Below are 65,123 nucleotides of genomic sequence, written 5' to 3' on the forward strand. Positions count from 1 at the left end.
ACAGGAGACAGTGAAAGTAAAAGGCCACCTTGCAGACGGTTAAGGCATTGTTAACTCTTTGTGGCTCCTATTCAGGACTTGGCAGGGATTCACTGTGCTCTATTTTTAATGATCTCTCATTGTCCTGTCTGCTTGTAGCTTATCTATCTCTACTTGTTACTAATAAAGAGGCTAATCCATTAAATATGCTCACTATCGGTTCTGTGGTCTAGCATGACTGAGTGATGCATAAAAGGTCAGGTGCAACACAGCACTACATTACTGTGCTGTGTCCACAAACACAGCAGATGTTACTTTTTACCCACAAGGAAAAGTCCATGATAGAGCGTTTGGAGAAGCTAAAACATTTGATCCTACGCTGATTCAGTTCAATTCAATTTATTTACAACAGTCTAGAGTGTTTTGGCTCTGGAAAAAAATGAGCTTACACTGAAAAATTATCAGTTTATCTGATTTTACTTATTATAGGTATAGCCTATGTTTAAATAAAATGAAAATTGTTCTTTTATTCTATGAACTACTGACAACATGTCTCTGAAACTCCAAGCAGAAATTTAGTATTTATTAGCAGAAAATGAGAAATGATCAAAATAATCATTCCAGACCTCAAATAATGCAAAGAAAACAAGTTCATATTCATTTAGGAACAACAATACTAATGTTTTAACTCAGAAATCAATATTTGGTGGAATAACCAGGAGGTTTTCAATGGACTTCAGTGCAGTGGGCCCAATTTTTCCCAAAGCTGGATTTTGGTCACACCTCCAATGAAGTCAGCATCACTCAATTACTATCTTTAAGAAGGTATTGTTTTTCTTAGTGTCATATTTAGAGTGATCCGCAGTGAGAAGAAACAACTGTGAGGTGTCATCCCTCCAACTGACTTTCTTTGGAAGAACAGCTGCTGGAGCCGAAGCCAACAATCCATTCAGCCGAGAGAGAAATGAAGGTGATCTGGTGACTTTCAACCCTATTTTTCCTCTTCCAAACTTTCCCGCTCAAATTAACTACAAGAACGTAAAAGGTAACACTTTATTGGAAGCGTTGTGTGTGCTTAAGACTGACATGACTATCATAAACATGATGCATTTTAAGAATATGAAGAAGTCTTTATGAATGTTTATGACTTTTGTCACGAAGTGTCATTCGGTAAATAGTGACACTTCTTTTAATCCAAAGTTGCTTTAAAAGCCCATAGAAAGTGCCAATTTTGCATTAAAATTGTTGTTATTTACCAAATAATGCAAAGTTGGTTCAATTCTAAGTCTCGAAACTCTTTAAACTCCCGAGAGAGCGCTGGATTTATTTATTTTTTTAGCGCTGGATTTATGCTAACCATGTGTAACCGGGTTCTGCTTCACTCCACTGTACCAGGCCGGCCCCAGTAACCCCTCGACTCTGCGTTGTGTAGATTTTTAAATGAAGACGAGAAGTTTCTGGTTGTTCAGGCAGTTTATTTCCTGAATGAGAACATATGGGGAGTTCAAATCAGTGCAACGGCTCCGCTTCATTCAGCCCACTACAACAGAGCGTTAAGTTAGCCTTTAGCTTAGCACATGAAGTGTTTGATAATATTAGCTAAACTAAAAGTACAAAAATTGGTGCTAGGCACACATCTAGTAATTAGTAAATTTCACACTATTTGTCTAAGTTAATAAAAATGATGTTGCTAACACGTTTCTACTGTGTGCTAAAAAACGCAACTCACCTCTCGTGCAGCTTTCACAGACTGGCACTGAGTGCAGGAGCCAGCAACATTTAACCAGCCACACAGAGAGGGGGCGCTATTTCCCCATTGCACTGATCCATATAAGGCAAGTGGGATTCTTCAACTTAAACCTAAACACTGTTACACATGGACGTGTCGGTGATGACGCAGCCAAATTTCCAGTACCGTAATTCCGCCACACGTTGCGCTATCTGAAAAATTCCAACGGTTTCTGAAAGGGGACACGTTGCGCTTTCCAGCCCATATCGTATTATTACGGTAATTTCACTCCAGCTGTAGCAGGGCGTAAAATTAATCTGAGACACTTTCAAATTGCCAAAATAACAGCTAGATATTGAAAGTTCAGGTTGTTATGGATGAATTAGCATGTCCTATGAGTATATATATATATATATATATATATATATATATATATATATATATATATATATATATTTACTCATAGGACATTTAAAGAACAATTAAAATAAGCAGAAATATCCAGGCGGTGATTTGAAACGTAGGACTCAAAGGGTTCAAAGTGACACATCAATTCAATTTGGATAACAATTTGAATGCTAGAAGTAGACTTTAGAGTTTGTGTATTTCCTTTGCATGTTTTTACTTAATGGATCTCAGTGTGATTAATAATAACTAATAAATCGTAATCGATTTGACGGTTATTCTCGGATCTTTGTTAAGGAGAACTGCCCACCAATCTTCCTCCTCAATGAAAATCGATGGCACTTATCCTGACTTTGATTGAAGGACAGTATGCTCTTTAAGTCACTCAGCATGCAATTTCCTTTCCCTCAGCACCAGACCCATTGAGGAATCAGGCCTGTCATTCTCACATCTTGGCTGCTTACACTGAATTAACTAGCAAGCGAGCAGATGTTTGCACACATGGTCGAAATATTTCTAAGGCTGCAAATCCGCCAGGAAACTGAGACACTCGCCTTCCAACAAGAGACAAACCAAAATAAGCTGAGAAAATGTGTAAAATACTGTACTGTAGCAGTCAATTAACTGTTTTCTGCCAACAAAAATAATAACTTTGGTATCTTGACAATGTTTTCATAGAGAATTTGTCAAGTGCTGACCAGTGAGAGCAATCGTTTAGCTCTTTATGGGGATTAGCTGACACACAGACAGTGTGAGGGGTTATCACTGAAGCAAAAATAAACTGAGAACAATGTCAAATCTCAGCTGAAATAGGACGAGACTAAAAATATTAGCCCACTTTATGAACTCTTGTAGGAGAAACACTTTTCATGGAACAGCACACCACAGGAAACAAAAAAGCAAAAACAAAGAAAACCGTCTTGGTTTCAGATAAGTCCTCCTGTTCACATTTAATTTGATTAAATTCATTATATAAGGGATGAATGGCTCCTGTTTTTCTACATGAAATCTCGCCTGCATGTGTTATGCATTTCAGTTCACACTGACACAGGATTAAATTAGCTGAAGTCATTTCTGGCACGGATTTGACGGCACAGACTAATTTTATATTCAAACTCTTGCAAATTGTTTAACTAAAATAAACCACAGTAGGTCATAAATGTTTGACTAGCACCTCCAAGTGCTGGCAAAGAGTACTGAAAGGCAAAGGAGTTTATTTAAATTATTTAAAATCTCTGGAGTCAAAGAATAAGAGAGCCAAGCAGCTGCTTAGGACACCAAAAACATAAAAACTGTCAGGTAAATTGGGTTAGCTTGATGCATCAATAATATATCAGTTAGATTATGAGTTATATGTTATTATAGCCAGACCTTAAAGAGGACGGAAAAATATTTGGGACTGGTTATCTATCTTAGAAACATCCTTTACTTAGTGTAGAATCACTTAAGTTGCATAAACAGTTTAAAATCCAATGCTAACGTGTTCCCAATATTAATTTTTACAGTTTTTTACTGACCAAGGAGATTATGGTGTAATCCAGGAGCGTCCAACTAGAACCACAAGCATCCACCTACTTTTACTCAAAAAAAGAAAATAATCAAACCCAAAATGTCAGAAACTTTGCGCCTGTCTTATGACACTGTAATTGTGCAAAACCTTTTTTGTGCTTTTTTTAAATCTACAATTATTTAAATTTAGATAAATAATAAGTGTATAAACTTCTTTTCAGTCATAAAACATTTTTTATAAAATACTTTTTGTGGTCTAAAAGTACTTCCAAATTAACTATTTTGGTCCTCATGATAGAAGGTTTCTGTTGTCTGCTATCTTCAACTGTCACCTTTAAGCTTTAAATGTTTCTATAAGAACTTAAATTAATGTATTTAATGTTCATATGCAAACTCAGATGCTGCATATGACTGACTATCTAGTTGGAAACCATATTATTGCAAAAACTTGCAAAACTATTCATACCCCTTCAAATTTCTCACATTTTGTCTCATTACAAACTGTTTAACTGTATTTTATTGAGATTTTATGTGTTTAACCAATTCAATGGCTGTCAGTATTTTTTTTAGGAAATAAAAATGTGATCTGTGTAATGATTGATACAGTATTTACTGAATAATAGCAGATGTTCTTAAAAAAATCTCAACACATAAGTAAATCTGAATGAATAAAATTCATCTTTCTAGTGAATCTTTTTTATCATGATAGAATAAAAAACACTAAATACATTATTGTCATAAAATATAAATAAACTGTTGTAATTTTTGTGTTCAAATCCTCCCAAAGGCACTTTTTAAATCTTATTACTTCACTTCCTTTCTGTTCATGATTCATGTCTCATCTTCAGGAAATTGTTTTTCCCAGCAGGAACTCTGCATACTCTTTCCGTCGGAGCACACGATGCATTTTGAAAGTGTTGGCCGAGGTGCTCGTGTACGCCATCATCTTCTTCTGAAGCTCCTTAAACGCCCCTTCTGACACCAGCTGCACCCTCATCGGCCCGATGCTGCCTTTTATACGAAAGGACCTATACACTGCAGAGTCCTTCTGGAGACAAATGTCCAGCTGGAGGGACAGAAAGAATAAAAAATAAGAGAAACTTTTGCAAGAATAAATCAGAGATCACTGGATTTCGTCTCACTTTATATCTCTGTTCTTCTGTTAGATTCCTCACTCCTTTTAGCTCTATAAACACTTGGTAATGGGGATCTGAGCCTCCTATTGAATCGCCTGTAAAGGAACAGTAAATTCAACATTCCTGGAGTATAAAAAGTCAAATTTGAAACTCAAGGATAAACCCGACAAATTTTACCCAAGATGCCGCTCTCGGCACAAGAGTAGTCGACTAGCTGAGCTCCGGGCCACTGAGCGACGGCGTTCTTCAACGCTCTGAGGAACAGCGCCTCAGAGACTTTCTCTCCTCGAACGTTGAGCATCTGACCTCGTCTGACAGGAGACAGTACAAAAAACAACAAAAAGCTCAAGAACCTTTTACGCTCTGGATAACATGAAATTTGGTAGTTAAAGGATGAAGCTTTCAAACCTGTACTGAAACTCCACAATTGGACACTGGTTATGAAATCCAGTGACTTTCACAATGTCTCCGATACGATATCTGTGACACAGAAAGAACGTCACATTGTAATAAACTATAACATTGTCTGATGAACTCAGCGATTACACTGCAAAAACACAAAATCTTACCAAGTATTTTTGGTCCAGTTTCTAGTGCAAATATCTTAGTACACTTGGAATAAGACAAACTAACTTAAAAAAAACGTTTCAACAAGATATACGCACTTGTTTTAAGTGAATAATTCCTTAATATTGATGAAATAGTAGATTTAAAAAAAATTCTATTAAGTTTTTTTATTTCAGTTTTTTTCTTAATTTTTTTTTTTTTTAATGCAGTTTAAAGAAACAGATAAATAATAAATAAAAAAAAACAGAATTTTTAAAAACATTTAAAAAAAATGTAACTAAACTTTTAGGTATTTTAATGCCTGAAATGCAATAACAAAGCACTCATTTATTGTAAGCTTGATTATTAGTAGCAAAGGAGCTAAAAACATATTTAAACCGTTTTTAGAAAAAACACATTTTCTAACAACACGTGAAACGCTCAGCTTTTTTTGCTTGATTTAACATCATTAAGTAATTAATAATTGGAGGAAAAATATGTTTAGTAAAAATTTTTTTACAGTATATGAACAGGTTGAAGCAAAAACTATGAAGGAGCTCTGGGTGTAACATACTTAGAGACAAAAAAATGATTATTTTTAAAGATTTATTTTTATCTTAAATGCAAAACACAGAAATATTTTTGCACAATTCAGCCTTAATTACAGTTCTGACTGTGTTGTTCCTTCAGCAAAATGCCTTTGTTTTAGTCTAAATATTTCATTTAACAATTAGTCGATTACTAAGTTAGTTGACAATTATTTGAATAATTGATTTGTCATAATTAATCCGATTAATTGTTTCAGCAATAGTCATGATACATCACTCCTCACAAAACTTCTTCTCTCTGTTATTTTTAAAAAATAAACTTATATCAGACCTGAAAAGGCCTGAAGTGTTGGTGATGATGAGTTCGTAGCTTTCTCCTTCCTTCACCTCCTCCATCAGCAGAGTTTGGGGGGTTTCTTCATCCAGGCTGCTTTCCGGCAGGAACTCACAGAACATGGAGCGCGGACAAAGCAGGTAGCGCCTGTCTGGTTCCTGAGGCCACAGGTTCACCCCTATCAGACCTGCAGGGGCAGAGGAAGTGAATGCTAATATTTAGTCATTACATTTTCCGTGAAACCTGCGAGTGTTTGTACTAGGGCTGTTGTAAAAGAATATTTTTACAGCGCTGCCCACCACAAATAATGACCCGGGCGGAACACGACGCACTAAATAATAAAACATAATTTAACAAAGCTTCGAGGTAGATAAATTTTCCTCAAGGAATTTTAATAATCAAGGTACTCGAATCATTCGAGGAATCGTTTCAGCCCTAGATCGTACCCTCCGTAGCAGCGTAGAAGGGTGAATAGAAAGGCACTCCTCTGCAGTAATGCTCCCTCAACATTTCCCCGTAGATCTGATTGGAGCCAGAGTCCACTGCCAGCACCAGGTTCAGGTGAGGCCACAGGCACTTGGCAATCCCCCCAAAGCCCTCCTGGAAGTGGGCCCTCAGCTGGGCAGCCCTCTCTGCATCTGGCTTCATTAGAGCCTCCAGTCTGCTCCTCACTTTGGGCTCCAGGGTCAAGGCCCTGCTGATCGACCCTCGCTCCACGTCCTCCACCAGCTCCTGCCAGCGCTCCTGTCAGATTGAAAGCCAAACAGAAACACTCCTAGTTATCTAATTAATTATTATACTCTGATTTATAAAAAGTGACTCTTTTAAAAAACAGGAATGTGAAAAAAATGATGCAATATACTATTAGTAGAGATGCTTTACAAAGTATGATCATTTCTAGCTATCTATTGATGGTAGTTTTATTTTTTGGTGAAATTTAAAGAACTGTAATTAAAATTAAACAGATAATATATTGGTGAGTTAACTTTTAAATGTGTGTTTAATAGTTAAATATTTGGATTTTACAAGTAAGATTATGTAGGTGGTGAAGAAGTGGAAATATTTTTAAGTTTACACTTCCACCAATTTCCTTGAATATGCAAAACAAAAGTTTTGACATTATGATTTATGTTGCAAGTATTTTTTTTTGCACGTATTCAAAAAATTAAACAAAGTTGCACTAAAAACAATGTTGCAACATGGGGAACAAGATTACAGGATTCTGAAAAAATCTAATGAAACACTTTTGACATTTGTGGTTGTAACGTGACAAAAAGTGGAAAAAAAATTAGTTGAGCAAATGTAGCTCAGCAGAGCGTTTAAATTTTGCCATGCACCTGAAGAGCAGTGAAAGCATAGAAGACTGTAGAAGCAAAGTTGGACTCCAACGTTCCCACACTGGGATCTTTCAGCGCAAACAGTAGGTGCAGGTATAAAGTGTCCTTCTCACTGGGAACCTGACAGGAAAAAGAACATTTTCATAAATAAATTTAAAAAAACTCAAGAAAATGAACCACTTGTCTGATTTTGTGATTGTACCTCAAAGGCAGGAGCAGGAGTCGTATAGAGGTTGAGGATGTAGCGAGACGAGGCGGGTGTGGAGGAATTAGGTCCGATAGAAATTCCTGCCTCTGACTGGCGAAATGTGGGAGTGTAGAAGAATTTGGTGGTGCGCTGAAGGCTGTCGGACTCGGGAAAAGCCTTCCGCAGGGCCTCTAGACAAACAGTCACCCCCTGATACAAACCAATGCTTCTTATTACATGCAAAAGACAGGACAGCACCAGAAAAAGAGGTGAAGTTCAAACAGCCTGACCTGCAGGAAGAAGTCTGTGTTTGTGTCCTTGGTGCTGAGCAACATGGCGCTCGGTCCCGACGTCCCAGAGGTCATGGCCAGAATCAGCGGCTGCTCAGCAATAATTACCTTCTCTTCTCCAGCTGCAATGCGTTCGATAAACTCCCGGTAGTCGCCATACGTGGTGATGGGGTGACGGGCTCGGAAACCAGCAGCGTCTAATGAAAAGGCCCCGGAGATACGGGGTTCAGCTTAATGAAAACACTTCATGTCTCAACGTTTTCAAGCAGGAATGTCTAAATTTGCCAGATTATGACAGGTAGCACTTTCTAGAAGCAGAGAGGAGAACATTGTTTTATTTATTTATTCGTTTTACAAATAAAATCTGAAAGTGCTGAATGATGAGGTTCAAGTACTACTTCAGATTCTAATTGGATTTGTCACCGAGGGGATGTTGTTGTTCTGGGAGACGTACAGCGACAGTTTTCCACTACGCAGCATTTTGAAAAATGGGCAAAAAGTTTAAATTAGACCACATCTGATTAGAGTTCCTGCTTTGACATGTTCGCCCATTAGATGACTTATGGAAAACCACAAAAGGGTCTTCTTATGGCCAAACTTTTGGAGGACTAATAGTCCCTCTGCTGACAGATTATCCCTCCTCAGCTCCTGCCCAGCCTGTCATAACCATGCTTTGGTAGAGTTACCATCTTTCAGATGATTAATTAATCAGACCTTGGTGAGATAATCAAAGCTTTGGGAGGTCGTTTTATAATGCCTTAAACTTCTCCACAGCTTAATCCCTGACATGCCTGCTGAATCATGTCTGGAAAGGATTTCACTGAAGTGTATCAGGGTAAAGGGGATTGAGTGAAAATGTATGCCACTCTTTTTTCATTTTGTGTTGATTAAACCCCAATAAAATACTATAAAGTTTGTGGTTGCAACATTATAGAAGGGGTTTGATTGAAAAGGGTGCGAATAATGTGAAATCACTGTAAACACAGCTTATGTAGTTACATCACCTTTGTTAACAACTCCTCCCTCCATAAACTACATGTATAACATCCCGAGGCTCTCAAATAAGTATTTTTTCTGTCTTTACCTTCAATAGAGCGGAAGTCATACTTTCTTCCATAGAAAGTGTCTGCATTTTTCCGGAGTCTCTTCAGCAGCGTCTCCTCCTGGACCTGCTTCACCTTGAGCGTATCGGCTTCTAGTTTCTTTCGCTGCTGCCTGCCAAGCCAGCCCACAGCCTTCACCGCCACATATTGGCTCAACAGGCTGCCCAACGTCCGCTTATCACCCTTCACCTTCGAGCTAATGCCCCTCCAAAGCAGCGCCATCCCGGCCAAAGAGAGGACACCGGCGGCAGTGGGCAGAGGGGGCGGCATGGCTGCAAGAAACACCGAGGAGTTACACAAGAAAACCCGGAGGTAGACGTGACAGCAGGGAGCGCTGTTGGTTTAATTTACATCGTTACAGGTTTCTTTTCAGTTTAGGACAAAACTGCTTTAGTTTCAAGGATGGTAATTGACTTTAGCATCTTTTTACACATTCACCAAACATCATATATTCAGGTAACTCACCCAGGGATTGCCCATTAATGGCGACAGCTGCGGAGAAAACCGCAAAACAAAGCGGAACTGCGACGCTAATCCATGAGCAACCCATAAGTCCAACAAAATAATCGGATTCTCCTTTTTTTAATTAAAGTAAACGAAAACAACGTTCAGTCTGCATTTGTTTCCAGGAGGTGTGGGCTTTTTCTTCAACTTTAGCATCAGTGCGAAAGTCTTCCGTGTTTGGCTGATGTTTGTGTCCCTGATTGGTTAATCTCTCGGTGACGTAACTCAGTTTGTTGCTCGCAGCCAATGAGAAGTAACAACAGGTCCTACAAATGAAAGCGATGGCACAGTGTACAGGTGCTGTTAATTGAGATCGGATTAAATTTAATTCGGTTTTGGTATATAGCGCGTAATAACACGTCACTTAAGGAATCCTAACCGGATGAATAGATTCGCATTATATCAAGCTATAACTTCTATTTAGTTATAGTAATTATACCGTTATAGTCATTTACATTCTTGTGATTTAGAAAGAGACAAATATGAACCCCTATTTAGCGACTACTTCACATAAATTACTATTCGTTTTAAGAAATCTCTAAATTGTAGGCAGTTTATCTGCTATTGTGGAAAATGTACATAGATTTCACGTTGTCATCGGATGTTTTCAGCGTGTTCTGAAATCCAGATTAAGGAGGTAAAAATAAAACTTGATGTCAGAAGTGGGATTCGAACCCACGCCTCCAGGGGAGACTGCGACCTGAACGCAGCGCCTTAGACCGCTCGGCCATCCTGACAAATGTACCGTAATGTAAAAACAAAAACTCATCAATATCTTCATGAACACCTAGAAGTTTGCTACTTGTTGTCCAAATGAATGCCACGCCGGATTTAACGAGTAGGTATCACGCCATTTTAGAAATCGGCGGAGATAAAGACTGACAACATAAAAGCCCAGGTTCCACCGAGATTTGAACTCGGATCGCTGGATTCAGAGTCCTAACCATTACACCACGGAACCCTGCCTTTATAACTGTTATAATAGAAACTTTTCTGGTACAAAAGTACCATTTTCGTGTACCGTTAGTACATTTTTACGATATAGTTTATCTCCAACATTGTGGTGGAACATTAAAATTATTTGTCCACATCTTTAAGTGATATTTTCCCATTAGATGAGGCGTATGGAAAGCTGTTAGCAGTTGCTCAATGAATGACACCGAAATAGACTTTATTGTCAAAAAAAAAAGTTCAGCTGCCTTGAACATGTGGTGGACTTTCCAAAATGGCAGGATTAATTCCACATATCATGTAATCGTGAGTCACATCGTGAATGAAAACAGTTGCTGTCAGAAGTGGGATTCGAACCCACGCCTCCAGGGGAGACTGCGACCTGAACGCAGCGCCTTAGACCGCTCGGCCATCCTGACTGTGTGACGTATTCTGACACGCCCTCCTAATCCGCAGCACCAAAAAATTCACTGATTTGTAAACGTAACGCACATCTTAAGCCTGTAGCGAAGGTTATTCTTTGCAGAAAAGTAAATTTGCCAGTTCCTTTAAATCTAAAATTTTACTTTTGAACAATTAATACATGTATTTAATTGTATTCTAATTTTCAATAAACTGTGTATATATGTTTTTTAGTTCTATGGTCTTTTTTGGGAGTTCCTGAAAGTTTGGGGGTTCTAAGCAGTAACATTTTTAATTATTAACTTTAAATTATAGTCAGTGACTCAATTGAAAAATCATAGATTAATTGCTCACCAACTGATGTTTTTAAGCCTTTATTTTTGGTCATTATCAGTTTATAGCTAATAAAACCACGATATTTAACAATATATTATATTTAAAAAGTTTTAATGCAAGATGTGGGCAGAATGAAATATGTTTAATACCTGCTTAGATTTTATTTTCGAAAAGTACCTTTAATTTGAGAAATTAACCTTATTGAAACTAATATCTAATTTATTAAAATTGACTTATGTGTAGCAGTAATTGCAGATGAGCTGAATGCAAATGCACACCATACTTTTCAGATTTTTATTTATAGAAATATTTTCCTTCCACCTTAATTACTTCTAATTCACGTTGGTGTATCACATAAAATCACACTATGCATAAAAAGGTTGTGGTTGTAGCATGGGGAAAAAATGTGTTAAAGCTCACAAGGTATAAATACTTAAATCAACACTTACTGTGGTGATTTTAAGCCTGCAAAAACTAATGGAAACATAACATTATGTAGGGGTTACATTTTACAATAAAATTAAGTTTACTTTATTGTATTAAGCAGCATAATGGCCTGTTTAAAGAATGCTTTATCTTAAACCAATGTGAGATCAGCAAGGCAACATAAGCATAATAACAGCATCCAAGTGATGGCAGATTATTTTAAACATATATTTTGGTTTTATTCTGAATGCAAATTTGTAGAAAACAGAATATTTTGTTGATATATTTCCACTGTTTTGCTGTGCATCATCGTCATCTTCTTGTCCTGAGCTGCAGAACATGCGACAAACTCCCCTTGCTTTTCACTGTGAATCAAAAGAGCGAGAGGCTGCACCCACTCTTTTGCACAAAACCTGAACACCAGAAGAAAACAGAGACGCATTTAAAGTAGGACCAGCGTAGATCATCCTCAAACAAACAACTGAGTTTTACTCACCTGCTTCATTTCCATGGTCACAGCTAATGAGCAAAGACAATTTCCAGTTACATGATGCACAAAATAACACGACACACACACACACGATGTAAATAATTTCTTTGGTGTTGATTGTAACACACACCTGCCCAGGTGGAAGATGGGAGCTGTAACGGTCCGTCAACAGACGCACCGTATAAGAACTCAGCTAGCCAGGTCACTTCTGCTGGATCATCGACAAAAGCCTCTTCAGATTCAACCTCTGCCATGAGGGTTAAAACAAAGATAACTTTATTTTAAGACAAAAAAGGGTGAAAACTAAAGAACAGATGAATGGTTTCAGTAAGTAACTTCAAAGAATGCATTCTTGGGTTGCTAGGTAACGGGCTGGGCTTGGCTGGGGTTGCTAGGTAACGGGCAGTGGTTACATTCTAGAGCTTTATGAAACCGCTCACCAAAAGACATTAACGTATTGCCGAAAAAACAGCCGGGTGTTTGTTTTTAAGCACTTAGGCTGATTTTTAGAAGCAGTAGAAACTCAAATGTGAGTATATAGAAATGGACAAAACGTGAATTTTTCCAAAATAGGTCCCTCCCTTTAAGTCAAAAGTATTCACACAAGCGTAAATATATACATACATCCTACTTCCCCACGTTAAAAAAAAAAGGATTATAAATATTTGAGCCTGAAATGAATAATTTTGACCATGTTTTAATTCAAGAAAAACTAAATTAAAACTTGAGAAAACCTTAAAATTAATAAATTCACAAATTCATGTTAACAATGTCAAAAGAAAGCCCAGATAACGGATCAGTTCTGAATTGTATGACCTGATAGAGGACTTCGCTCCTCCTCCACTCCGTCTTTGTTCCAGGTTGTGTCCGTCTCCATGTTGCTGCAATCTGACGCTGATCCAGTGAGGTTGTAACATCGGAGTCGCTGTCTTAAATGTGTCATGTCACAGATATAAGCCTCTCTGTGGAGCTGACAGGCTGAGAAACAGAGAGCCAAACGCAGAAAATAAGGACATTTAAAACAATCTAAAGGCTCAACTGGGGAAAAAGTTTGAAATGAAACTAAATCTGCTGACTTTGCATGTCTTCCAGCTGCTGGATGTAGCAAGCTGCGTCCTTGCTGTTCACGTAGAAACGATGGCTGTCGCTCAGGTGTTTCAAAATGTGCTTTGAGTGGAAGGCTGAGTGGGTGTAATATACCAGCTTTGAGTCGACTGCAGCTATTTCAAACCTGCTGCCCTGCAGAGGAAAGATGAAGAGCGAGTAAAGAGGAAGAGCTTCTGTTGTGTGAAATTATGCCTGAAATCTGTAAGTGGAGGAAAAAAACAACCTGGAAAGTAAACCGGTCGATCTCAGACCAGGTAAAAGCAAACAGTACACGCTTCTTCCCTTCCACCTCCTTAAAAATAAAAGAAAAAAGAAATTAATAAAGACGACAGAGAGTGCAGAAGGTAAACACTGACGCTCATCTCAGTAATTTATTTGTATGTCATATTTATTGTGGGACTAATCATGCATCCCACTGTTTTATTAAGTTTAAAATGAGACATACAGGCTTAAATAAAAGCATGATTCCTCATTAATGTTTGACTGAATTTGTTAATATGACCTTGATCCTCATAATAGATGTATGTAAACTTCATAGACGTCCCACCTGATAGATATAGACTCCATCCAGCGCCACGCCGAGAAGGATTGAACTTCTCAGCTCATTTTTCGCCTGCACAGGGGAAACGTTGAAATAACATAAATGGGTTCAGGTAACCAATTCATGGCCAGCATGAACGGTAGAAAGATTACAAAGACAGAGGAAACAAACAACGCAGCTTGTGAAAGGAAAACCAAAAGCTCGGCTCAGAAGGTGGCCGCTTGCATATGAGTTTTTAAATGGTTGATTTGCTGGAGGTGAAGTATGGTAAAAGTCTGACCTGCTTCATCCTGTAGAAAGTCAGCGCTGCATCCTGCAGGCTGCTGGCCTCCTTTATGAACTGCAGGATGGCTCGGCTGCGCGGCGTCCCTCTCAGCTCACCGTGCAACACTGGACTGTGTTGGAGAAGGAAGTTTCTCCCTCTGTGATTTATTAGCTGATACACAAAATCAAAATATATGCGTGCAGTCTATACTTAGAGTCACTATTTAAGCTTAAAAAGGTAAAAATACGGCCTAGAAATAAGTTATCTGATTTTTTAAAATCCAAAATTAGATTTTAATCAATGTTTTCCCCGTTTTCTTTTTAAAAAAGCGACAAGAGGATATCATTAAAAACTGGTTTTTATTTCAATCTTTCCTTCTACGATAAAAAACAAGATGGTACTTCTTTGACACTCTGAACTATGGAAACCAAAGGAGTGCATTGGTGAAAAATATCCAGATTTTTTCCAAAAATTAAATCTTCCAATACAGAAAATTTGATTAATCGATAAAATCAATTTATCGCTCAACATTATCTAAAAATTACATCTTTAGAGATGATTAAAAAGCAGAATAATCATGAAATAACATGGAAACTTTGTGGTGGTCAACCAGTTTTTCCCTTTTGTTTTGTTACCCAAGGTGGAAAGTAATCTTCTGGCAGAAAGTATTGCACTCTCTCTTTTTTCTCATCTCCTCCCTCGTCTTCAGCTCCTTCTCCACGTTCCAGATCTCCGACTTCAGCCTGAAGCGCTGAAGCTGCCAGCTGGAATAGCAGAGCTTCCTGTTGGTGGTCCTGGGATTGCAGCACTTTCTGCCTCAGCTCCCAGTAGTAAAGTTGCTGCACCTTGCTGCTCCTGGAAAGGGATGAGAGAGAAAACGCTCTGCCTCGTTGACGAGAGCATCAAACGAAAAAACCTGAGCAGGAGGGGGGGATCCAAACTTACAATATCAGCAGCCCATTTTCCAAATAAAACTTCACTCTGAGAAATACGATGAATGGAACCTGGAAGTGCAGGATGAATAATTCAGCTTCCTCATTTAAAATGTCAGGAGAAATATTCCATGAATTATGCAGAGAGAAACTAACCTTTAGGGAGTTCCTGCTCCATGTTTTACCAAAATATTTCCTCAGCTTTTGTTCCAAATCCAGAAAAAGATATTCGTTATCTTGGGTTATAAATTAAAGGAGGAGAAACAGTGAGAGTTTATGCATAACCTCCTCTGCGTTCCAGAGTCAATGAAGAGAAAACATTGCTTCCTGAAGCTCCCACACGTACCTCTGAGAAGAGCCAGACCAAACACTTGGAGATCGCCGACACCGAGCGAACGCAGCACCGTTTTCATCACTTCCTGGCCTCTGGCTCGCATCTGGAAATCAAGAAAAGCTCAATTAAAACACTTACACAATGGGTTTTTATTAGATGTTAACTGTATATGTGTGTGGCTGTATATGTTGCTATATTTGCAACCAAATGTAAAACTGCGTGTAACATGAAAAGTAAATGCTTAAAATAATTTTTATGCGGTGGAAACGGTGTAAGGAGAGCCGTCTTACTCTGACAGAACAATCCAGATGCTGTTTGTTGGGCAGAAGAACGCAGACATGTCTCATTTGTTTTGTCCTCATTGTCACAAAAACCTCAGCAGGTCTCAGTCCGCCTTAAATCCTCCTCTTTCCTTCCCACTGAATCTGGTCCGGCCTCCTCAGACTTTATTACACGAAAGGGAGAAAAGGACAGTGGCACCAGAAGACTGGAGTTGCAGCCCTCGCTGCAAAAATCTAAATCTTACCAAGTATTTTTGGTCTAGTTTCTAGAGCAAACATCTTAATACACTTGTAATAAGACAAAACTAGCTTACAATTAACTTTTCAGAGAGATAAGAGAGTGTGTTCTAAGTTAATAATTCCTTAATATTAATTAAAAAACCAAAAACAACAACAACAAAACAGATTATCTCACTTATAGCAAGGGAGAAATGTCTTGCTATAAGTGAACAAATCTGCTAGCGGAACCAGTTCTTTTATAACAACATTAAGCAATTATTGATAATAAAAAAAAATCTATATTCTTTTGAAGATATCCTTTTAATAAATGCTTCCAGAGGTCGTCAACCAGACCAACTGTCCCTAACACACACATATTTACAAACTCAAACAAATTTGGTGTTTGGAAAAATGTTTACTACTGAAAACATTTAATTTATTTTAATTTAGTTAATGTGGTAAGCTTGGTAATCTCTGATGAAGCTTTTCTTGTTTTTTTATCTTAAAAATGGTGATGGAACAAACTAGGGATGCACAATATGGGATATGCCGACATACTAAAACTCATTCAGTCGATAACTGACACCCATACCGATATTTTTTCCCTACATCTACTTCCTGAAACTATACGTCTTTCTCTACTGTGGGGTTAAAATACAGCATTATCTTTACCAGTTTATCCTGCTAAAATATGCAAATGCTAAAAAGGAGGCTAAAAAAGACGCAACACTTTCAACTTTCATTACGTTTAATTTCAAATGTATTCATGACAATGAAAACACTCCAACAGTACACATTTGACTTTGTGCTGTGCTGCAGGCATCTTCGTCACTGGTTAGTCATATAAAGACAACTTTTATATCGATGAGTTACTTTGACGGAATGGCCGATGTCCGATATTAAATTTTACAGCTAATATCGGCCGATACCGATACCATTCCGATAATATAAATTAAAATTTCTGCTGCACAAAGCAGCACAAATGTAGCATAGTTGATTGACATATTTCACCTGATTTTGTATATGTAGGTAATGGGGGTCAGTTGACCCTTGATGACCTTTGGAAACATTCATCAATATCGTTAAAATGCGAGTAGCACAAACTAAACTTTTTAAAATGTTTGACTCAAATTTTGTTTTTAAATTGAAGGTGTGGGAGCCAAATTCACACAGTTCTCTGTGTTGGTCCATCGCAGAAAATAAAACACATTGTGGAAGATTTAAAGGATGTGAAAACGTTTCCAAGACACTAAATAATTCAAATTTGACTTGATAAATAATATTTAAATCAAAAGTGAACTCTTCCAAAATCTTCCACTGCAACTGCAATAAAAGCTGAATTTAAAGTATTTTATTATCCATCCTTCCCAGGAAAGATAAAACATGTAGACAAAAGAAAATACACCTTTATTGTTATTCTATTGTTAATTTATTTAAAAACATCATCTAATAATGCCATTTGTGCTTTGCTTCAATAAAGCAACATCAAATAAAAACAGTTCGTAGCTGGTGATCCTCACACAGAAACCTCAGATTTTCTCCTGCTAAGGTTACAATCTACAGCTACGTTTCAGATTCCTACATGAAAAATGTTCACATGCAACAAAATCAGAAAAAACAAAACCAAAGTAAACTACAAATAGTTTAAAAAAAGGCAACTGCTCCCCATGAACAGGCATTTTTAACATCGAAGAAGAATTATTATTGTGAGATGTTGATAATGCAGTTTCAGTAGCATCAACTCCCACAAACAGTTCATAAACACCAAAACCCAAACCGAGCTTTTCACCTTTTCTGACGCGAATTCACACACTCACATAAACCCTTACTCTAATAAATAAGTTGTTCTGTCAGATCACTGTTTTTAAGGTAAGATATCGTTTTCAGACGGAGTTCGGGTCAATCCGAAGAGTTAGCGGCGACCAGAGGAAGTGCACAGCGCAGCGTGTGCGGTGGTTTGATCTCTGCAGGCTCAGAAACGGCGACAAGGAGTTTTTAAACATTTAAACACATTCACCAGTTTGCATCACATTTCCATCGGCGTCACTTACTGGTCTGTCCTTCAGCACGCTGCAGGATTCCTGTAAGAAGCCTACAGATACAATTCATTTGTACATACAGTAGAGCTGACCTTAACGTAACCAAACAAAACAAAAAAGTAAATGCAAACACACACGGAAAATACATTTGAACAAACAGTAACCAGCAAAAATGAAGCCCGTTTTCACAAATATCCAGTCGTTATAAATTCTAAACCAAGAACCACAACAATGATTTAAACCTCCTTTGACCCTGTAATAATAAAAAAAACAAACTTCGTCCTCTGTTAGCCTGCGCACATGCAAACACGCAGGCTAACACGGAGGATATTTTACACAGCTGTTCAATTTAAAATTCAAAAACTTGTTAATTTCTGAATTAGTAAGGAAAAACAAATATATTCACATTTTCATCTCACAATGAACAGAAAAACTGATTGTTTTGCATTTACATGCAGCGATATAATACAGTGTAGCTTTAAGTTAAATTGTTTTGACTTTTTTTTATTCTCTAATTTGAGCAAAATGTAGGAATGCTCTGGATTTAACTGGGCAGCTGAACGTGTGTTTGTGGCAATGATTTCATTTAACAACCAAGAACATTAACATGACCTTTTTATTTCTAGCTATCCCTCTTCCACAGACCGGTTCATGATTTCTCCATGTGACATTTTCACAAACTCATTCTTCTAAATATCCAACAGATGGGGAAAAAAGTAGCTCCTTCAGTAATGCGTCGTTGGAAAAAATATGCTGTGTAGGATTAAATATTAAAGTTTTAAGGAGTTTTTGAGGTGGCTGCGTTTAAATGATGTGATGGCTGGTGCTGTGTGACGTAACATTCATTGAATAGTATTTGCAGAAAGATTATTAATGATTAAAAGTCTTGATAAAAGTGTAACTGAACCGAGAACAGTGGATTAAATGCACTTAACTTTAGCCGGTTCACTGCTGATTGCATCTGATCAGTTAATACAGGTGCATCTCAGTAAATGAGAAAATCATCGAAAAGTCAGATTATTTCAGTAACTTGATTCAAAAGTGAAACTAAATGATGTTTTTCAAGTGGTTATGTCTGTTAATTTTGAGGATCTTGGCTTATAACGAAACATTACTGTGTGAAATTAATTTATATTTCACTTTTTGAGCTAAATTACTGAAAGAAACGGACTTTACAAAGTCACTGACTTATTGAGAGGCACTTTCTGTATTTCTGTACATCTGAACGATTTTGCAGCTGAATGCTTTGATAACTGAAACCAGAAACTGTACAGAACTGCTGACCTCAGTGGTACCGAGAGATTTAAACATATTTTTCTCCAGAAATATCAGAATATTTACACGTTGCGGCTGGGATGCCATCTTTCAGCCGCCCACAAGTCTTTAAGTCAGACATGAAAACATTAATTGACTCCCCATATTGTGCGCATTTTCTACACTACAACCGAGACTTATGTACATGAATTTGCTTTTGAAGACAAACTACATTTTTATTTTCCTTATAGTCGATATTAGAGTGCACTAAAGACATTTTAGCAGCTTTAACATACAAGCAGAAAGAATCAACATAAAATTCTCCTGTTTGTCATTTCTTATGCAAAGGTAGCTTTCTTCTTTTCAGATTGCTGTTTTGATGTTATCGTTTTCTTTTTATATACACACTATTAAAATTTTTGACCAGGGCAAAACATTTAAACTACGTTGGCAATGTTACCAAAAAACGAGGGGATTCCTGGAGGTACCTCTTCTGGCTGGAACGAAAAGGAGGAAGACTGGCTTCAGGTCTCTTCCAGCTGACAGCGAAGAGTTAGCGGCCGATGCATGAAGGCACTTCCCGGTAAAGCTTTCCGCAGACTAGCACCTGGGATTGTTTGGAAGTAACCAGTAGAAGCCCTTTGTAAAGGTGAGAGGTCTTAAAGGTTCCCCAGTCACAGAAGCGTGAAGCTTAAGATGTATTGGAGGAGTTTATTCCGGTTGGCCTGAGGTTGAAAGGTGCTGCTCAGCTCCAGAACTGACACTCTGTTTTCTAGTCTTTCCTTCAGGACCTAAAGAGTTGTCCAAACAGAGGAGATAGAAGTTAAAGCTTCACTCTGAGTTTCTGAAGCCTGCAGAATAAACCGCGTACATTAAACATGCGCACCCCGAGCTCTTTGAATGTCTTCACCGTGTTCTTAACCAGATAGTGAGTTGCACTTTCACCTGAAAAAGAAAATAAGACAAAGTTAATCAAGAACAAAAAAGAACTTAATTTATAAAAATTGTAGGACTTAAAACTTTTATATCAGAGGTTTTCAAACTCTATGTTTTATAAAACCTGCCTACAACATACAAACTAAATAAATAACACTTTATGCCTACAACTGTTAAGGATACCAAGTCTATTTTTTGACAGCAAAGCTTGACAAATATTCACTTTTCATGCCTCAATAAATGTATTCTTTCACACTAGATTAACTTAACGTGCAACAAGATACTGCAACCTTATAATAACTGAGGAAAAACCTAGAAAAGGAAACCTGCTGTCACTCAATGAGTTTCTAAAACCCAGAACTCTGTAAAAGTTTTGTTTTTCAGATTTCTGCTTTACAAAGCAAAGACACTTTTTAATCCCTAATAACTTCAAATGACATAATTAACAGAAAAACAACAACTCAGGTTTAATTTAATGTCTTTGTAATACTCAAAGTTATCTTGAAGTAGCATTATAATACATCATCTTCACAAATTCTTCACTAACATGGTAATCTTTGATGAAGGAGGAGAAACTGCAGCTAACGCTAGCTTATTTCCACTGTTTGTTGACATGCACTGGTTGATGATTCACTTAATAAAATGCTCCTTGTGGGTCTGAATATTTGCTTGATAAATAAAACTTATAGAAAGTTTATAAATTCAGTGCTTTGATCCACAAAATGTTGCAGATAAAATGTTTTGTTAATAAGAAATGAAGTGGGGAAAAAGACAGAAGGTGCATCGTATGGCTGTTGAAAAAGAATATTGTAGTAATCGATTATTGTTACGACTGACAGGCATCGGTCCAAGCATCGTTGGAGCCCAGACTAACTAGCTAGCTAACTAACCAACTACCTAACTAACTAACTAGTCCGCTCACTCCCTCACAACCTGGAAACGTTGACGTTATGCTGCTAGCAGTTAAAGCTTAGCAACAACTCACAGGCTCAGAGTCTGTGAGAGCGCTGCGCAACACAAATAATCACCCGGCTGGAACACGGTGCCTTAGTTGATAAAACCTAATTTAATGAACATAAATTACGTTTATTAAATTTTCCTGAAGGAACTTTAATAATCAAAGTACTCAAATCATTCGAGGAGTCGTTACAGCCCTCCTGCACTGAACAATAAGTAAGTATGACCGATAACACAGTGAGCATTTCAATGGCAGAGAGCAGAGCATGTGTGCAGTCTTACCATAAGCAGCCACGCCTCTCTCTGTCCGTGTCAGCAGGTATTTGAAGAGCCTCAGGGTGAAGTCGGACTCAGGCATAGGCTGACTCAAGCCGTGAACAAACACGGCGGCGCCGCTGTAGGCCTCCAGCACTGGACTGAGCAGGCGCTGGAGGAAGATGAAGAACTCCTGATGCTCAGCTGACAGGCTCACCTGGTTCAGAAAAACAATAATCATCTACGCGGTTCTTGGAAGTGATTTCAAAAGTTTAAACATTTTGAGCGGCTGCATGAGAGCAGACCTTCACGTAGCGATCTCGCTGCTCCTCCCCAAAGTCGCTGTCTTCGTCCTCTTCGTCGCTTCTCCAGGAGAGCGGCTCGGAGAACTTCTTAGGCCAGGGTTCCTCAGTTGGGCTGGAGTTCATTTCCTCCTGGTCCTCCTGAAGCACAAAAATAAAACGAGGAGAACTGGGAAAAACGGTTCCATGCACCACAAATCTGGAACAAACCTCCAGAAACTGCAAAGATGCTGAAACACCGAATCCCTCCTGTTTAAATCTGCCTTTGATTCATAATAACTGGAACATATTTGATGAAAATAATCTAATATTTACTGATTGTTGGTAACTGTATTATGTTTGTATGATGTAAAGTGCTTGTTGTATTGTCATTTTTGTCCAACAGAAGTAAAGTTAAATCTATGAACTTACTTCAGCCACATAGAGAACCCCATACTGGATGAGTCGGCTCACTGCGTCGTTCAAAACCTGGTAAATAGTCTGGCAGGGCTGCAGGATGGAGAAGAGAGTTGTTGTTGTAAAAAATAGAAATAATAAGACAAATCCCCTGTAGCAGGACTCATACACTTTTCTCACAATAATTCAAGAACTTAGTCAAACTTTTCCAACAGAAATTAGATGAAAACAATACCAAAAATAAACTAAAGAAGACAGTTTCAAATAGTGAATTACCACTTTTATTATTAAGATGTTCTACATTCACCAAGAGGGACAAGATCAACTAAAATATAATTACATTTTATGCTTGAAATGTCTCTTACACAGAAAGTTATCAAAATTTTCTTGTTAAGGTTTCTTGATTTTAGAAAATAGAAATAACTTAAGTAATTCTAACTGACCTAAAACAAAATAAATTTGATCTGATTTAACTTCAGACAGTGAGAAGAAAAATGTGTATGTGACTTATTATCTTTAAATATCTGGATTCAACTTTAAATAATGCTTTTCAAATGTAGAATTTTAATCAAGTTCATTACAAAACTGTGTAGCTTGAGTGTTAAGCACTTTCAATAACTTTTTATATAAATCAAGCACTTTCCACACCCTGGAAACACCTAATTGCACCAGTACAAACTCTGCTGTAGGAGAAATAAGTTCTCACAATGCATAACATAAAATTGTAACAGCAAGGTTTCCCCCAGAAAACTTGCTAAGCCTGGTGGTTGGGCACTCAGCAGTCATTCATCCAGTGGCCCGTCATGTTTTTCAGTTAAAAAATGCTTAAATTTGACATGAAATTTTAAAATATCACTTGATAATTATGAGTTATTGAAAGATTGGCACCTGAACAGCAACTATAAAGTCTAAAAAAATGCAAACATGAAAAAAAACAACAAAGAAATAAGCAATGTTAAACCTGGTGGGGGCACAAGTAAAGCTTGGTGGCCCGCCAGGCTTATAATACACTGGGGAAAACACTGCTTGCAGCTTTAACTGCGTAAAATGTGGATCTACAAGATGGACTAAATACAAATAAATTCAAATATGTGCCACATTTTCTATGTATATATAAATACATTTTATTTTACATGTCATGTAACTTCCCAGTAAAACAAATTGTGTCACCAGCCTGGTGACACTGAGGGAAACTCTGAGCAATCACATCTTTCTTAAATTGGAAAGTGCAAAATTTCCAATAATGCAATCCATGTGCTGGACTTACTGATGCCACCGCCACCTCGTTGGTCAGGAAGAGGGAGAGACCTGCCGCCTTGTGGATGAGACGCTCCTGACTGAGCAGAAGGCTGCTGCAATCCTTGGGCTGTTGAGGAGACTCTGTGATGAGATCTCGCTGCAGTGACAGGATGCTGCAGGCTGGAAACAAAAAAAGCATTTAGAAATCCTCCACATATGTAAAAGCTGCAGCCGAGCGACACAAGCAGAAACAGCTGGGTCATCGTACCGATGATCGCGTCCGGGATGAAGACGTGGAAAAGGCCGTTGCTGTAAAAGTTGAGCTCGAAGAGAGCGGGCACGGTCTGACAGGCTGCGATGGTGAACTCTCCGTTGCGGTTGGCGCTGCCGGTCACGTTGATGCATTTTTCCAGGAGGTGGAGCGCACGCATGACCACATCCTCAGAGTCCCCTGAAAAACCCAGGTCAAAGTCTCGGGACAGAATCTCCTCCTTCATGTTGAAGAAATCCTCTACCAGCTTGGTCAAAACAACCCCCTAAAAAGAATAAATAAAACATTTTAAAAGACCTTTCTGTGAACAGTTGTTTTTAGATACTATGCAGTTACACCAGAGAAGCTGCAGAGGGCAGGCATGTGCCACAAATGTGCAAAAAATTGAAGGGAGAACACATTTTAGAAAACCAATCGGTACTAGAGTTAAGTCAAAGTGCTCAGCTAAAGTTTTCACACCCCTGCAACTATGTAACATTTTCTCATAAGGCAACTATAAACCTAAATGTATTTTATTGGCTTGTTATGTGATAGACGAGCGCTTTGGGATGATTAATGGAGCTACAAAAGGGTTAAAGGTGCACCAATGTATCGGCCGGCTGACTTATTTGTGCATATTTCCTTAATTTTGAGAGATCTGTGATCGGCTGATACGTGATCGGCTTGATTGTAAAGCCGATCTTATCTACCTCTGCCAACCACTGTCCTCTTCTGCTCTGTCTTTAGAGAGGTTTGACTGATGTCTGCAGTTAACAATATTCACTCCACTGTTGCCAACTCAGCGACTTTCTTGCTATATTTAGCAACATTTCAGACCAAAAACAATTGGTATTGGCCAAAATCGGAATGGGCAGATCAGGGGTTTTTTTAAAGATCGGTGATCAACGATCGACAAAAAAAAAACTGCAATCGGTGCAGCCCTAATTGAAATGGCTCAGTCAAAGTCCGGACCTACTCTTGTGTAAACCTGACAAAGCCTGTGCTGCTTTACAAAGAAGAATGTGATAAATTTCACCCTCTTGATCTAAATCAGGTAGAGATGTACGATAAAGGACTTGCAGCAAAGTCAGAGCTCTAAGATTCTTATTGACAAAAACAAATGTAAGATTCTCTTTCCATTTCATCTATGGCTTTTCCAGAAAAATGAAACTCAATACAGTAAATAAAAAAAATTTAAGAGAGATGAAAACAACAGGTTTTGCTGGATTATTATCCTGCTGGTCGCAGTAATTATTGTGATAAATGATAATATTGTTATTTTGAGTTTTCAAGTAACATATTGATAGTGGTATAATAAAGCAAGTTTGCTCACTCAAAGACTTCCCACTGAAACTGGAAGATATTTTAAATGTCCAAAATAAAACACAACAACCAAAAAAGTAAATAAAATAAAATAAAAAGGAGACAAAAACCACACACAACCAAAACCATAAATAAAATTGATTATAAAATCTCTGTAAACAAAATATTTGTCAACAGAATGGAAATAATCAAGCTCAGTTTAATATTTAATCAATTGATTATTGCAACAGGGTTATGAATACTTTTGAAAAGGACATGATACTTACCAGTAAAAATGATAAACACACACAGACAGAGATAAGAAACTCACCTGTCTGTGTCGGTACAGAAGCAGACAGGCCACAATGTGAGTTGACATAATCGCTGATGATTTATTAGCAGCTGTAAGAGGAAAATGAGCAGCAAACATGAGAAAATATAACACACAATCACATTTTTTAATTTAATCATCAAAACGTTTTCATGCAGTACAAAAACATAAAACCTTACCAAGTATTTTATTCCAGTTTCTAGTGCAAATATCTTAGTAAACTTGAATTAAGACAAAACTAATTTAAAAGTAACTTACCAGCAAGATATAGAAGCTTGTTTTAAGTAAATAATTCCTTAATATTTGTGAAAAATTTCTTGTTCCATTGGCAAATTATTTCACTTAAGGTGAAACTGTCTTGTTTTAAGTGAATTTATCACCACCGATATTAAGGAATTATTTACGTAAAACAATCTTCTATATGTAAGTATAGATACTTATAAGTTAGTTTTGACTTATTACAAGTGTAATAAGATACTTTCACTAGAAACTAGACTAAAAATGCTTGGTAAAATTTGATGTTTTTGCAGTGTGAGCAAAAACAAGAAGGAAAACATCAAGGAAAAGACATTTTCAGCTGCTTTATTTCTATTGAATTCAATTTAATTAACTTGTCCTCATCAATTATTCTGAATACTTCTCAGTGTGGGGAAACCCAGCAGAGACGGTTTCTGAAGGAAGCACCCCACTGAGAAATGAAAAAACCTCTGGCAGAAGCAGATTCACAGCCGGAGATAACCTGCCTCAACTGGTTTGGAGAGGACAAGAAAAAACAACCTGACAGGTTAAATAGATACTTCAAATATCCAGAATGTTAAGATCATCCAAGTGTTTGTGGTCCCCTGAAAACACATTAGAAATATAAAAGATTATGTGCACTACCAAAGCACATAACTCTAGGTTACTAGAGTTCATCTCCAGCGTAGCGAACACACAAAAAAATGGTGCTGCATTCTTCCAGCTTCTCTCCTCCCTCTCTCCCTATTGGCTAGAAACAACATGCCATCCAGCTGACTGCTCTGCAATTGGCTGAACAATAAATTACAAAAGAAAAAGGAGCTTTTGCTTGCATCTGAATGAGGAGAGGAGAGCCAGTCTCTGCAGTGCTACCCCAGGGCACAGCGCCCTGAGTGATGTGATCCTGATGGGCTGATGCTGCGCCACGCAGTGCTGGATTTCAATTAGGATGAAAGATCGTGTTTCATTGGTGGACAGGTGCAGCTTTAACGAAGGATGAAAATGAGACCTGTGCACTCTGAACACTGAAACTGAATAAAATAGGAACAAACAATGTGCTCCAGTGTTTTCAATAAATGCTATAAGTGACTATGCTAAAGGTTGCTGTAGATTAACTGGAGTTTGTGAATTTCTTACTGAAGAGGACGTGCTTGGCCAGGTTGTTGATGACATGTCGTCTAAAGAGTTCGTCTGGGACTTCTCTGTTCATCACTTCCTCTTCCTGCTCTCCAAACTGACCGTCAGCCCTGGAACAATAACAAACAGTCCAAGACATTAGGATATCACTGCATTGCAGAAACACCAAATCTTACCACGTATTTCTGGTCTAGTTTCTGGTGCAAATATCTTAATACACTTGAAATAAGACAAAACTAACATACAGGTAACTTTATAGCCAGATATAAAGAATTGTTTGTTTTAAGTAAATAATTTCTGAAAATTTGATGAAAAAGCACTTGTTCCACTGGCAGATTATTTAACTTATAACAAGACATTTTTCTCATGTCATAAGTAAAAACAATTTAATAAATATTAAGGAATTATTTAGTTACTTGGTCTTATTTTAAGTGTAATAAGATATTTGCACTAAAAACTAAACCAAAATTACTTGGCAAGATTTTTTGTTTTTTGCAGTGTAATTTTATTCATACACTGAAACATACTTATTCCAACAGGGTTTCCCTCAGTGTATTATAAGCCTGGCGGGCCACCAGGCTTTATTTGTGCCCCCACCAGGCTTAGCGTTGCTTATTTATTGAAGTCTTTTAAAAAGACTTCAATAATGTTTGCATTTTTTAAGGATTTCTATTTAGTGTTCAGGTGTTAATCTTCAATCTTTCAAAAACACATAATTATCAAGTGGTATTTTCAAATTTCCTGTCAACTTTAAACATTTTTTAACAAAAATAATGACTGGCCGTTGGATGAATGACTGCCCTGGCATCCAACCACAGGGCTTACCATATTTTCTGGGGGAAACCTTGTAGCCTACATATATTTAAAGTTGAAACCAGATATTTAAGTATAATAATAATACACAAACACGTTTTTTTCCTCACTGTCTGAAGTTAAATCAGACCAAATTTCTCTTGTTTTAGGTCAGAATTACCTAAGTTATTTCTATTTGCTAAAATCAAGAAAACTTAGCAAAAGCATTTTTTTAGAGACTTCTTGTAACTTTTAGGACAGTTCAAGCATAAAATTTTGTTGCATTTTGTTACTTTTTGAAGAACAATTTTCTTTGCAAAAACTTCAAAATTAATTTTATTTGTTGTTTTAATTTATTTTGGATATTTAAAATGTCTCCCAGCTCCGGTGTTAAATATTCATTAGTATTTAAAGTTTACTGATCTTTGAGAATGCATTCTTGTGTTACCATTATATCACTTAAAATAGTCTCCAAACAACAATATTGTAGTTTATCGCAATAACTTCTGGAACAATTTATCGTCCAGCAGAATTTGTTATCGTGACAGGCCTAGTTGGGCATAAATTAATGATATTACTGATGAATCCTGATCAGAGTTTTTGTCTTAAATTGAATTTACATTCAATTCAACTCCATAAAAGGTGACAGACTACAATCTTTGTTTCACCTTCATATGTTTAAGCTGCAATCTGTCCTAGAAAATACATTTCAGATCTGAAGTTGATGCCTTACAAACGTTTTTTTACCACAACATTTAAACACTGAACCTGTGTTTCACATTTCTTTGCTTCTTTTATATCCAAGCTCTTTGTCTGTCTCAACATGTCCCAACAAGCCTCACTGCTCGGTGAATAAAACAAACCTTTTGGTATGCAACTGCTAACTTGTATTCATTCCACTTTTTTAAAGCGATATAAACTCTGAAAAAACAAACCGAGTTGGAGATTTTAGACATGCTAAGAGAGGTTGCAGCTGTCATAAGGAACATTCTGTACGGCCGTCTCTGTTTTACTAAGATGAACTGGAGCAACCTCTCCCAGTGGAAAGTCGAGGGCTCAGATCTCAGATGACAGACGCCGCTGTGAAGCAGCAGGAGGGAGAAATTAGCTTTGGACATAAAGGCTGTCACATCTCAGGCGAAGGAACATCTGGTTTCTGCATTAACGACGGACAGATAAAAACACTGTGGATGAGGAAAAGTGCATTACTGTGCAGAAATGATGTATGGCATCAAGGCGTTTTCCAGGGACACTGATGGGGGAACATGACGGCTCCTCTGGGTGTCCAGGTACTCCTAAATATAACAACAGGGACACAAAAGGCTTTAGGACTTTTAATTAATGACTGACGCACTGAATCAAGATCTTAAAATACTTCATTAAAATGCTTAACAGTAAACATTGTTTATTTCAAGTGTCAAGAGTTTCTGCTTTGCCTCATGAGACCAATACGGTTTTAGAGAAACACAATTCCTGTTAAAGTTTCTGCAGAGCTTTAGAAAATTTTACCTTTATATTTGTGATTATAGGACAGATGTTCTTTTTTTCTAGCATGGACCCAACTTACTGATCAATGGAAAAATAAAAAGTGGTTCCTCATCCAGCCTTTTTTAAAAAAAATCTTTTAAATTTTTGAGCTATTGATCTGACTAAAAATACAGGGAAGTTAGATAAGCATCTATTTTTTTTTTTAAAGGAATGTGTACTTGTCTTTCCCTTTTTGAAGACAGGACATGTGTTTCACATCATATATATGCTCCAGAAAAACTCACATACAGTTAAAAAATTTATTTTTTGCCAATTTCTTAAAAATAAATAGTGAATTATAAAAAATGCTTCCAGGTCATTTATTTTATGTGAAATATTCAGGGAAATACTATGACTTAGTATTAGTAATAATACCAGAATAAGGTCATAATATTAGGATATGAAGTAATAGTTTTATGAGAAATAAAAGGAAGAAAGTTTTTAAGGTATCGGTTTTACAAATAAGGAAATTGTTATCAGTAGCAGAACTTTGAAACAACTGTCCAAACAAATGTCTATTAAAGAAGCTTTCTTCTTTAAAACAAATATTTTTTATTGTGATAATGTGACTTTCTCCTTGCAATATTGTGTCCTTATTCTGCTAATATTTTGACTTTATTCTCATAATACTATGACCTTATTCTGGTGCCCAGTAACATTACGAGGAATCTCCTTCACCACCGAGCAAAAATACTTAAAATTAAAATGAGGATTTTTACCAAATCTTTCAGTGTGATAACACGTTGCTGCACTAAAATAAATAATTTCAAGTATTTTGGACACATTTTCAATAACAGTAGCGGCTCCATTGGTAAAAGGCCGGTGCAGATTCACCTTTAGAGAGAAGGGCTGGTTGAAATCAACTCGAACACAACCGTAGTTTTTCCTTAGCATCCGAAACACTCCACATGCTATTCCCCACCAACTCTCATTCTGCTTAGGTTTACCCTAAGGAGCACAAAAAACAAAAAAAAAATTAATTAATTAAAATCTGGATTGGGTAATTATAGATCAGAAATAAAAAAAAAAAAGACAAACAACAATCCAAAAGATGAGTTAAGAAATACATTTAGCAAGAAACCATATTTTTCTCTTTTAAAAAATATAGATATGTATTTGTTCTGTAAAAATTTCTTAATTAATTGATAATCCAAAAAAAACAAACAAAAAAAATCAACAGATTAACGCTACATTGTATTGCTGTTAAGTCAAGCAGAAAGGAATGAGCTTTTCACATTTTGATGCTAGAAGTGTTTATTTTTTCTGCAGATTAATCCTTTGCTACAAATGATCAAATGTACGGTAAGTGAAAGTTATGTTTTTGCATTTTGGGCAATAAAACCACTATTTTTCTTTTTAAGAAGCAAGTTAAACATTTGCATCTTTTAATGCATTTCTAATATTGTATAAAATAAGCTTAAGTGGTTAAATGTGGAAATTGCAAAATGTGCTGATCTTATTATCCAATTAAATAATCACACATATACATAAATGTACAGCTCTGGAAAAAATTAATAGACCACTTAAAATGATCAGTTTCTCTGATTTTGCTCTTTATAGATATATATTTGAGTAAAATGAACATTGTTATTTTATTCTATGAACTACTGACATGTCTCTGAAATTCCACGCAAAAATTTACTATTTATTAGCAGAAAATAACCAAAAAGAAGCAGCGCTTTCAGACCTCAAATAACGCAAAGAAAACAAGTTCATATTTATTAAAAACAACAATACTAATGTAAGAGGAAGACTCAGGAAGAGTTCAGAAATTAATATTTGGTGGAATAACCACCAGGTTTTCAATGGGGTTCACTGCTGTGGTTTCTTATTTTTTCCAGAGCTAAATAAACATTTGTTGCCAAAGTAAGGAACACAGGCATCGTCCAAGAGCTTACCAGCTGCTCGCTGTTATAGTTGCCTTCAATGATGCGGTCATACGAGATGCCAACTGGCACGACCAGCACGTCTCCGATTGCCCCTGTGAGCAGCGTGTCGACCACGATGGACAGCATGCCCGCGCGGGGTGGAAACGGTTTACCGCTGCGGGACCGCGTACCCTCCAGGAAGACCTCCAAAAACTGCTCCTGCCTCAATAACTCCTCTGTGTACTGCAGGAGGATTGAAACAAAGAGTGCATATGTGAGAGGAGCGGGCCAAAGGTCGACGACAAAAAGCAGCGTCCACCATTAAACACTTGAGGTGAAAATGTTTACCATTGAATAACAAAAATTAATCCAGGGATAATGAGGAAGTGAGTGTAAACAAAGCGATGTAGGCTACGTTCGCACTGCAGCCCAATTTTTTTTCCCCCCTTAATGCGACCTGTAGCTGATCTTTTCATGACAGTCTGAACAACACAGGAATTTCGAATGTGACCCAGGCCACTTGGATATCCAATACTTAAGCGATTCAAATGTGACCTAAATCTCAATGGCCAGGTTGAATTCATCCCACCGGGACATCATTTATACTCGACAAACGTCGCTATTCTGCATCCTCATACGCTTAAGCGGGAAGAACAACAACAAACTACTAGGATAAGGATTAAGTTGTTAATATCCTGGTTCCGGTCAGACAACAACTTCAAAATCGTAAACTATGCTCCACTGTTAGCATCAACGTTTACTTCCGCAAACACTTCTTTTTTACTGAGCACCCTCTCTGTGTGACGTTATTGCGCCCTCTACTGTGCATGCGGGACACTTCCAGGTCGTTTGCAGTTCACACTGGAGATCACATACAGGTCGCTTATATTTGGAAGTGTGAACGATCACAGCAAAAAATGTTTTTATTGATTTGACAAAATTGGATTTGGGTCACTTCGAGCTGCAGCGTGAACGCAGCCTTAGTTCGTAAGAAAAATAATCCCTGAATGCAACCTTTAGACCCGGGCATGTTCAGGTCGCAGCTACGCAGCGTAACCATATCCCTCTAGGTTTAGCATACAAACAGCTGTCTCTTAAGAAGAGAATTTTGTTTCCTGAAATATAACATAGATAAGGTCACAGAGTCCAAACTGAAAAGAGAAAGAACATTCAGGCTCTAAGAGAGCCATTTTGGTCTTCACTGCTTCTGCATTTCTCCCTGTGAAATCTGATACTCTGCTTGACAACATTTCAAATGTTGTGGCAAACTTGGATTATATTGTCAGTTCAACGAAAAAAACAAAAAACTGGTGCTCGTCATTTTGAGTAGCTGCTTATGCGTCTTGCAGATAATTCTTATCTAAGACGCCGTGTACAGTCAGCTCGGCTGCACTCTTCAGACGTTTCAGTTTTAAAACTTTGTCAGCTAAATATCAGAAGTTAAAAAAAAACAACAAAATAATTTACAATGTAGTGCAAAAGTATTCAGACCCGTTGAATGCAATCACATTTTGCTACGTTATTAATTTCTGTGTTTTCTACTGCGATTTAAAGTGAGAACAATACAAAGTAGCACATAGCTATGAAGTTGAAGTTGATTTTAAAAGCTTTTACTTTGTAAAATGTCTCAGACTGAGTCAGGTTAGAAAGAAAGCACCAGTTTTCAAGCAGATTTGAGTCTGGACTTTGACTAGGCCACTCTACTACAGTATATGAATATGTTTTTATGCAAACAATTCCAACGTAGCAAGTCTTATACCCTCTAGTATTGCAAAATTACTTGGATTTAGTTCAAAACAATCTTCTCACCAGTTCTGATGAGCCTTCCTGAGATAAAGATTCCCACAGCATGATGCTCCTACCACCATGTGCCACAATGGAAATGGTGTGAACCCAATGGTGCGAGTTATTTCCTGCCCAAGTACCGGGAGCATTCTGCATCCAGACCCATGTGACCAGAGAACTTTCTTCCATGTTTAATGAGTCCCACGCATGGCTTGTAGCAAACTGTAAAAAAAGCTTTTTATTGTTTTCTTAAAACACCAGCTTTCTACTTGCAATTGAAGGCAGCTGCTTGCTGGATTTTATTTTAGGGTGTCAGATTAGGGCTGTAACGATTCCTTAAATGATTCAAGTACCTCAAAATTAATCGAGGGAAATTTATCTGCCTCATAGCTTTGTTAAATTATGTTTTATTATTTAGAGCACCGTGTTGCGGTCGGGTGACTGATTATGTTGCGCAACACTCTCATTTCCCCTTTGAGTTGTTGATGAAAGCTACGTGTTAGTAGCAAAATACCCAATTTTCAAGTTAGGTATGGCAAGATTTTAGTGATTCATGATAATATCCGGGTTTTTATTGTTTTTGGGGGACCAATAAACATCCTGAAATTGACTGGCGTGATGCCTGAAGTACGGCAGCCTTTCTCCTCAGAGCTGCTGCCTAGTGGTGGTGAAGAGCGCGGCGGGTGTATTTATACAGGTGAGCGGATAGACTGAACACGACGGGCGGCTGTGCTTTAGTTGCTTAACGTAAGCATAGCTTTACGAACGAACCAGAAAATTTACTTCATTTCATCCCGGGGTGGCGGAGCTCATTGTGGCGGTACATGGCTGGTAGATGCGTTTCTGTGACGAATGAAGGTGTCAAATCCCGTCACTAACATAAACACAACAGCTATAAATGGCTGGACAAAGTGAGAGTTCATCAATTACATTGACTGAATATGAATACATTAACTAAAACTTAAAGTAGACATTTTTTTAATAAGAGTATTTGTGAGCCTGCCTCTTTCTTGTTAAACTGAATATAATTTCAGATTTTTATATAACTTTTCTTCAGGTTAACTTAGAAAGTGAGCTTATATTATTACAGGTTAATTTTCTAAGCTACAGAAAAGTAATTCTTAGGGATGCTCAAATATGAAAAATTGGACTGACGTTAATATCTGGCAGTAACACTGCTGTTATGTTAGCTTTACCAATATTTTATAAAAATTTTTATCCAATTAATCAATTAAAGAATAATCTATGAATTATTCTCTTACAAATACTAATATTACTAAAGTATTAGTTTACAACAGCCCTATGTCAGATTACAGAGACTTAATACATATCCACACGCCATTCTACTTATTTTTACATTTTATTTTATACTTTCTTCTTCGACATTTGAAGTGTTTAGCTGCAATGTGACAAAATACAAACAAGCTCACTTTACGTTTGAAAGCTTCTGTCATTTAAAGCTTCTTAAAGCGTTTAGAAAGTAGTTATTTATGTTTTTTCTCCTTCACTGTGGAGCTCAAACAGGTTTTCTGAGTAGAAACCTGCAAAGCTCTATTATCTGGCTGAACAAAAAAAGGTTCTCCATCAAGTTCTGGCTTAAATAGACTCTCTTATTTCCTAGAAAGCTTTTCATCCACACACAGAAACCCAAAACCTTCTACCTCTTCAAAAATGCTGAACCATAAAAGCTTTGAAACTTGCATTATGTGATGGTTTACAGGTAAAACATGGAGGCCGATTTAACCACCTGAGCTAGCATGGACGTCTGCGGTCACAGAAGCTCGTAAACCGATCAGGAGATCTGAAAACGAATCCTTAAATGAACAAGTCAGAAGATGCATAACTCGACCCAGAAGGTTTCACATGCCAGGATCAAATTTACTCAAATAAACATCAGAGGGACATTTTACAACGTTGACTGCAAATTTAGCAGGTTTGAATAACTTCTGATTAGACCTGTCACAATAAGCAATAAATCAATTAATCGCATTATAAATTTAAACAATTTCTTATAAATTTCTCTTTCTGCCAAAAACTGGATGACAAAAGTCTTCATTATGGTGCTTTGGTTTGAACTAGCCCCTTTTTTTGAGACTTTATTATTCTTTTTTTTTTATTTCTGTTGTTTTGTTTGTTTATTTCGGATATTTAAAATGTATTCCCAGTTCCAGTGCTAAATGTTTATTAAAACTGAAAGTTTATTGATCTTTTGAGAATGTGTTCTTGCATTATTATCGTTTATCGCAATAACTTTTGTGCGCAATTTATCATGCAAAACAATTTGCTAAAGTGACAGGCCTACTTCTGAAGAAGAAATTTTGCACTGAAATAATGTTAAAAAAAAAGTAGAGAAGCAAAAACATCAGCATCTCATTGTGTAAAAAGAAAATAACGACTTACTGCATGCAACAGCGACCTGTACAAAATGTCTTTCTTTCCATCCACTGTCTCCTCCATTCTCCGCCGGATAAAAAATCCACCGAGTTTACGAATCACAGTGCTGAATAAAAGGGAAAAGAGATGAATTTTGTAGGTATGTTAGGTCAAACATTATACGAGGTTTTGCAGCTGTTCACCTGAGGATCGGGATGCTAAGATTGTTTCCAGCTGCGATGTGGGGCGCCTTGATGTTATGACAGAACAGAATCAGAGTGATGAGTAGGTAGTCGATGTGAGATTTGTGGACTGGGAGAAAGACCATGGGCAGTTTTCGCTGCAAAGACCAAAAAAAAAAAAAAAAAGATTGACTAAAGAAAAACTGTATCTATTCGCAGAAAACAATAAATTACAAACGACTACTGCATATGTGGGACAGAGGGATAATTTTATCAGGCATTTTTCATCTCAAAATTGCTTCTGCAGACTCAGTTTACACAGTCCTTTTCAAAGTATCGTAGGTTAAAATATACGTAACTATGATGGATGGACAGTGGACAAACAGAAATGAAGGCCCCAACCTTCATAGAGAAAGAAAGTCTGAAACTTTTCCGTGAAAAACTCTGAATAGTTGGATGCAGTACTCTTAACCTCCTCTGAAGCCCAATGATGAGGAAGAGTAAATATACACATCACTAAGTAAATTACGGAAATTTAGTCGTTTCGCTTTGCGAAATGATGCTAACCTCTGAGGCAGCTTTCTTCACCATCTCCAGCTGTCCTTTGTGGATCTGGATGCTCCAAAAGAAGCCATTGAACAGCCTGAGGAGCACCCACCCTGTCAGCCTGAAAGGATAAAGTAAAGTAAAAATGGAGCCACAAGCCTGTTTTTTTTTGTTTTTTTTTAAAACAGAATGATCCTGAAACCTGATGAACAGCGGGGAAACGTTGGCCACCATCTCTTGGAGGACGGCTCTGGCTTTCTGTTTCACTTTACTGACCGGCTGACTGACAGCAGTCTCTGACTCTGCTGCAACATTCAAAATGGTAGATTCCACCCTGCAGATTACAAACACGGATCACAAAAACATCTAAAATCAAAACATCTAGTGTCTCTTTGTTCTTTTATACATTTTGCATTCACAGTAGCTGTTACGCTGACTTTCCGTGAGCAACAATCAATGAAGCAAATATAATTTCTGTCCCTTAACTCTCTAATTTAGGGGTGTCAAACTCTTTCATTTTGGGGCAAATCCAAAATCTGAACATTTTTAAAGGGACGGTTGCACCAGAATGTATTACTAAAACCAATTAAACTGTTAAAATATCAATAAATAGCTGTTCCTCCAAGATTTTGTGATTGCTTTGGTGTTTTTTGCGTTCAAAATTACAGATTTTGTGATGCTAATTTAGAAATGTTTGTAAGGATTTTTTACAATATTTGCAGAAGTGTATGATGTTGAAAGTGGCTTTTTATTAGTGGCCGTACCGGTCATGGACTATAACCTCACATCAGGTAAGGGTAAGGCAGCAGTCACTTAAACCAAATGTTTTTGGCAAATCTTGAGAAACTTTGCAGTAAGAATCTGTAAAAATTGGAGGGACTTATTGATTTAATTTGGAGTCTAAAGGGCCACATAAAAATTTACTGCGGGCCAGATTTGGCCCCCGGGCCTCGAGTTTGACGCTTGTGCTTTACGCCCTAAACGTAGCAGCGACAACCCAGCCAAATTTGCAGTACCGTATTCCCGCCACACTTAGCGCCATCTGAAAAATTCCAACGGATTTGCACTTTCCAGCCAATATCAGGTTATTACGGTAATTTCACCCCCCGCCGTAGCAGGGAGTGAAATTAATCTGAGGAGAACTCCTTTAATAGATGGTAAAATGCAAAAATAACTTGCCAGACATTGAAAGTTCCAGTTGTTATGGATAAATGGGCAGATATATTTACTCACAGGACATTTAAAGGACTGCGTACAATTAAAATGAGCAAAAAACTCCAGGCAGAGTTTAGATTTAGGACATAAAGGGTTAGAAAAGGTCACGTCGACCCCCACCTGCTGCTGTTAAGCACATTGTCGACCATGTTCCTGGTGAACATGTCCTTGTGGACGTCTCTCTCCGTAACGAACAGCACATAGCTGAGCCTGCGTGCCAACCAGCCCCGCTGTCTGCAGCATCAGACAAAGACAGACCAAAACACAAGGCATCATTCGTTTTCCCCTCGTAAAAGTGATGAAAATACACGCAGGGATATCCTGGTGATTTAACATTAGCAGATACAATCAATAACTGGCACCCAGCTTTGTCAGTAAATACAATAGTGATATCCACTTTTTTCCAGCGTATTATGTGCTCACCCACAGAATACAGCCAAAACAAACATGACCAACATATTTATTTAAGATTAACAGAGGTCTATGCTGACCTAGTATAGGGGTGTTAAACTCATTTTCATTTTGGGACAAATCAAGATCATAAATGCTCTTAAAGGGCCGATTGTGCCAGAATGTATTGATAAAACTTGGTTCACAAACTGTTAAAATATCAATGAATTATTAAAATTAAATAATATGTAGCTACTGAACATCTTTTCAATTCCTCCAGGGTTTTGTGATACTTTTTGAGATTTTTGAAATAAAATTTAAAGTATTTGTGGTACTACTTAATAATTATTTGTGATATTTGTACTTATTTATGACAGTAAATGTGACTTTTTATTACTCGCTGTATAGATTATGGACTATAATCTGACATCAATTAAGGCTGAGGCATCTGTTTAGAACAAGTAAGAAAGTTCTACAAAAAAAGTGCTGGGATTTGTTGATTTTGTGTGAATTTCCACAATAATCCTGCTGTCCTGCTGCTTTGGACCAGGATTTGACTGGACCAACCTGAATGCCATTTGTGAAAACCTGAAATACTGATGATGAAATGCAAAATGTAGCTTTACTGCATCTTAGTGGTTCCAGGTTTTCAAGTACACACATGGCATTATTTTAATAAAGTATCGCACATCTGCATTTTTAATTTTTGCCCCTCAATATCAAGGAGAAAAAAATCTCTTCTTGGAGCATCCCAGTTTATTTATTTATTTATTATGTCATTTAAAAAAAATAATAAAGCTACAAGAATTCAATATTTTCTTTTAATTTTAGCGCTCCATACCAAGATGATCATGTCCCTTCTGACATCATGTTATGAGATAACAAAAAATATGTATTATTAACATAAAACAGTCATTTTTGTGCATATTTAGGCCTGTCACAATAATCAATAAATCAATTAATCACATGATAAATTAAAACAAACTCAATAATTTCCATTGACATCATTCTTTTTTTCTCTTTCTACCAAAAACTGGTTGATAAGACTTCAGTTTGGTACTTTGGTCTCAACTAGCCCTTTTTTGAAGGACAATTTTGTTTAAGACTTCAAAATTCATTTTATTGGATTTTATTTATTTATTTTTAATATCTAAAATGTCTTCTAGTTCCACTGTTAAATGTTCATTCAAATTTAAAGTTTACTGATCTCTTACCATTACATTACGTAAAAATGGTCTCAAAACAAAAATATTATCGTTTATGGCAATAAAATTTGTTATCGTGACAGGCCTATGTATATTTACACCAAGTGTATGTTTAAGTTGTTTGAGGTTTTAGCTTAACTTTTTAAGTTCTCCTTTCTTAGGTGGTTGCATGTGTGCAGCGTCACTTGACAAACACGTTAAATAATCTATAAATCCACTTTTCCACTGTGTCACAGATCAGGCCATTTGACCTGAAGCCATTCATTATACACACATTGTTTAGGAGCACAGCACCTGCCTGACATGTACTGATTATATTATTTATAGGAGAAGCATCTCAAAGACATCCGACGCCAACAGATTAACTTCTTCTACCAGAACGTGAGTTTGTTCTTCTTTTTGAGGGTACTGGGCAGCTAAAAATAAAAAAGAGTGTAGCTCTGACTTTGCTAACTAGTAGAAGAAAGAGATTGTCTTCTGTTTACCTCGTGTTGGTCTCGTTGATGTAGATGACGTTACGAAGGCCCAGAGATGGAATGCTGGGGTTGAACAATTGTTCCTGCAAAGAAGAAGTAAGATCTAGCAAATTGTATTCCTTTCAGTTTGTTGAATAGATCTCAATTGATATTGTCACACTGTTAATCTGGTCAAAATGTGTAGCATTAATACGCTTCAAGCTTTTTTTTTAACGTTACAATATGATTACAAACATAAATGTATCTTTATGCATTTTTTCGCATGAAATCCTAAAATATTGTGGTATGTAGTATTATTTTATTGCAGCAGCGTTTTATTACACCCTGGCTCTAATCATTTGACAGCTTTTTGTCCAGAATTGCTCTACATTTAGCTGCATCCTTCTCATAGATTTGCTGAAGAAAAGCATAATGCTGCCAACACCATCTCTTACTGTGCGATCTATAAGTTTGTGACAAACTGCAAACTCCCTACGGCTTCCATTTTGGCACATTTCTATAAAATATGAGAACTTCCTATGATTTTTCTTCTACTTCCCATATAAAATGTATTTGACGGGATGTGCATGAAACTAACACAATGATATAACATCATGAACATGAAGGAGTCTTTATGAACGTTTATGACTGCTGTCATAAAATGTCATTCGGTAAATAATGACACTTCTAATGCGAAATTGCATTAAAAGTTTGTTTAAAGTGTCAATTTTGCATTACTCCGTAAATAATGACACTTTTAATGTGAAGTTGACAATTTTAATGGACTTTTAATGCAACTTAGTGTCATTATTTACCGAATGACACTTCATGACAGCAGTCGAAAGCATTCATAAAGACTCCTTCATCTTCATGACAGCTGTTATGTCATGTTTATGACAGTGTCATGTCAGTCTTATGCACACCCCATCAAATAAAATGTTAATTAAATTCAATTTTATTAAAACACATTGAATGGTTTACATTTATGCCCTCATGTACTCCTCATGTCTGACCTACAGTTGCAGGATTTCTGTGCAAATAAAAAAAGGAAACAGGGAAATGTCAAGGTGAGTCAGTGACACAGCAGTTATTAACGTCAGGAATTTAAATGATTTTATTCCTGAGAAAGGGCAACTGAATACCTATCATTCTCGCTATAATTCACTATTAGAAAAACTAATGTCTTCAATGGGGACAATTAGAGCAGGGGTGTCAAACTCATTTTCAATTTGGGCCAAATCCAAAATCTGAACATTTGTAAAGGGACGGTTGTACCAGAATGTATTACTAAAACCAATTAAACTGTTAAAATATCAATAAATAGCCGTTCCTCCAAGATTTTGTGATTGTTTTGGTGTTTTTTGCGTTCAAAATGACAGACTTTGTGATGCTAATTTAGAAATGTTTGTAAGGATTTTTTACAATATTTGCAGAAGTGTATGATGTTGAAAGTGGCTTTTTATTAGTGGCCGTATCGGTCATGGACTATATCCTGACATCAGGTAAGGCTATGGCAGCAGTCAGTTAAAACCAATGCTTTTGGCAAATCTTGAGAATATTTGCAGTAAAAATCTGGAAAAAATTTTGGGGATTTGTTCAAATTTTGCAGATTTGTGAAAAATTGGAAGGACTTATCGATATAATTTGGAGTCTAAAGGGCCACATAAAAACTACTGTGTGCCAGATTTGGTCCCCGGGCCTTGAGTTTGACACATGTGAATTAGAGTCTTGAAAAGAAAAACTGCAGTAGGAGAGAGACTTTACCCAGCTCTGAGGTGTACAGGAGTGACAGCATCGGCCCACAAATGGCCGCTTTCTGTTCAGCAGGCCCTCCTTCCACGTCCTGGCACAAGAGCGCAGGACTGACGGACTGGTGCTGCGGTCCTTGAAACACAGCCACACAGAAAACTCAGTTAGGATGAAAGCAGAACACATTTAAAAAGACTTCAAAAAGACCACACTTACAACATTTGAACTAATTTGTAGCTGGGATTCCATACAGCGGTACAGTTAATTTGCACGTTTGACTTACAGGGTCTTCGTTGGGATGTTTCCAGCGGTTGCACCACTGCTCTCCATTGCTGACCGGCAGCAACAAGCTGTCGGACAGCTCCATCTTCACTGCTGCCTCCTTACAGATCACACGCACCAGATGCTGGCAAGCTGGGGAGATTTTACAAACATCAGCCTTGAGAATATCCTACCCATTCTGTGAAGAAGAGTCTGCATGTTCCCTCAGCTCGGACACAAATTCACCTCCAAATAAAACCTGATTTCATTTCTTACCGAAATGTTTTCACACTTAGGTTTCGTTGACTTATTTGCTTTCATATTGCAGGAATTTGTCTTGAGCACAACATCAATTAAATTATGCGCACACAAAAATCTGAACCACTATTCTACATTTTTTATAAACTAAATTAACATGGATGTGCTTTTTAAACGTCCCAATGCCTTGCAAAACTATTTGTACAACTGCAACATTTTCACATTTTGTTATGTTAAAACTAAGCCTGTCATGATAACAAATTCTTCTGGACAGTAAATTGTTCCAAAAGTTATTGCGATAGACAATAATATTGTTGTTTTGAGACCATTTTTAAGTAATATAATGGTAATAGCATAATAATACAAAAATACATTCTCAAAAATGAATAAACTTTAAATTCTAATGAACATTTTACACTGGAACTGAAAGACATTTTAAATATACAAAATAAACAAACAAAATCCATCCATCCATTTTCTGTTCACCCTTGTCCCCAATAGGGTCAGGAGGGTTAAACAAACAAAATAACAAATTAATTTTATTTTGAAGTCTTGGTAAAAAAAAATAAAATCGTCCTTCAAAAAAAAAGGGCTAGTTGAGACCAAATCACCAAACTGAAGACTTTTATAATCCAATTTTTGGTTGAGAGAAAAGAAAAAGAGAGAGAAAAAGAAATAAATGATAAATCAGGCCAATAGAAATTATTGCGTTTGTTTTAATTTATCATGTGATTAATTGATTTATTGATTATTGTGACAGGCCTAGTTACAACTGCTTAAAATTCAGTTAATTTTCAAAAGGGTCTTATTCAATAATTTGAGAAATTTGATGAGAAGACTGCGACAGACTGGCGACCTGTCCAGGGTGACCCCGCCTCTCACCCGGAACGTTAGCTGGAGATAGACACCAGCACCCCTCCTGACCCCACTAGGGACAAGGGAGATAGAAAATGGATGGATGGATGATGAGAAGACAAACGGATGATTTACAGGAAAAATTATGGTACTTTTGGATTTCTTCCGGGATATTCTGAGTTCCAGAAAAACAATTCAAAATTTCATTTAAAGTTTATCCATACCTGCGATATCCAACAGGAAACCGTTTCACAATAAAGGAAGTTTTCATTCTGACTAATCAAAAAATAAGTTGCCCCAGCAAACTAAGAGAGCACACAGGTAGCATGAAGTAAGCAGAGATCCAACAAAGGTACAATGGGAACTAGGTCAGTGAGTCACTTTATGAATGAGTGTAAAGCTACTAAATATCGTATAGTGTGTGTGTCAGAGGTGGGATAAACTGTGTCTATTTAAGACTGTCCAGAAATGGATTAACAGCACCCTGAGCTGCAGTCCCTTTAAGGCGCTGTGATCCTAGTAAGTGATGCAAATGCAGATAAGGGAAACTGGATTTTCAAACAGGCTAGTGACCGAGAGTAGTCCTGCAGATGGGGTGAGTTTACTGGGCAACAAGCTGAAGAATCTGGAGGGATTAGGTAACAAGTAAAAGCGGGCAGAATGAAGAATTAAGAGTTTCAATACAAAAGCAGGCCTGATATAACCAATCACGACCATGTGAGTCATAAGAAAGGTGGAAAATAAAACTTTAAAACAGCAGAGAAAGGATGTACTGTTCATACCAAATTAAACTAGATTCATCTTAAAGCGAGAACATGCAGACAGGAGCACATATTGTAAATACAGTGTATGCACACCACTGGGTTAATCCGTCTCACACTGTCTGTAATAACCAGGTCAAACAGGAGAGGTCTTTGTGACAGATGGGAAGCGCAGACAACAATAGCACAAACCAAGCTAGCCTCACCCTTACAGAGAGGCACTGTAATTTCGCCTCTCCAGATATAAAACTCAAGAATGCGCAGAGTTATTTAAACGTGTCCTCAGCAGTTTCTGCTGTCACAGTCTGTAGCTCTCTGCAAGGCATGCTACTGCTGCTGAGCTTCAAGGGGGAAATCCTTAAACAGCTTAATCAGCCAAAGTCTAAACATTACATTAAGACCAATAAAAATGAGGATCCGTCCATCATAATGACCGGATTGTATATTCAGAGGCATCACGTAACCGTGTCAACAACGTAGTGTGAACCAGCGCTTCAATACAGGTATTGTGCCTTTGACAATACACGAGCTGCACCGGCTACTATCTCTTCCCCAGCATTGGGATTGTGGATGCTAGCATCAAGGTTAGCTACAACAAAGCTAGCTAAGCGAGAACAAACCTCCCCCACGGCTTACCTTGATTATTCTCTTACGCTGAGTCATATTTCAAAAATTAAGCTCGTTGAAAAACCACAAACCGGCATGTCGCTGAGCGTTTTACCAACCGGAGCAGTCGTTCACACGCTTAAATTGTGAGGAACGAACAGCGCAGCGCTGACGGGAAAGGGATGTATGACAAGAGGCGAGCGCACACCACTCGGTAGCCGTTTTAGGAGCAGTCATGCACGAGCGCCCGGCTGCCGCTAGGGGTCAGTGCTGTGCCAGCTCAAAAAAATGCACTTACAGTCGAAAACTGATTTTTATGTACTGTATAAAAATAAAATATAAACCTTTTCTCGCAGTCGGACACAGTGAGAATAGTTCATAGTTGGTACAAGACCAAATATTGTTTTATTACCAAGCTTGTTTCTATGGCCATTGCTATCTACAATAACTCTTCAATTAAATGAGCTACAACAACGTTTAATATCTCTTTGGGGTCAATAAAGTATTTTTGAATTGAATTTAAAATGACAGAAAGATATAAATATATAGACATTAAAAAAACCTTTTCAAAATGAAAAGTTCACAAACATTTCTTAATTTTTGATTATTGATCATTGCCAAAGTCATACCAAAGCCATGTGACTTATGTTTTCTTCCATGAGTTTCTCATTTTTGCTAGTATTTTGGCTTACTCTTCCTGAAAGAACGCAGTGGTTATGGGAATGTACTGCCAATCTGATGTTTGTGTTTTTATGCATTTTTCACTTTTTGTATTAATGTTACTTTTATGTATCTATGGTTATTGTCTTTTTTGAAGAATTGTTTTTATTGTTGTACCTTGCCTTGCCCCTGCTTCCAGACAAATTCCTCCTTTGGGAGACTAATAAAGTATCTTATCTTATCTTGACTGGTGGAGCTAAATCAGATTTAAAAGCTGCTTTTCTCACCTTCTCAGTTCTGTCCACAAATTTTATTTGGAACTGAGATCAGAGTTTGTGATACCCACGCCAAAATATTAAACTTGTTAAGCAATTTTAAACTATTATGCTTCTTGGTCCTTATAGTAGTTCTTCTTTTTGTTCACTGATGTTCTTTAATAAAAGTTTGAGACATTTACATGACAGCAGGGATTATATTCTAACTAGATGGCCTCCATATACTAGTTAAGTGTTACATGAAGCCAAAGGGTTATGCCAGATTCTATTTAGGGGTTTACAAGTATACAAATACAGGTCACATATGTCACATTTTTAAATGTGAACTGTTGTGGAAAAGTTAATTATTTTACTTCCACTTTACAGCTATCCACTACCTCGTATTGGTCTACCACTGAAAATCCCAATGACTTATTGAAGATTGTGGATGTATTGAAATATTGTGAACACTTTCAAATACTTTTGAGAGGCACTTTACCAACAAGACCATATTTACATTAACTTTATATATCAAAATTATTCAGAAAGTATAGTTTTATAATGTAAAAACGAAACTATTTTTACAGCACCCTGAATAGATTGAAGTGTCACTTCAGAAAGTCTCCTGCGGCTTCTAGTGGTTGGATTAGCATACTACATGTTTTTGGACCGTACCACCTTGTCCATTGAAAAGTAATGGAATACGCTCAACATAACGTAGATTAACATACTATCTTAAATATCTCCAGAATATTAAAATAAATTTTAGCCCAATATCACATATTTTATTCCATTATTCATTTTATTGTAAAGAACTAGACAATTATGATAATGTCAAAGTGAACTAGTCACCCATCTTTATCGCTAAAATGGTACAGTCTCCTCTCGTTCTATTTCCTCCGTGTCTGTCAAGCTATCGGTAGCCATGAGGTAAGGCAGATATTTATTTACCCACTTGTTAGCTTTTATCTTTATCGTGGTAAACAAAAATGTTTTGGTTTTGACATTTAAACTTAAACAATTGACTCTAGTTTTTTGTCGAATGTAATAATTTCACATAGAAAGCCGCTTTCGGCCTGTGTTGGAAAGCTAACTATGCTAACATGTAACAAGACATGTCAGAACATGAATCCACTGCGTGGCTGCGAATTAGCAACACTTCACTCTGATTACTTATTATTAATGTCTGCCATAAGCCCAGAAAACTTAATTTTCTTTGGATTGTCAAAACCTAAATTCCAGTAACCAAACCTCATTGTGGTTTTCATATTTGAGTTTACAACCTGAGTTAAAGGTGTCTGTTTCTACAAGCAACCACAAACTAGTTATTAGCTATAAAATTCATTAGCTTGGTTAATGTTGGTTACCCTGTCACATTGATTCCCCCAGTTCTAAATGTATAAGCAATTGGTGACAATCTAAGATATATATATATATATATATATTAAATATATATATATATATATATATATTTATATTTAAATATATATATATATATATATTTAATTATTTATTTTTCCCAGCTCTTGCTTAGTGGGAAGAGTAGTTGTCTTGTCAAGTTCCCTACTGATCTGTGTACCTATCCATTCATCAGTGTGTCTCATATTCATTCATCCATTCACCAATTTCTGTTCTTCTAATTCATATAAACATTTGTATTGTTACTTTAACAATGGAGTAAAAGCACTGAGTGGTCTGAATATTTGAGTATTTTGAGTGTGAAACACATCTGAATCTTATTTATCCACCTAATATTTGTGGTTATTTTTGTACATAAAGCATGCTCAGGCTCCAGAAGCGCCTGGCCTCCAGCGTCTTGCGCTGTGGCAAGAAGAAGGTGTGGCTGGATCCCAATGAAACCAATGAGATCGCCAATGCAAACTCTCGTGAGTTCAGAGTACAGTGTAAAGCGTGTTTTGTTGTCCGTGATGTGCTGTGCTTGTCTTATTGCTCTACGTTTGTGTTGCAGGGCAGCAAATCCGAAAACTGGTGAAGGATGGCTTGATTATCAGGAAGCCAGTCACCGTTCACTCCCGTGCTCGCTGCCGCAAGAATACTCTGGCACGCCGCAAGGGACGTCACATGGGCTACGGTGAGTTATTATAAATAAAAATGACTCTCTGTACTTCAAATTCACTTTCAGCTACTTTCACATGGTAAAAGTAATCTATGTTTTATTTACTGTGACTTGCAAAGTAGCATTAACTCCTGAACTTTTAGACATATTGCCATGTTTCAACACAAACTTGAATGTATTTTTGGGGGGATTTTCTGCCAAAACAAAACAGGACATGAATACAAAGTGGTAGGAAATTTATACAAGATTTTAATTTTTATTTGTTTTTTTTATAAAACAGAATCTTTAAGGTGTGGATCTGTGTATAGGCCTGTCACAATAATCAATCAATCATTTAAACGGATGATAAATTAAAACAAACCCAATAATTTCCATTAGCATGATTTATTGCTTATTTCTTTTCTTTCTCTCTTTCTGCCAAAAACTGGATCATTTTGGCTTCAGTTTGGTCTCGACTAGCCCTTTTTTTGAAGAACAATATTGTTTATAGATATGTGAAAATTAATTTTATTTGTTGTTTTGTTTGTATATTTTGTATATTTAAAATGTCTTCCAGTTCTAGTGTTAAATATTATAATTTTACTGATTTTTGAGAATGTGTTCTTGTGTTTTTGCCATTACCATTATATCACTTAAAAATGGTCTCAAAACAACAATATTATCGTTTCTCGCAGTAACATGTGGAACAATTTATCGTCCAGTAGAATTTATTTTCATGACACTCCTAGTTGTGTAGTTGTGACGAGAATTGAACTTTTTGGCCAACATAGAAGTGGGGAAGAAATATGTACAGTTTTTTGGAAGTATGTGGCAGTGATATGACAAAATGGAAAACGCCTAAGGAGATGGCTGTTGATGCATGGACTGTAAATGCTCGGTTATAGATATTTAACTGTCACTGTATGCATGCAGATTGTAGGTCTACTTGTTAGAATTTCTAAATGAGCTTTACATTTCATTATGCTTCCCTCCCAGGTAAACGAAAGGGTACAGCCAACGCTCGTATGCCAGAAAAGTTGACATGGATGAGACGTATGAGAATCCTGCGCCGTCTTCTTCGCCGCTACAGGGAGTCAAAGAAAATTGACAGGCACATGTATGTGGGCATCTCCATTAATGTGGTGAATAAACTTGTGTTTCACTTCCTTTTACTATGAGTACCTGTCTATATATCAGGTACCACAGTCTCTATCTGAGGGCTAAAGGTAACGTGTTCAAAAACAAGCGTATCCTAATGGAGCACATCCACAAGCTGAAGGCTGATAAGGCTCGCAAGAAGCTACTGGCGTAAGTTTTCTCGTCGTTTAGTTTTTCTTTTGAGACAACGACCTGATATTTTGTTGCTGAAATTAATTTCTCTTGTTCATCCGTGCAGCGACCAGGCTGAGGCGCGCCGCACCAAGACAAAGGAGGCCCGCAAACGCAGAGAGGAGCGTCTCCAGGCAAAGAAGGAAGAGTTCATAAAGAACTTGTCAAAGGAAGAGGAGACAGCGAAGAAGTAAATGCAACATGTAAAAAAATCTGTCAAGTTCAGCTTTTGTTGTTAATAATAAAATTCTATGAAATCAATCATCTGCTTTTATTGTAAATATTATTTTCTGGGGGAAAAACAGAATTGTAAAGATTTTTGCTCACCAAGTAAGTCAAGAAAATATGGGTGTATATCCACATCAGTCCATCAGGTGGCAGTAGAGCACCACGTCCTGTCACTATAGACTCCTCAATGTTTGGTTCAGTGTGGTCAGATGTGCCTAAATGCAATTACCTGCATGATTTATCTACTAAAACAGGCTGTGCAAGGTGGCAGGTTTGGTTTCCGAAGCATGAAGACGTTTTACAAATCAAATTATCTATTAAAATTACAATTTGGTAACATAATATGTAAGTAATCGAAAATTTGTTTGCTTGTATTACACAATGCAATGCATTCTATATCCATCTGAAACTTAAACATTAGAAACAAAGAATGTTTTCTCTGTATATTGCCATAAACAAGAATATAGTGTCTTTTGTAATTTACAGTAAAAGGCAGTTCTTAATTATATTTTGAGTAACCAAAGAGAACATAATCGTCTCCATGTCATTGTGAAATACAATTACAATTGCTGGTATTCTGTTAAATTTAATAGTTTAATTCAATTTTACTATTTTTGTAACTGGTTAGATTTTAAAATTGTACTTTTCAGCAAAACAGCATCTCTACATTTTACCAGAACGGTATATTTCTATACATTTTTACCTAGTATATGGTGCAACTGTAATGTCAAAGTATTTAAAGTACAATAAACATGTTCAGTAAGTTAGTACTGGAATTAGAAATGATATAAGGAGAATATAAAATGTATTTAACAAAAAAATCAATATTGTTGCTACAAAAATATTGAAAGCTTGCGTTGCAGAGACCAATTCGATGTGTATAATTTGACAGATAAAGTTTTATTCTGTAAATTACATTTATTTATTTTCCAAAAATGAAGTTTAATATTTGAACAAAATATTAACTACCTGGTTTTATCCTTCAGGTGATAAGGCACACTTAATGAAATGAAAAGACGATGATAATGAAAAAGTTATTGTCTTTAATTGAATAAGTGATTGGTAAATCAGAAAATATAACCTGACTTTATATAATTTGGTAACAGGACAAAATATGCAAGCGACTCTAGAAATGCTTTATTTTCTTTAAGAGCTAAAAATAGCGTACTTGTGTTGAAACTGTATTTCTTGTTTCTGGGTTATTACTACACATGACTGAACACAGACTGCACTGACATTGAACTATAGACCCAAGACTGCTATTGATGTTTTCCTATTAATAGATTCCTATGTTTTGGCCCGCTTCACCCTCAGCGCACAACACAACCACAGCATCCTGAACTGCTGGGTCGGTTCTTCACACAATCACATCATGCAGCCAAGATAATCTTGAAGCTCTTTTGGTCAAATGTTTCTCTAAAGTAAACTGTTCGTAGGGATACAAAACATCCTGCTGAAGTTTGTAATCTGGTTTTCCCGGCCTCAAATGTAACATCTTGATGTTTCTAAAGTTGAAACATGTCAGAAAATGTATTTAATAAAGCTTGCAAAACAAGAAAAAAACAAAACCATTTTATTTTTAATTTAAATTTGGTTTCAGATAAAGTTGCACAATATATCTTGAATCCGTTATCTCAATATGAGTGTGTGCAGTATTCATGATGCAAAGGTCTGCCTGGAGGGCAATAATTGGATTCCAAATGTTACAAACTTGCATTTTACATGCTAATGTAATATTTAGGAAGTTGGACAGAGTCTCACAGCAGCAGATGCTCTCGGTGAGCGCAAATGACGTCGCTCAAAATGTTAGAGGAAGAGAGGAAAGAAAGGCACATCACATCGGATAGTCATTGTTTTTACGCTAGTCACGATAACAAATTCTGCTGGACAATAAATTGATCCAGCAGTTATCGCGATAAACGATAATATTGCTGTTTTCAGACATAGGCGTAACTTCCTGAAGGACTGTTGTGGACATGTCCCCACCAACTTTGGCCTGACAGGGAAAGTCCCCACCAATGTTTTCTGCACATTTTTTTCTTTATGTGCCTGCATCCATGTGCGGACAGTAACTCGGCAGCAGCTGCACGCTGTATTCAAAGCATTAACAGATAGTTAAGGATTTTAAAAATTCCTTTGTAAAACGTAAATGGCAAGTCCACTCAGTGATCTAGTGGATTGGACATCGTGACTTACTGTGCGCGCAGTGGCTGTGCGCCACATGCGCTGTTGCTTTGCATTGAGTCAGGAATATCGGTGGTCGGGGAAATGACGCAATCAAGCAAAGAATCTGAGAAGGGGACGCAAAGTTTCGATATTGTCAACACTACGATAGCAAGATAACAAGGTCCAAAGGGATCACATTTGCTTTATTTAAAAAATATAGGCTATATAAAGAAAGTGGAGAGTAGGTTAGTCATGCTAGCTTAGCTTTATCACCTTAGCATGCACCCTTACTGCGCAGTTCGGAGTATTTCGGTTCAGTTAACACAAAAATAACGAGACCCACATAGATTTAGTCACAGATAATCAGAAGTGCAGGTGTTTAAGATGGCTGATCAATCACCGCTAGTGTTCAGGGGATCACTTGCTAATGATCGCAAAATGAAAATTCAAAAACATAAATGTGCGAAGGACAGAAGGTTCTCTTTGGTGTTTTTTATGTACTTTTTTGTGTGGGAAATGTTTTTGCGGTTTTTTAGTGTCAATTCCTGATGCACTTGAACTCATCTCTGCCGAAGGTATTTACTGACTCCTACCACGACAATTAAGTAAAATTTAATTATTGGGCGACATAAAAGAGAAATTCGTTTTGTTCTCTCTTGGATCTTTACAGAACTGACAGAAACCAAACTACTTATAGATTTATATGCAGAGAGAATATATATTTTACATATCCAAACATCAGCACCTCATCTTTAAGCCACATTTTATACAATCCAGTAATAACCCTACTCACCAGCTGCCCCAACCAAACCCAAAAAAGGTTTTGCATCTTTAATATTTGCTGTATTAAAGACAGATCATATCTCATCTGCTATTTGTAAGTCAGCAGAACAAAAGGTTTTGCCAACTGAATCAGAATTCTGAATTCTGATTCTGTGGAATTAGAATCGCATAATTGAAAAATACAAAGTTTGCACAAACGAGGATTCATTTGGTTTACACAGAAGTTACTTATTCTGCTTTTGAAACGTTTAATAACATTTCGATTGCTACAGAATCTCATGTTGTTGATTTGATTTGTTGTTGTTTTTAGGACTTGATAAAATCAGACAATAAAAGGCAACTATGTGATAATTCTGCACAAAAAATATTGCTGAATTATGAAACTGTTTTCAAGTAGGTAAGCATTGAGTACATAAAGGCTGATTCCATAAATTAGAATATGACTGCAAAGTTCCTTTGTCAGCAGTTCCATCACCAAATGAAACACATTATATAGATTAATTAAATCACTTCAGTTTTAACATATTTATATTTCGTAGTATGTTTAATACCTGCTAAAAGGTTATTTTTGAAAGGTACTATTAATCTGACAAGCCCGATCAGTACTCATATCCTGATTTATTGAATAAGGATAAATCAATAAAGCCATGTAAGTTTTGGCTTTATTCTTAACACTAAAAATGAAAAGGTCTTCCACTAACTGTGGGTGCATCAGAGCACCGGCCCCCCCACCGGTGCTCCTCCTCGTCCACCAAGTTGAAACACAAAGTTACAGCCTCGCTTTCAAACCATTTTAAAGTAATATAATGGTAATGGCAAAACACAAGAACATATTATCAAAGATTGGTAACTTTAAATTTTAATGAACATTTAACCTTGGACCTGAAAAACCTTTTAAATGTCCAAAATAATTAAACAAAACAAATAAAATACATTTGGAAGTCTTTGTAAACAAAACTGTCCTTCAAAAAAGTTAAGACCAAAGCACCAAACTTAAAACGTTAATCCTCCAGTTTTTGGTAGAAAGAGAGAAAAAAAGAGATAAATCAGGCCAATGGAAATTATTGAGTTTGTTTTAATCTCATCATGCGATTAAGTGATTTATTGATTATTGTCATAGGCCTAGTTTACGATAATATTTACCAATATTATCGTAATTGTAAGATTTTCTAAAAATGAGTTGCCCTGATTTTAAAGTGCTACAGAATCCAGGAAGACTTCAACTTCCTTCTGCACAAATGGCTTTACCAAACATTTACTTTACCCCCCCTTGCATTTATTACCAATAATACCAAATGGATCATCAAACACAAAACCAATCCTTGTAAATAACTGTGGTCTCTGCTGGAATGTGTGGCAGGAATTATTGAAGGAAAATGCAGTTTTCTTGTTTTTTTTTCCTGCAGCATGGCCGTTTTGAATGCATTTCTTCATTACCATGAGGCAGTGCTATTTCCTGGAGCGTGAGTCTTAATGGGATTAGATGAGGAGAGGAATATTAGCTGAAATGAAACACCGCTCTTTATTGCATTTGGCCTTCAACCCAGGCGGGACAAATGGAGCATGCTGTGAAGTTAAGGAGACCCTCAATAACAATCAAAATAGAAGGAATTAAAGAAAAATTCATATAAATAGACTGAATACTGAAAACATTGACATCAAACTGACAATGTCATCAAGTAAGATCAATGACCTGATCTTACTGTTGATTTTATTGCTTTCATTTGCCTTCTCATCCCATCTAACAGAAGTTAAGAGGTTTTCGTTTCACATGAGTGCAAAACAAAAATTACTGCTGTTACTTCAAATGCAGATTAATTGAGATACATTTGAGTTTGGGTTCCTTGGGGCCTAAGAGATATCATGTGTAGGAAATGCTTGTAAAAAGTGCGGCGTGAATTTATTTTCATCCTCCTCGGTCGATGCTTTGCAGAACCACGCTGCTAGTCTTTTGGAAAATGTCTCAACCAAATTTCCATATATTCTAATAGCAGAGAAATGGGATGGAGCAGCCACTTTATGGGGTTTTGGTCTGGATACTAGGAGTTAAACCATTTCATTGTAGCTCAGATTGTGTGTTAGGATTGTTGTCCTGGTTGAAGGTGAACCTCTGCTCCCATCTCGGCTCTTACGCAATCTCTGGATTGCCCTGTTTTTTCCTTATCCATGTTCTAGTCAAGCTTGAACCACTTTTGTGGATTTGCTGAAGGAAAATATCCCAACAACATGACGCTGCCACCACCATGTCTTACTTTTGTGGCAGCATAATCTGCAGAATACATTTTTTAAAAAGGTTGAGATATTGTTTTCTAACCTAAAACTGCTAAATAATGTTCCCTAAAAGAAATTAAATAACACACAGCTGGACTCTATTTACTAATTAGGTGATTTCAGAGGGTAATTGGTCACTCAAACTGTATTTATAGACATATTGAAGTAATGGGGTCTTAATACGAAATGCTTGGCAGACTTTTCGAATTTTAATTTGTAAAAAAAAAAAAAAAGGAAATGCACATAATTTTCTTTCTACTTCATAGTTACTATGCACTACTTTGTGTTGGTCTACCACATTAGATCGTTAGAGAATACATAGCACTTTGTGGTTCTAATGTTCATGATCTAATGTTCTCAAGTTCAAGTGGTGTGAATACTTTTGCATTGCGCTGCCAGTAAAATAAAATATTCTCATCATAATTCTTATTGACATCTGATAGGTACAGTGTCTTCTCTCTCATATGTTCACCTCTGATTGCTTTGGTTCACTGATGAACAGATAAAATGCCATCTGGAGGATTTTGATGGTTTAATTCTCTCCATCACATTTGGTGATTGAAAGTGGTTTTAACAAAGTTCTTTGAAACAGATGCAGATCAATCGGACACACATCTTAAACAGATAAATATCACAGCCCTGCTATGTTACAGTCAGGTTTTTTTTTGCTGCTAAACGCCTTCACACAGCTGCAAGCTCATATCTGATCATCATTTAGAGTCTGCTGAGTACCAAAGCAAAGATGAACATCAAGATTTCCTGACATAGAGCTCTGGAAAAAAATTAACCACTTCACTGAACCTCATTGAAAACCTCCTGGTTATTCCACCAAATGTTGTTTTCTGATCTTTTCCTGAGTTAAATCCTTTATGTCCTAAATTTAAAATGTCCGCCTGGATATTTTTGTTATTTTAATTGTACAAAGTTCTTTAAATGTCCTGTGAGTCAATATATTTGCCCATTTATCCATAACAACTGGAACTTTCAATATCTAGCAGTTATTTTCACAATTTACCGTATATTAAAAGAGCGTACCTCAGACTAATTTCACTTCCTGCTACGCGGGAGTGAAATTACCATAATAACTGGATATTTACTGGATAGCGCAAAGTCTCCTTTTTCAGAAACCGTTGGAATTTTTTTAGATAGCGCAAAGTGTGGCGGGATTACGGTAATGCAAATTTGGCTGGATCGCCGGCGCTTCATTTAGGACTTAAATGTTTTAAAACATTTGTATTGTTGTTTCTAAATTAATATGAACTTGTTTTCTTTGCACTGTTTGAGGTCATTTCTCATTTTCTGCAAATAAATATGTTTTTTTTTCTTGGAATTTCGTAGACTTGTTGTCAGTAGTTCATTATTCTTATTAAAGAATAATGTTAATTTTGTTTAAACATATACCTATAAAAAGTAAAGTCAGAGAAACTGATCATTGTAAGTGGTCTGTTAAACGTTTCAGAGCTGTACAGAAGAACATAAACCAGAGAGACAGGAGTCAGTTTACTTTTTTAAAATGACAGATCATCTTTTTGTATTTTACAACCTGCCAAAGTAATTCAAAATGGCAGCTCTCCAACACATTTTCAACCTTAGCTTAATAAAAAGACACCTTAAGTTTTTTCGTTGAGTGCTCAGGCACATTTGTGACTTAAAAAATGTGTAAAAAAAATAAAATTTGTTTGACCTTTTTATTCCTTCAAAAGCAGAGGTGTCAAACTCATTTTCGTTTTGGGTCAAATCAAAATCATGATTCCTCTTGTACCAGAATGTATTTATAAAACCTCTTCGCAAACTGTTAAAATATTAATGAATTCTTAAAATTAAATAATAATGTTGAACATCTTTTCAGTCCCTTCAGGATTTTATGATGTTTTTTGTGATTTGTGGTACTAATTTGCGATATTTGCGCTTATTTATGATGGTAAATGCGACTTTTTAATCGTGCTGTATAGATCATGGACTATATCTGACAAGTAAGAAAGTTTTTGACAACTTTTGAGAAAAATCTGCAGTAAACTCCCAACTATTAGCACAAATATGTGCAGGTATTTGTTGATTTTGTGTGAATTTCTACAATAATTCTTAAGAAACTGGAGGGACTGATTGATATAATTTGTTAGTAAACAGTAAAAACTTGATTAATTTGATTGATAAGATAATATTTAAGCATACTTAGTGTTTAGTCTAGAACCTAGAGGGCCACATAAAAAGCTATGGCGGACCGGATCTGGCCCACGGGCCTTGAGTTTGACACATGCTCAAGAGAATAAAAGCACAAGATTTTTTTTTAACTCAGGCTTTCATAATTAATCCGTCAGAGGACTAGAGTACGATTAGCGCAGCGGCTTGGATTGTAATCTGTGAAGCAATCTGACAGACATACGTAGAGTGTGGGACAGATTGACAGTGGCAGCAGAGGAGACCATATGATGCTGGAAAATAAATCTGAACAGACTCGAAGCTTGTAACAAATCTTAGCTGTCAGACGCTGCACTGCTGTTTCTTCAAGTTCAGACATTTCACACGTGGAAATATTGGATTTCCATCAGCAAATATGCAAAGGCACACTGTAATGTAATGCAATAATATCTGCAGCCCTTCACTTTGTCGTGAATCTCATTGCTAAAAGACACTTCGAGTTGCACTAATGCTGTTGTCAGTAAGGATTTGGAAAATACAGCCAGAGCTTAAGAGCAGGCAGCGCACACAGCAAAATTAATCCACACTGTGACAGCTGGACTCTGAGAGCTTTATTCGACTGTAAATTAGTCAGATGGGGACATTCATCAATAACTGGTAAGCAAAATTTAAGTAAAATGCAAAATAAAGTATTTTTTTCTTGCTGCATAATCAGATGATTAATTTCTTTCACAGCCTGCAGGAAGTGTGTGGACATCTTTGAATAATGTATTTGGTAAAATAACACTCATTTTTTAGAGATATTTTTGTAGCTTTAGCAACACTGGACCCACTTGAATCATCTGTACAAAATACCTGGAGTATAGATTAGCTGTACTGTAAAAAAACAACAACAAAAAAACACACACACAACAACGACACTGCATCTCTTCTGCGTGACAGTGATAAAAAGATCCAAGTCTCTGGGGAGGAAAAGGAAACAAAGCTGGAGTTGAAGAAGAAGTCAGTGATTACTGAAGCTGAGGCACAGAGACAAGACAGCACATCCAATGCGTCGCTCATCAGAACACGCACTGCAGAGAGGGAGGTGCATTTCTTCAACAGAAAAATCAGTCAAAGTGAAAATGCTCAAGTCTGACTAATGTGCGGATGAATTACACGGGTCAAGAGCCAAAAAATTGGGGTTCTTCACATTTGTTAGGGTAATTTTGATGTCCTGTAACCAAAAACCATATTGGTTTTTACTCATTCAGGTCAATTTTCTGATCTATGGAGCAACATGAGCACCAAAATGCATTACTTGTTACACATGGATCAGTTTTCCTGAGAATCCATCAGGACATAAAGAAACGGAAAATTGTGCACAATGAAGACGTAATGTTCAATTCACATGTACTTAGCCTTATAAGGGTTTATTACTCAATTTACAGAAATACAACTTTATAACATTTAACTAACACACTCTGTTAGAAAACCTTTTTTTTCTCCTAGAACATTTTTTGGATGAGAAATATTAATGGAAATGAACAGATGATGTCACAAAAATGTAATCAATTTAGTCTAAATAAAATTAGGATAAAAACCTGACCTGATTGAGGAAAATGGATGTCATTTTTTTGATTCAGCGGTGCGAAATAGTCCTAATTCAGTGGAAAAAAACATAAACATCTTCAAAAAAATATTTTTTGTAACCCTGTATTGTTAATAAAATTGTTATTAATGAATTGTTAATCTATTCAGCTCTGGAAAAAATTAAGAGACCACTTAAAATTATCAGTTTTTCTGATTTTACTTTTTATAGGTATATGTTTGAGTAAAATGAACATTATTTTATTCTATGAACTGCTGACATGTCCCCGAAATAACAAAGCAAAAATATTTTATTTATTTGCAGAAAATAAGAAATGGTCAAAATAATGAAAAATGTGCAGTGCTTTCAGACCTCAAATAATGCAAAAAACCAAACAAAAAACAAGTTCATATTCATTTAGAAACAACAATACTAATGTTTTAACTCAGGAAGAGTCCAGAAATCGATATTTGGTGGAATAATCAAGAGGTTTCCAATGGGGTTCAGTGCAGTGGGCTCTTCATTTTCCCCAGAGCTGTATTAAAAAAAAAAGAACGAAACTAACTGAGAAATCATCTTTTACAGTAAGTGAATGGTCAACTTTTTAAATAAATTGCAGGAAAAAACAAAACAATATTGCTCAAGTATAACAGAATAATTACATTTTCATACAATTTGATATACATCAATAAACAAATGTTAGAAAACTCACTAAAACCATCATTAGAATTTGAATGAAATCTCACATGACTTAGAGTTAATTTAAAAACTAAAATACTGTTTTTCAAAACAATACAACAAGTTTATGATTTAGGTTAGCCGCTGTTGGTTTATTGTGTTTTATCAAGTACAAAGTCAGTACAGCTGTCTACCAGGAGCTTCCTGCTTCCCTCCACTGATAAACTTTACAGACCTGCTGATTTAGCTTTTCAGCAGGACTTGGCAGAGCTGCAGTATAAGATAAGTAGTATTTCAAAAGAGCAGGAGAAATCTTATGTTTCTTGAACAAGAACAATCAGTTGCTAAGAGATTAGTTTTATAAACAATTCTGGTAACTAAGTGCCACAAAGTAAACATCTGATTTTTACGTTTGCTAAATTTACCAACTGCAAATTTAAGCAGATCAGAAGTATTTCAAAAATATCTTATGGTTCATAAGCAATAAATAATTTGGTGTGAATAGATAAGGGTCTTTTTTCTGGTAACTAACTGCCTCAAAGTATAAATCAGATTTTTACTTTTTGTGTTGAATTTAATCTGTTTTATGATATATTTACCACCAATGATTAAAAAAAACAAAACATTTTCACTTTTCTGCGAAATTCACCAACTGCACAATTCTTGCCAAATACTGTAAGATAAGTAGTATTTCAGAAGAGCAGAAGAAATGTTCTATTCTTTGAACAATAACAATGTGTTGCTAAGACATGAGCGTGTTTACTGGTAAGTAAACATCGGATTTTTACTTTTGCTATCTGTTTACTTAAAACGTAGCCACTGCATCGCAGTTCGACTATTTCCTATGCTAATATGGTAAATATATTTTTTAACTTTCTTGTTTAATACTTTTCTTTTTGGAAAGAAATAGATATATTTGATTTGTTGGAGTGGAAGATGCAGCACATATCCCTGAATCTCAAACCCCTTTTCTTTTTTTAGAAACCTAATGGATTTTGAAGTGCGCTTTTAAGATTTTAGAGTATATCCAGAAACCATTTATTAAAGGGCAAAGAAGGCTAAAGTTGGGTGGTGAAGCATAAAAAGGATCTGATGTCAGATTTCTGAGCTTTTATGGGGAACCATACAGCTGTACACCTGAGACAAGTTATTGCAGATTTAATAATTAAACTTAACTAAGATAAATCTCTTAATTGTTTTTTTTGCAACCTACAAAGCAGACCTTTCTTTTTGGTTAACAGTCAGCGCTTATCATAATATCTAAGATAGAAATGTAGAGAAAATACTTTTTTTTTTGCTCCAAATCTTCTGAGGGATGGATGATATTTTGGCATGTGGGTAATTTGTAAAATGAACAGGAAAGCATTATGTGATCAGGAAACCAGGACACCGAGGAGAATAAAAGAGGCTGTGTTTACCTAATGATTAGGGGGATGAAGGCTCTACTATGCAGAGCTGCAACCTAATGTGGAGATAAATCACCACGGGGCCTGCAGTCATTAAAAACACAGAAGTAAATCCTTCAAAACTTTTTGATCAAAAGCAACGGATAACATCGAGTTGATGCAAAACATCCTCGTGTCCTGGTCCACTAATTGTGCTGCCCAGTTCTCATTGTAAGGAGGTCAAGAAGCCAACAATCGCATCAAAGACACTTTATGGCCCAAAAGTTGGAAATGGAGGTGATAAATAGTGAAAAAGTGTGATCTTGTTTGAAGTGTTCAACATAAGCACTGAGAGGAGGTGTGGCTCTGCAGGATTGTCATGGGCTTAATTCAGAGAAACATTAGAGAGAAGGAAAGAAACTAACATCTGGTACCTGGTGCATCTATTTTCACCTAAGCAGAAGCACCACAACAACCAGTTGTGGTGCTGGTACTATGATACATTTAAACCTATAAATGTCTTGGAAAAGTGGTTACATCCCTTTAATTCTCATATTTTGTCACATAGTAATTAGAAAGTATTTTTGGGGGGGATTTCATGTGATTGGCCAACATGAATTAGTACATAATTGTGAAGTAGAAGGAGAACAAAATAATAATAATAAAAAATGTTATGCAGTTGTTTTCAGCCCTTTTGAGTCAATAGTGCTCAAACTCTTACCAGTTCTGCATATTTAAAAAAAAATTGAATTTACTGTCCATTTTTCTCTACGGAAGAATGGACAATAGATGTTCATGTTGAAATTTTAAATATGGCTTCTCATTTTATCCCAGTATGCTTCTTTTGAGTACATTGTCCAGGTTATGAAAGTTGAGGTAGGGCAACAGACTTTTTTGGTAATTAAACTACCATTAAATTAAAAATGACTACATATTTAACATGTTTTCGGAAGCCTGAGTTGGAGAGGTTGCTCTGATTTTGCAGGGACAATAAAACGGAAATTATTGCCCTGAATGAAAAGCGATTGAAATTTTCTGTGTTTTAAGAATGAGGGACTGCAGATTATTGGTAATTCAACTTGTAAACCCTTTTAGTGAAATTAATGATAGCTGCTCTATTTACTATTGCTAGTATGCTTTAGGGAAGCAAACTAACAAAAACAGAATTCACTGATGTGTTCAGCAGTTTTTCTTTTATTATTATCACCATTTTAAATTAGTCCTACAGACAACACCTTGAAGCTAATTAAGTTTTCTCATATCATAGTTTATATAATACCTTTTGTTTATTGGTAAACAACGTAAGACCACTTTTTTTTTATGTCTGTTCCTAAGCTAAAACCTCTCTCTGTATTTTATGGAAGTGCACTGCAACCATAAATAGATCCTTCTGTAAAACCACACTTCACCCAGGCGGTTGAATAACAGTGTCATCTATTCATCAATTTTTCATAAAGCCGACTCAGAACAGAAAGCTGCGCACAGCTGAGAATAAAACTACAGAACTACTAACCATACATGGACATTTTAATCCAGGAAACAAAGTTTTTGTCCATCACCAGAAAAGCACAATTTAATCCAAAATTGGTTTAATCTTGACATTATCTAAGTCTTGGTCCAGAAAAATATGAACGAGCACATGAAACTGAACAGAGTATGGCAAGACCTAAATGAATATAAATAACAAGGACATGGTCAAAACACAAATGGAAACCAAAACACAAACAATCAAGGATCATAACCGCCAACCAGCACTATGCATCTCAAACTATCATACTTGCTTGAATGACTTTAAAACAGTTCAATTTAAAAAATTGATTTAAAACAGTTGACTAATGTACTTTGTAAGTGTGCTAGGAGAAATTACATAAGAATAAGAAAGAATAAACATATCTTTATGCCATCTTAGACTTTCTACTTAGCAACTTAGCAACCCAGATCAACTAGAATATTTTAAAGTGTAGTTTTTATTAGACCAACATTTAGCTTTATACTTTTAATATTGGAGCAAGGCTTAGAGAAAAAAAACATTTAGCTACTTAGCAACCCAGATCAACTGGAACATTTTAAAGTGTAGTTTTTCTTTTGCTGTGCTGGTTTCTCGTTCATTTTGTTTGTATTTCCTTCTAATTCTTATAAAGCACTTTGAACTGCTTTGTTGCTGAAAATGTGCTATATAAATAAAATTACCTTAACTTACCTGAGGTTGCTAACTAAACTGAAATAGCACAAAATTTTACCAAGTATTTTGGTCTAGTTTCTAGTGGAAACATCTTAGTAAACTTGAAGTAAGACAAAACTTAAGTCTCCTTGTAGCAAGATATAAAGACTTTAAAGTAAATAATTCCTGAATATTGATGAAATTCTTTTTCCATTGGCAGATTGTTCCACTTATAACAAGACATTTTTCCCATGTTAAGAGTTAATTTTTCTGCCAATGGAACTGGTACTTTTTCATCAATTTTAAGAAATTATTTACTTAAAACAAGTGAGTATATCTTGCTGAAAAGTTTATTTTCAGTTAGCTTGTCTTATTCCATTTGCACCAAGATATTTGCACTAGAAACTAGACCAAAAATACTTGGTAAGATTTTGGTTTTTTGCAATGAGATGTCTAAAACACCCTCTAAAACCCAAATGATTTACAGATGCTCTACAAAAAAAGGTTAATTTGGCAACTCTGCTTTCTTACGTGAAAATATAAATAAATGAAAAAACAACGAGATTGTATTTACAGGCTTTCGATCTGTTCACACATTGCACATTCAACTCAAAGGGTCAAAACCCTTTAAAATGTATCTATTGCTGCTGATTAGATTGAGAAGATATCAGGGTTCAGTATCTGGAGAATCGTCTTAGAAAGGATCTCACGCCGTTTGCTTCTGCACAGGTTGCAATTCTCAGACCTGATTTCCAAGACAAAAATCGAACTGTAAGCTCTACATCCGAGCGCAGTGAAGCTTCAGTCGGTTCTGCTGAGCTTTCGCATACCTGCCGGCGGTGATAAGGCCAAAGCCTAGACGCGGCATATCAGCTCGGTACACTTAATAAATCTGCTCTGGATGTGATGCTGTACGGGGATATTTTCCTGTCCATGGCGCAGCGAGTACACAGACTTCAGTATTAATGTCAGCTGATGCAAACTTTTAAAAAAATGAGGGATTATTTTTATTCAGAAGTTTGATGCAGAGGGTCCACAGTGTTTTGTGAGCAGGCATATATCAGCTCTATTTTCCTCTGACAGTGCTTATTTCTTCCTGCCTGCCTGTTTAATCATATTCTATTTTAAGCACTGATATTTTTTTCTCCTCCATTTTTGCAATATTTCTTCTCCCTGAGCTGAGATCATGGATACTGCTGATTGGGAGTCTGTCATGCATTTGCTGCTTCAGCCTTAAAGATGTAAAGAAGTGTGTGATGATAGTAGCACATTCAATGAGCCAATTTTACACACTACAGCAGGGGTGGGCAATCCTGGTCCTCGAGGGCCGGCGTCCTGCAACTCTTGGATGTCTCCCTGGTCCAACACACTTGTATCCAACATCTGAATCACCTCCTAAGTGCAATCACGTTCTCCAGAGTCCTGCTAATGACTCTGGAGAACTTATTTGACTCAGGTGTGTTGAAGTAGAGATACATCTAAATGTTGCAGGAGACCGGCCATTGAGGCCTGGAGTTGCCCACCCCTGCACTATATGGTGCTGCTTGTATGCACAGCCAAAGATTAACAGCAATAATTTGGGTGATTTAGCATCGGCTAAGAAAAAACACTGGTGAATAATCTTTCAGTCACAATTTCTGCATTCATTAAGAAATGCCTCCGTGTCAAACTAAGTATATAATTAGAAATGTACATAATTAATTTACAAATGATATGTTTGCATTTACTCAGATTTTATTTTAATAGTCCACTTCCGGTTAGTGGCAAACGAATATGTGTATTAGCTAAATATTTATAAATGAATAAATATTTAGCTTCCGTATGAATATTTTGGTCGCTAACTACACCGAATTGAATCTAAACATTTAGTTTGAAGCTAAATGTTTGGAGCTAAATATTTAGTTTTAGAACTAAATGTGTACTTTTATTGTGTAATATTTACTGCATATTTAGTTTGGAGCTACATATTCAGTTTGAATACTAAATATTTGGTTTCCCAATAACCATAAATAACATGATTAACTCCCAAGACAAATGTTTCAAAACTAAATATTTACATCTATTGTGTGTATTTAGCTGCATATTTAGTTTGGATCTAAATATTTAGTTTGAAGCTAAAAGTTTGGAGATAAATATTAAGTTTCAAAACTGAATATTTACATTTATTGTTTAGATTTTACTGCATATTTAGTTTAGGGCTAAATATTTAGTTTGAAGCTAAATGTTTGGAGCTAAACATTTAGTTTCAAACAAAATATTTAGTTTCCTATATAACCAAAAATAACATAATTAACTCCCAATGAAAATTGTAAAGTTTTAAAACTAAATATTTACATTTGTTTTGTATATTTAACTGCATGTTTAGTTTGAAGCTAGATGTTTAGAGCTAATTAGTTTCAAAACTAATTTAGTTTCAGAACTAAATATTTACATTTATTGTGTATATTTTACTGCATATTTAGTTTGTAACAACCTAATTTTGTTTGGAGCAAAATATTGAGTTTGTAAACTTAATATTTGATTTAGATATATATTTAGAGCTATATATTTGTAGGCTATATTTAGTTATAAAACTAAATATGTAGCCTGCTAATTAATATTAAATTTGAAATTGACGTTATGAATGAATAACATGGTGAAAATTTGACACCGAAAAATTAAACCCATTTTTTTTCTTTTGTGAAAAGCTAAATAACCCGAATTACTGTTGTTAGCTTTTGTTTGTCTTACTTTACAAACGACACCTCATACGTTTTAAGATCTTTTCTGGTGTTTGCATGATTGGAAGGAGCCACAACTGATCAGTTTTGCTGTTTGAGAAAATTAATGATAATTTCAGATTTTCTCCTCAGGCATTTCACTTAGTATATGCAAAACGAAGGTCTCGGCTGTACAGGCAGTGCACAGCCTTTCTGGAGCAGCGCACCGTCTCAAGCGCCAAAATCAGCAATTTTACGAAACGTTCATCTGACTTGATGTACTGCCAGTTGCACACATTTCTGTCTGCCCCCGACGCAGAGATGAAAATCACATTTGATCCACTTCGATAACAGAACTGGGTCATGATTTGAGAAATGTTCCTCGCACCCCAGCAGGGAGAAACACAAGCTCACAGAGAGACACTGTGCTGTCTTTGCCAGCTCATAGTCTACGGCCTGCCAGTAGCTCCTCTGTTGCTAATTACTTTTTCTTGGGAGTTAATTGTGTTATTTATGGTTATTAGGAAAAAGCAGTCTTGTCTCTACCAATTCCAGTGGAAGTGCTCAGAAGATTTGAGGAAAAAGGTCATGGGAGGAGAACTTTTCTGTTCAAGTACAGTTTGCGAAATTACTTTGTGAATATGAGGTTAAACTGCACAATGTGAACGAATATTTTATAATGTGCTCAGAAACACTAAAAAATGGGAAAAACAAACAATTTTATGTTTTGTTGAAGAAATGGAAGAAACATGTGACTGGAAACATTATCTGTCATGGTTATTATGGCTAACATTGTCTTTTGAGATATTTATGAGCATCAGTTTTCAAATGTTTCCACAGACAACGAAGTGGATTTAGATCTGGACTTTGACTGGGCCATTCTAACACATTAATTTACCATCCTAGAGTTTCTCTAGCGCCATCTAGGGAAACTCATCCATGCGTTTATCTTTAGTCGCATCGATTACTGCAACAATGTCCTCTCAGGTTTGCCTAAAAATAAAAAAAACAGCTGCAGCTGATTCAGAACGCTGCTGTTGGAGTTCTGACTAAAACCAGGAAGTTGGAGTAGCTCAGAGGATAGACTTTAAAATACGGTTAGTTTATAAGTCACTGAACAGCTTTGCATCACAATACATTAATGATCTGCTGTTGTCATAGCAACCTTCCAGACCCCTCGGGTCTTCTGGTTCTGCTCTGCATCCAGAACCAGAACCAAACATGGAGAAGCAGCACTCTGCTTCTGTGCACCACAAATCTGGAACAAACTTCCAGAAAACTGCAAAACAGCTGAAACACTGAATTCTTTTAAACATAGACTAAAAACCCACCTGCTTAGAGTTGGTTTTGAAACATTTATAAATGATAAAATATATAAATTACATATATA

At 36.4% G+C, this 65,123-nt stretch overlaps 4 protein-coding genes and 2 non-coding genes across 6 annotated transcripts; 1 reads left to right on the forward strand and 5 right to left on the reverse strand.

Moving 5' to 3' along the window:
* Positions 1-2,918: 2,918 nt before the first annotated feature.
* Positions 2,919-9,809, reverse strand: ghdc (GH3 domain containing). The gene is made up of 11 exons (XM_028030007.1): positions 9,569-9,809; positions 9,085-9,375; positions 8,001-8,197; positions 7,726-7,920; positions 7,524-7,643; positions 6,633-6,930; positions 6,184-6,373; positions 5,167-5,238; positions 4,936-5,069; positions 4,765-4,853; positions 2,919-4,688 (listed from the first exon to the last, which is right to left on the reverse strand). The coding sequence occupies exons 1-11, from the start codon at positions 9,651-9,653 to the stop codon at positions 4,467-4,469; spliced, it is 1,893 nt and encodes a 630-aa protein (XP_027885808.1). The 5' UTR covers positions 9,654-9,809; the 3' UTR covers positions 2,919-4,466.
* Positions 9,810-10,261: 452 nt separating this feature from the next.
* Positions 10,262-10,344, reverse strand: trnal-cag (transfer RNA leucine (anticodon CAG)). The gene has a single exon. It is a non-coding gene; the product is annotated as a tRNA-Leu (tRNA).
* A 550-nt stretch (positions 10,345-10,894) lies between these two features.
* trnal-cag (transfer RNA leucine (anticodon CAG)) lies at positions 10,895-10,977 on the reverse strand. Its single transcript has one exon. It is a non-coding gene; the product is annotated as a tRNA-Leu (tRNA).
* Positions 10,978-11,936: 959 nt separating this feature from the next.
* On the reverse strand, positions 11,937-15,778 carry LOC114151771 (FERM domain-containing protein 6-like). Its single transcript, XM_028029169.1, has 13 exons — positions 15,682-15,778; positions 15,404-15,494; positions 15,214-15,293; positions 15,071-15,129; positions 14,761-14,980; positions 14,141-14,296; positions 13,867-13,932; positions 13,543-13,611; positions 13,289-13,451; positions 13,029-13,190; positions 12,343-12,459; positions 12,219-12,241; positions 11,937-12,135 (listed from the first exon to the last, which is right to left on the reverse strand). The coding sequence occupies exons 1-13, from the start codon at positions 15,751-15,753 to the stop codon at positions 12,085-12,087; spliced, it is 1,329 nt and encodes a 442-aa protein (XP_027884970.1). The 5' UTR covers positions 15,754-15,778; the 3' UTR covers positions 11,937-12,084.
* Positions 15,779-17,301: 1,523 nt separating this feature from the next.
* On the reverse strand, positions 17,302-43,583 carry gpam (glycerol-3-phosphate acyltransferase, mitochondrial). Its single transcript, XM_028029759.1, has 21 exons — positions 43,385-43,583; positions 40,897-41,027; positions 40,629-40,748; positions 38,895-38,968; positions 36,935-37,048; positions 35,802-35,933; positions 35,621-35,720; positions 35,075-35,211; positions 34,899-34,998; positions 30,744-30,956; positions 29,680-29,793; positions 28,528-28,613; positions 26,527-26,636; positions 25,153-25,223; positions 23,538-23,805; positions 23,298-23,449; positions 22,046-22,123; positions 21,638-21,775; positions 21,360-21,549; positions 20,071-20,129; positions 17,302-19,975 (listed from the first exon to the last, which is right to left on the reverse strand). The coding sequence occupies exons 2-21, from the start codon at positions 40,978-40,980 to the stop codon at positions 19,859-19,861; spliced, it is 2,457 nt and encodes an 818-aa protein (XP_027885560.1). The 5' UTR covers positions 40,981-41,027; positions 43,385-43,583; the 3' UTR covers positions 17,302-19,858.
* Positions 43,584-45,098: 1,515 nt separating this feature from the next.
* LOC114152390 (60S ribosomal protein L19) lies at positions 45,099-47,914 on the forward strand. Its single transcript, XM_028030278.1, has 6 exons — positions 45,099-45,198; positions 46,048-46,154; positions 46,238-46,360; positions 47,321-47,441; positions 47,522-47,632; positions 47,721-47,914. Exons 1-6 carry the CDS (start codon positions 45,194-45,196, stop codon positions 47,845-47,847), a joined length of 594 nt encoding a protein of 197 aa, XP_027886079.1. The 5' UTR covers positions 45,099-45,193; the 3' UTR covers positions 47,848-47,914.
* The last annotated feature ends 17,209 nt before the right edge of the window (positions 47,915-65,123 follow it).

This window comes from Xiphophorus couchianus, chromosome 10 (genome assembly GCF_001444195.1).
Source record: "Xiphophorus couchianus chromosome 10, X_couchianus-1.0, whole genome shotgun sequence".
NCBI lineage: Eukaryota > Metazoa > Chordata > Actinopteri > Cyprinodontiformes > Poeciliidae > Xiphophorus > Xiphophorus couchianus.

Coding starts and splice junctions, on each gene's coding strand:
- ghdc (XM_028030007.1), bottom strand. CDS start 9,653: ATGGGTTGCTCATGGATTAGCGTCGCAGTTCCGCTTTGTTTTGCGGTT. Junction 7,921..8,000: donor ACACAGACTTCTTCCTGCAG/GTCAGGCTGTTT, acceptor GGTTTGTATCAG/GGGGTGACTGTTTGTCTAGA. Junction 7,644..7,725: donor CTCCTGCTCCTGCCTTTGAG/GTACAATCACAA, acceptor TTTTCCTGTCAG/GTTCCCAGTGAGAAGGACAC.
- LOC114151771 (XM_028029169.1), bottom strand. CDS start 15,753: ATGAGGACAAAACAAATGAGACATGTCTGCGTTCTTCTGCCCAACAAA. Junction 15,130..15,213: donor GGAGCAGGAACTCCCTAAAG/GTTAGTTTCTCT, acceptor CTGCACTTCCAG/GTTCCATTCATCGTATTTCT. Junction 14,981..15,070: donor GAAAATGGGCTGCTGATATT/GTAAGTTTGGAT, acceptor ATCCCTTTCCAG/GAGCAGCAAGGTGCAGCAAC.
- gpam (XM_028029759.1), bottom strand. CDS start 40,980: ATGGAGCTGTCCGACAGCTTGTTGCTGCCGGTCAGCAATGGAGAGCAG. Junction 38,969..40,628: donor CCTGTACACCTCAGAGCTGG/GTAAAGTCTCTC, acceptor TCTTCTTTGCAG/GAACAATTGTTCAACCCCAG. Junction 23,806..25,152: donor TTCTGTACCGACACAGACAG/GTGAGTTTCTTA, acceptor TATTCTTTTTAG/GGGGTTGTTTTGACCAAGCT.
- LOC114152390 (XM_028030278.1), top strand. Junction 46,361..47,320: donor GGGACGTCACATGGGCTACG/GTGAGTTATTAT, acceptor CTTCCCTCCCAG/GTAAACGAAAGGGTACAGCC. Junction 47,633..47,720: donor GCTCGCAAGAAGCTACTGGC/GTAAGTTTTCTC, acceptor TCATCCGTGCAG/CGACCAGGCTGAGGCGCGCC.